The 72089-nt window shown below is 39.0% G+C and overlaps 2 protein-coding genes and 1 long non-coding RNA gene across 23 annotated transcripts; 2 read left to right on the top strand and 1 right to left on the bottom strand.

Moving 5' to 3' along the window:
* Positions 1-8123: 8123 nt before the first annotated feature.
* LOC145795441 (L10-interacting MYB domain-containing protein-like) lies at positions 8124-9017 on the top strand. The gene is made up of 2 exons (XM_082879784.1): positions 8124-8255; positions 8388-9017. Exons 1-2 carry the CDS (start codon positions 8124-8126, stop codon positions 9015-9017), a joined length of 762 nt encoding a protein of 253 aa, XP_082735910.1.
* Positions 9018-20978: 11961 nt separating this feature from the next.
* LOC114269879 (uncharacterized) lies at positions 20979-35479 on the bottom strand. Its single transcript, XR_014334572.1, has 2 exons — positions 35301-35479; positions 20979-21251 (listed from the first exon to the last, which is right to left on the bottom strand). It is a non-coding gene; the product is annotated as an uncharacterized LOC114269879 (long non-coding RNA).
* A 5694-nt stretch (positions 35480-41173) lies between these two features.
* Positions 41174-52347, top strand: LOC114311657 (SNF2 domain-containing protein CLASSY 1-like). Of its 21 annotated transcripts, XM_082877041.1 has the most exons (11): positions 41192-41991; positions 42225-42411; positions 42863-42995; positions 43117-43194; positions 44594-44654; positions 45500-45577; positions 46124-46238; positions 46663-46916; positions 47809-49221; positions 49520-49675; positions 50165-52347. In XM_082877041.1, exons 7-11 carry the CDS (start codon positions 46205-46207, stop codon positions 52106-52108), a joined length of 3801 nt encoding a protein of 1266 aa, XP_082733167.1. In that variant the 5' UTR covers positions 41192-41991; positions 42225-42411; positions 42863-42995; positions 43117-43194; positions 44594-44654; positions 45500-45577; positions 46124-46204; the 3' UTR covers positions 52109-52347. The 21 variants fall into 21 exon arrangements, with proteins under 21 accessions (XP_082733124.1, XP_082733134.1, XP_082733156.1 ...); XM_082876997.1 differs by lacking the exon at positions 46124-46238 and having other exon boundaries at positions 42868-42995; XM_082876994.1 differs by lacking the exon at positions 46124-46238.
* The last annotated feature ends 19742 nt before the right edge of the window (positions 52348-72089 follow it).

The raw sequence follows: 72089 nt of genomic DNA, 5'->3' as shown, positions 1-72089 counted from the left end.
GGGACTTTAGTACTGCGAAAGTTTAGAATCCTCCAGCACAAGGGACTTTCCAGGAATGTCATCAAAACAAAACTTACTTGATACATAAAAATATGGATAATCATTCATGCTTAACAAATACTTTCAAAACAAAGCAAAGCAAAGCCTTTATCAAAACGTATAACATAGCTTTATTAAAAATACCACTCACATAGTTTTTGGGACGTCGGGATCAAGGCAAAGGTCCAAGTCCTACGAACACATGGCAAAGTCTACTGAATGTACTTCTTAAAACAAGTCTTACATGCATGCAAATGATCTCGGCAAAACATGCTGGAAGTCAAAACACTGTTTTACATGTCAGGAAGACATGCTGGGTACCAACCAGGTCTTTGCCGAGGTCCCACACCTCCTGGCCGAGGTGTGGTTACCTAGGCTTCGGCGTGCGGCTACATGTCGAGGTGCGCACAAGACAAACTAAAGGTGTAAGTGATCATGCAAGGTAGGCCAAGGTGAGATACGATGCTTGGCCTAAGTATGAGGTCTAGGTAAGAGTGATCTCGGCGACTACACTTAGGGAAGTGAGGTCTGGAGATCTGGGTTTCCACCCGTGAAGAACATGAAGAACATAAATGCTAAAATCATAACTTCTTCATTACAAAGTCTGGGATTTCATGCTATGAGTTCGAAAACATGGACCTGGTACCCATACTTGAAGATCATATGAAAACAAACACGAAAACATGCATCTTGATACAAACTTTCGGATCAAATCATGACTTTTCTTGAAGAGCACATGAATACTATTTTCTCTTTCTAAAATCGAACTTCAAAGCAATGCATGGCTTACAAATCATATTCAATCATTAAATGCAATAACATGAACATAAAGAACAACATGAGCAGATCAAGAATTTAACCTTAGAATACGGATCTAACGGTTTGATCTCTAGGGGTCAAGCTTGGAAATCCACTCTCTCTCAAGAACTCGTCTTCCTTTCCTAGAGCTTCTCCCTCCTCTTCAAAAACAAGGATATAACAAATGATAGGTTTCTCTCTCTGCCGGCTGATTTAACACTCAGCTAGGACACGTGGTAACGGCTGGTTGGTTCTCCTAAAAAAGGTGATAGATTGACAAGACATATGTAAAACAAAGCGTATCTAACAAGCTAGCCGGCAAGGCACTCCGGCAAGCGATGACATCGGCTAAGGACAAAGCTTCGACAACTAAGGTGACAATGACCTCGGCTAGGAAGGACAACACTTGACTAAGCTGTGCCACACCTTGGCGTAGATGTGCCACACCTCGGTCTAGGTCATACTACTCCAGGGCAAGATCACTTAGATGCAAAGGTAACATCTCGGCCTAGATAATACACATCTCGGCCTTGGTGATGAACACCTCGGCCTAGATAATGACATCTCGGCCAATATGTCAGGGCGAAGGTGGAGGTCAAACAAAGTGATTCCAAGATAATTCTAGACTAGAGATGACCTCGGCTTGGAATGATCTAGGCTTAACATAACGTAGGCTTGAGACACCAAGGAAGGAACAAAGCATGCATACAACACTTAGGCAAATCACATAAGCACAAAACAAGGCAAGATTCATGAATGCAAACTTAACAAGACCACATGATGTGAATGCACATGAACATGACTAAGCCATAAATGTGGGTTGTTACAAACTCAAAGTTGGCGAAACCACGAAGCTCTTAGATCAAAAGAAAGCCTTTGATGAGATCTACAACTATTCTCAAATGACTAATGTGAAAAGATGTCTCTAACCATGTAGATCTAGAGATTTATGTGAAAAAAGTTGAGTTTCAAAGAGAGAGAGAGAGAGAGAGAGAGAGAGAGAGAGAGAGATTCACAGTTTAAAGGAAGAATGAGAGAAAGAGAAAAGAACGAATGAGAAAAGAGTGTTTGGGTTTATTTATAGTAGTAGTATAATATCCCTAAGGTCAATGAAAAGAATAAGTCAAAAACCCCCAAAAGGTATCCAAAATCTGAGAAAAACTCACAGGGGTCGACCCCCAAGGCAGTGGTGTCGACCCTTAAGAAGAAATATTGAGACACCCATGTTTGCAGCAGACAAGGGGGTCGACCCCTAAACCCGTGGTATCGACCCCAAAAACCAGTAGCCACACCCAGGACATAGTAGTAAAAACCAGTAGAGACACTAAGAGTAAGGCAACAAGGTAGTGTTGACCCTAGGAACCCATGGTGTTCACCCCAGAAACAAAACCAAAAATGAAAAGAAAGAAGAACGGCCACTACGAATATGGTTTTCCGGATTCAAAGGTAATAAATGGGTCAGGTCTAGATTAGGATCGTTATAAATTTGAGCCATTTTTTTTTTTTAGTTTGTTTAACTGACAATTGAGATTAAAAAAAAAAATTAATTAGACATACCATGTTTCGCAAGTGCTAAAAAAAGTGTAGATAAATAATAAGGAAAATGTTTAAAACCTACAAAAAATAACCACAATTGCACCCACATTAATGTGATATCATATGTGTCAACTCTTGATTTGCTATATACTTAATGACGAAAAAGATAATAACAGAATTTTATAATGATTCTATAATGAAATGGAATAGCCATTTGGAGAAAGGAATAAACATTTCCACATCTGGTTGGAAGAGACATTCCAATAGAATGACTATTCCCATTTAGATAAGACATACCAAATAAGGGAAACGAAATGCAAAGCTAGAATGGGTATTTTATTCCAGCCCATTCCATTATACCAAACGTACTCTAAGATATAAATAAGATGCATTTTATGATCAAAATAGTCATCATATGATTTCAATTATTTAAATATTTAACATATAAATTTAAATAATTTATATGACTCTTATTGTAAATACTATTTAAATATATGTACAATTTTGAAATAAATTATATACTACTTCCAATAGTGAAAAAAATTATTTTTAAATTTATGAGTAACTTTTAAAATTTTATAAAAGTACTATTTAAAGTGTAGATTCTGCATAAATTTTTTAATGAATAAAGAAAAAGCCTATATTTTTTTATATACAAATTATCATTTAGATAAATTATACATACACTTCTATTAGTAAATGCTCCAACGTGACAAACATATTTACCTTAATTAATAAAATAGTAAGTGACAATTCTCTAAGGGGTATGGTAAAAAAAAATTACTTAATTTATATTTAATTACGTTATATATTAGTTTCTTAATTTTTTTAATGTGGAACATTTAAAAAATATATATTACTTTAAAAATTAAAGGAAAAAATTAGTCTTGGTGGAGTGGAACTAAAAAAATGGCTAGAATGGCTTTTAAGGTGGGCTGAATACTAGACTAGTCAAGTCAAAACTCACGTTTTAATTTTCATTTTCAATGATTAACTTGATTGTAATTAATCTGTGGGCAAATTACATTAACGGTCCTCATAGTTTGAGACCTGTGTTATTTTGATTTCTAACTTTTTAATTATGATACATTTGATCTTGAATTTTGAATCTTGTTTCAAATAAGGACAATTGAAAATATCATTGCTCAATTTCAAGGGTAAAGTCATCAATTTGATAAAATATAAATTAATTTGATAAAAATAAATGTCAAAAAAATATTTTTGAATTTTTAAAAATTATTTCTAACCACCAAAGATAAAGTGTAAAATTTATAAATCTTTTACACATTTATTTATTTTACCAAATTAATTTTTATTATGTATTTGGATGATGATCATGTAATGAGTGGTTGTTTTTATTTTCATTAGATCAGTTTCTATTTTTTCAAAAGTCAAATATGGCGACACTTTGATATCAACATTAAACCAATCTATTAAATCAAAAAATTCGAAACTAAAAACATTTCATATATTAAATATATCGATTATACATTAAAAGCCTAACAACCACTCATTATATAATCATCATCCAAACACATAATAAAAATTAATTTGATAAAATAAATAAATGCCTAAAAGATTTATCAATTAAACATAATTTTATCTTTGGTGAGTAGAAATAATTTTTTAAAATTCAAAAATATTTTTTTGACATTTATTTTTGTCAAATTAATTTATATTTTATCAAATTGACGATTTTGCTCTCGAAATTGAGCAATGATATCTTCAATTGTCCTTATTTAAAATAAAATTTAAAATTTATGATCAAATATATTATAATTAAAAAGTCGAGAACTAAAATAATACAAACTCCAAACTATAAGGACTTGAATGTAATTCGCCGTTAATCTATTAGAGAAGAGGTTTTACAGCTATGCTAAGGTAAAAATTACTTTTAAGGGTGACCTGAGAAATGGACTACTTTCTGCCTCCGTTTGGCAACTTCAACTTGGGCTAAAATAGCCACTACAGTCCAAAATAGGCTAAATTAGCCATTAAACGACAAAATGAGTTCACGGGCATGACTTACCTACAAGCCGAGTTGAAAGTACGAAACTACCCTTGGCACTGTGTTGACAAAAGCACAGCCTGTAACCCCTCCCCCCACACACACTTCGCAGTAGTTAGGTCATCCACAGCCGCTCGTCGAAGGAGGCGACCTAAACAGCGCTGCTCGGGGAAGAACCACAGCCATACCTCTGACAGGCCAACACCACCGGAGTTCATATCAGCGGCGACCCTCATCCTCAGTCTCTCAAACACGATCGATTTTCAGGTAATGGTTGGTTTTACCTTCTTTTTTTTTTGTTTTTTTGGGGGTTTGTTCGCATAATAGCTTATCCTCGAAGCCGATTTGGTCGGTTTATCTTTGAAACATTGTTGTTGCTGCTGCAAAATTTTCCTCTAATTCTTTGGGTTACATTTTGTTCATTTCGGTTTGCACAATGGGAAACCCAGTGTTATATCTCTCGCACTCACTGCAAAACCTCACTCCGATGGACGCTCAGTCATGGAAACTGGTCATCACGGCTGATTTGTGGTGGAAAACACATATTTCTTTGACAATTTTTTGAGGTGTTCTTCACAGATGACATCTGTATTTATGAAACATGAACGGTTCTGAAATCAGATTTTCTGCTTTGTTTCTGCTAATTTTTCCTTAAATTTGGACTTTCTAATCAGATTTTTTCGAGAATCTGAAGTCTAAATTTCTATCTTCATAAATCTGATTGTTCTGCCTAATCTGAAATCTGAATGCTGATATCAGATTTTTGTGAAATATGAAATCTGAATTTCTGATTTTTGCTGAAATATGAAATCGAAATTTTTCTCTTCATTAATTTGCAAATGTGTCCATGTGTCTTCAACAATTCTGAATTTACAAAAATTCTGAATTTTTCTCTTCATTAATTTGCAAATGTCTCCATGTGTCTCCATAACAAATATCAGTTTTGTATAAGTTGTTTATTTGATTTCTTTTAATTATCATTAAAAAAGAACAAAATTCATATCAAAGTGTTCATTGATTTTTGAATGCTGAAAATGAAATCTGATTTTTCCGAAATATGAAATCTGAAATCTGAATTTCTGATTTGTTTTGATTTTTTCCTCAAATCTGGAATTTGTAATCGCATTTTTTTTGCTGAAATCTGAACTCTATGTGTTGATCATGTATTGATAATAATAATACATTATCAACAGAAAATGTATTGATAATAATGTATTGAACTCAAATCTGGAATTATTGATAATAATGTCTTCATAAAAATCTGAACTCTATGTGTTGATAATGTATTGATAATGTATTTATTTTGTCCCATTCATTTTTTTTGCTGGAATTTCTAAATATATGTATTCATAATAATCTGAAATCTGAATTTGCCCTCTATGTTTATCTTCATAAATCTCAGAATGTCTGTCTTAAAAAAATCTGAATTTACAAACAAATTTGAGTTCGTAAATTCTTAATTTGATTTCTTATAATTCTCATTACAGAAAAAAAAAAAGTTCATATCGAAGTGTTTATTGATTTGTGAATGGTGAATGCAATCTGGTTTTCCTGAATTATGAATTCTGAATTTGTGATGTTTTCTGATTTTTGTTTATGAAATTTCGAATTTGTAATCAATTTTTTTGCTGAAATCTAAAATCTAATTTTATGTATTCATAATAATCTTAAATCTGAGTAAAACCCTATGCTTTTGTCGTCATAAATATGAGAATGTCTCCACATCATCATGTCCTGATCTTGCTTTGAACTGAACAATCATATAGCATTTCAACATAGGCTGCCATGTAATCAATTTCTTTGTTACAACACAAGAATCATGTTGCTTAGGAGATGAGAAAGAGTGACATTATGTACATTTAAGGTAACATTGGGCGATGAGGGAGAACAAATTAAATTGGTTTGAGATAATAAAGAAAGGCATATTACCTTGTGGTTTAACTAAGATTATGGCCTTTCAAGGCTTTGATTGAGTAGGATGGTAAAACAAGCTTCATGTAACCGACCTAAAATTGTTGGACACATACGTAAGTATAGAATCAATTTTCCAGCCCTACAAACCTCTCATAAACCCAGATGTCCACACCACTTCCTTTGATTGAGAATGTCTCCATGTCTCTTCAAAAAATCTGTATTCATATGTGGCTTCATTCATATCTATGAGATTTTTTTTTGTGGTTATTCAACTTCACTTCTCATTACACTGGACATTTCAAACTGTTATTAGAAAATGTATGGAACTTCAACTACACTATTATTATATTGTGGATTCATGAATGTAAACTTGCCATTGGAGCACTCGATTGCATATGGCAGAAAGTAATTGATTTTTGTTTTCATTGACATATTTATCAAAAATGTAAAAAAAACATTTCAGTGCTTGACCTTTGGCATAATTTTAATTGAAGGTGATAATGTGAGGAAGTAAAATATCCAGCTTATATCATGTGGGGATTTGTCATTATTTTAGTTTAAAATTTTCATTTTACAAACATGTTGACAGTGAAACCATAACTAGTATGCTGTTTTTCTTTAACATAAAATGAATAAACTAATGAGTTTGTAAACCCATCCTATGAAACTTGTGCATCAGCGTATTCAGTTCATGTTTAACCTGAAATATGGATATCATAAACTAATTACTGCTATGATTCATTGTTACTTTCGAATGTTTGTCAAACATAGCATGGCTTCATTTACCTCTAGTGCAACTTCCAGTACATGGCCACGTCGAATGTGTGCCTGTGGACATGGCCCCTGTATTGTTAAGATTTCCAGGTCCACCAAAAATCCAGGGCGTCCCTACTTTGTCTGTCCCCGCCCTGTAGTGAGTGACCCAATCTTTACCGATCATAACTGTATGAACATGACCAACCGTTGAAACTAATAGTTCCATAATTTCCACTCATCAGCCCTGTGTCAGTTGGATTGGTTGGTGTGAAGAACCAAGGCGAGAGAACCAAGGCTATGCGTCTCCCGGAGATGAAATTGCCATGCACTTGCGGGCTGATGTCATAGACATTCAACAATCCTTGCGTGTCCTTAAGACCATTGTGTATGTGCTCTGCATTGTGGTTGTCATTTTGGTGTGCCGTATGTAAGCACCGGTACCATGTTTGGGGGTATGTACAAAGACGTTAGTATGTTGTCAGTATGTTGTTACTATGTACGAAGACGTTAGTATGTTGAAAGTATGTTGTTAGTATGTAGTTAGTACGTTCGTAGTATGTTGGTAGTATGTTCTCGCATATGGGAGCCGTAATACTAACTATCATATTTTTTGTGGCCACTACTAACTTCCATGAAACCTGTTTACGTTCGTTACTAATTTCCAATGGGTATATGCAAATTTAACTTTAGCATCATTCATGTCTGTTTGTTGTTAATAATGTGTCATTGGCTTATGCGTGTGTATGTAACAACCAAATTTGTGATGGTAATCTTTTGTAACCGTACATTAGTAATGGCTTCCACACGTACTTCGCCGCGTAACCACTCGAAAAGCAAAGGCATTGTCAGTGACAAGTCAAGCAGCCTTGAAGAGACACAAAATCAGTTAAGCCACAAGGCCTCATGGGACAGTAACTCAGTCCGAGTTTTCCTCCAGTTGATCGCAAATGAGATTAGTAAAGGAAATCGCCCATTCTTAGTCCTCAGCCAGGCAGGGTACAAGTCGTTGTCAAGGAAATTTGAGAGAAAAACTAGAAAAAAACATGGACTAAAACAGTTGAAGAATCAGTACATGAGCTTGAAAAAAGAGTGGCAGGCGTGGACAAAGTTGATGGATTCAAGTAAGGGAGTGTCCGGGATAGGCTTTGACTATGACACCGGTTTGTTTCAGGCACCTGACGAGTGGTGGGACAAGATGGAATCAGTAAGTACATGTACAAACAAGTTTCATATCTGTCATTTACAAGTACATTTTTTAGTTCTTCATTTAACTGCACTGCAATTTATTTATATGAAATATAACGTCTGCCTCTTTTGTACATCTACATTTCTGCAGATCAACAAGGTGTGTGCGAAGTTCAGGAAAAAAACTTTGCAACACCGTGACTTGATGGAGACGGTTTTCATGGGGGCATCAGCTACTGGGAAGCACCATTGGACCCTGGGAGAGATCCTCCCTGAAGCTGATGAGGCCTCATCTGATTTAGTGCGTAGTTTGGGAGCGCAGCCATTTGCTGATCCGATACCCGCAGGAGTACAGGACGTGGATTCCGATTCTTCACTCGAGCATGTTCCGATTGAAAAGCCAAAACGGAGAAAGACGCCGTCAACAAGTGTTTCAAAGTCGAAGAAGGCAACAAGTGGTGCGTCTGTTATTGCGGAAAGCATGGACAGAATGACAGATGTGGTTCGTTCGAAGAATCAACAGGTCACGGTGAGGCACCTCACAGGCAACAAATCGTTGTACACTATTTCCGAGTGCATGCATAAGCTGAGCAGTATTCCATCCATGATTGGTACGCTGTTATTCCACTTCGCCTCCACACTTATGGATAACGCTGATTACCGGGAGATCATGATGTGCCAGCCTAATGACGACCACATCATTGGATGGCTTACACAGAAACAGCTCCAGTGTACTGCGTCGGCGCCTTTTGCAAACCTGTTTGGGGGTCGCCGGATGTGATGTAGCGGTGTTACGAGTGTTTAAGAAACATCTCCTTGTCTTCCTTTTTAAAATGTAGACTTATGGTATTGTTGGCAATGTACTAAAACAGGATGGTGCTGTGTGAATGTTTTCATTATGTCGTTTTTGTTTTTTTCTTCCTAGCTACGGGCAGCAACAGGTTTTAGGTAAGTGTATGGGTTGACGGACCGGAAGCATGGTTGTGCTTCGTTTTTGGGAAATGAATGGGATGTTTGTGTTTTAATATTTTGTGTGCCTACGTTTGAGACAGGGAATTACGTTTTACTTGCACGCTTGTGAATGCCTATATGTCTGAAGTTCAAACTTTAGTGTAGTTTGCTGGCTACTTTTGTGGTTGTTACCACCATGACCCCCCTGTAAAGCATAAGTTGAACATCTTGATTTTTTGTGCAATTCATATGAGCATGCGTTCCATATGACATTTGTGACGGCATTGCTTTGATTAAAAACATTCTCGGAATTTTTTAATTGCAAACTTGAAAATAATTTAAGTCAATGATTCACGTGCCAACTGAATGAAAGGCTGCCACTTTTGTAGGTTTCGCATGAACGAAGACGCGATGAATCCCTGGGATGGAAGCAACCATGATGAGATAACGGAAATGCTTAATCAAATGGCGGTCCAGGTGCAACAAGAACAGAATTGCACATTTGTACAAGCATGTCAGTGGGCGACAGAATGGTACGAGAAACACATGAATAAAACGCCGTGTCGCACTTCTATACTAACCGGGAATGCATGGATATGCGAACTATATGCGGGGCATATGGGTTGATTTGAGGAAAATGTTTGCATGCCGAAGGAAGTTTTTGCCGCATTGTGTGAGACATTAGTAAATGATTTTGGGTTACAAGTCCCGCAACGTCCACATGGCTTAGCTGTTGAAGAAAGCGTTGCGATGTTTATTCATGTGTTGAAAGGGAAGCAAAATCGGGAAATCCAAGAACAGTTCCAACATTCCGGGGAGACTGTGTCGAGGCACGTGCATAACGTATTAACTTCCATGAAAGAGTTCACAGTTGTTCATTACCGGCCCACATACAGTCAGCATCGTATACATCCATACGTGCGGTCTAGACGGAAATACCTACCGTTCAAGGTACTTCTAGACGGAAATACCTGATTGACATATAAATCAAGAAAATATATTTTGTTTTTGTTATTAACTGCACTTGACGCTTGGCAAGAAGGAAACACTTGTTATTAACAATTTATCCATGTTTGCAGGACTGCATTGGCGCAATAGACGGAACACATGTCAGTGCATGGGTTACGGGGCCAGATGCGGCAACATATTTCGGTAGGAAATACTGTCACACGCAAAATATAATGGCCGCTGTCGATTTCGACATGTGTTTCATATTCATTTCTTGCGGATGGGAAGGAAGTATGCATGATAGTCGCATATTCAACGAGATACTAACAAATGACAATGTCCCCTTCCCACATCCTGACGAAGGTAACACATGGTCATGTTATTAGGTTTGTTAACAAATAATTTTTTCCTGACAAATCGTTATATGAAAATGACGCAGAATATTCGTTTTGGTGGCATACATTGTCGTCATATCTGCAGGCAAATATTATCTTGTCGATTCTGGCTATGCAAACCGGATTGGTTACTTAGCACCATTCAAAGGCCACCGTTACCACCAACAAGAATTCCGGCGTATTGCACGGAACGCGATGGCAAACACGCCAAGGGAATTATTTAACAAAGTGCACTCGTCCTTACGCAGTGTGGTGGAACGCACTTTCGGTACCTGGAAAAATCGATGGGGGTTTATTCGAGACATGCCTCGGTATCACTTTGTAAATGTGCAAGTTCAGTTAGTAGGTGCGTCAATGGCATTACATAATTATATACGGCGAAACACAGGTAACCCAACAACTGTTCAGCCAATCTGTGACGAGGAAGAGGCTATGACAATAGTAACTGCCATACCAGAAGTTGAACATGACGAGGATGGTTTAATGGTTGGAGATGAGGACCCCCATATGGCATTGGTCCGCCTTCACATACGTGACAAATTATGTTACATGCGTAATAACGGAATGTTAGGAAATATATAGTAGTCGAAATAATTTTCGTATGGTTGTCCCGTAATGACACACGTGGAACAGACTGTATTCAAATATATTATCATGTATAATATGTATGAGTTGCCACGGGAATGTAACCCCTTCCAGTTGCTGACGTGCCTAACTTTAAAAAACAACAATCCATACGAATTTTGCTTTCGGAAAAACAAAAAAAGGTGAAACAAATAAATTCAAATGAAAAAGAAAACTAATACACAAATTGTCATGTGCGACGTAAATTACAAATAAATGAAACACATAAATATATTAAAAAAAAGTTATTGTATACCAATTAAAAAAAAGACATATTTAAAAAGTCGGCAGATCGACACCCAATATAAAAAAATAAATAAATAAATAAACACAAGAAAAAAAGCCAAATCCAAACCCCCAAAAATAAAAAAAAAATAGCAAAATACGCGAAATCGAAAGATAACATAAAAAAATTTGAAAAAAAAAAAACCAAAATATGCCAAATCCAAAAATAAATAAATAAATAAATTTAAACAAAAATCAAAAATTGAAAAAAAAAAACCAAAAAAAAAAAAAACAAAAAAAAAATTTTTCCCAACAAAAAGCCAAAATTGAAAAAAAAAAAAAAAAAAAAAACCCGAAAATCTGCCAAATCCAAACCCAAATAAAAAAATAAAAAAAAAATAGAAAAGGGCAATTTCGTCATTTAACAAGATGACACCTCACCAAAAAGCCAAAAAGCCAAAAAGCCAAAAAGCCCTTCCTAAACCAGGCCTTTTAGCCCCAGGCTAAAATAGCCAAAAAAGCCAAAAAACCAACCCACTTTGTTCTCTTTTATGTTTCATTATACAATTTGTTTTTGATATTTACAATTTTTTACAAGTTCTACAAAAAGGAGAAATGAGTAAAAATTAATTGACACGCATGATCTGCTATATCATTGGTTGAACTCTAATATAAGACTAGCTATAATTGCAAAACAATAATAACATAATGTATTTATGTTTTACTATAAATGAAGTTTTTGTAATTTACTCTATTTTTCTGTTTTTTTATTAATTATATTACAACAAATTTTTTGTTATTTAATTTTTAGAACACACAATTAATGACAAGACAATAAAATAATAATAATAATAAATAAATTGTAGTGAATAATTAAAATTTACTTGATTCTAAGGGCTAGTTTGGCATATCCAAAAAATCCAAAAAGCTAAAAAGTTACTAAAAAAGTTAAAAAGTTATCACTATTTTTATCCAAAAAAATATAAAAAAATTAATTTTACACAAAATTATTATAAACAACTTTGACGTCCCCACAGACACAGAGCTGACTTTTTTGGAAAAATTGCACAATGGAGTGCACAAACAACACGGTGTTGTTCAGCCCGTGGGGGCCCATCATGAGTCTCTTTTGTATAATCTGAACCGATCAATGTGTAGAGCCCGTCGAATATTATATATTTGTAAAAAATCACGTTGATCAAATATCGCTAACTATATGATCAAATCAGTTTTGTATAAAAAAATGGATGATGTTATAGTTAACGGTTGAAAAAAAAAACCAATCCGATCAGATAGCTATTGATATCCGATCAATGTGATTTTTTACAAGCATATAGTGCTCGACTAGTTTTACATATTAAACGGTTCCCATTAGCAAAACGGAACTCGTGGTGGGCCTCTACGGGCTGAATAACACCATCCAATTTAATGCCCAAAAAGAAGGAAACCACCTCCTAGCCTATACTTAGCACACGTTACCCCTTAGGACATCGCACTGTACGGCCTATTCTATCCTAATATTCTCCTATACACTAATTTATACAATTTTTTAATACAATTTTTTTCGTAAAAAGTCAAAAAGTTATCCCAAACAACCATATTTTTTTCCTCAACTTTTTAGTCTAAAAAGTCAAAAAGTGTACTTATTTAGGACATCCCAAACAATCTCTTAATTAGTTTTCTTCTACATTTTAAAAATATTTTTAAATTACTATATAATATCAATATTAATATCAAGTTTAATTATTTGCATTAGACCATGCATAATATGAGTATAATGTTATTATTTTTATAAAATAAAATTTTAATAATAACTAATAGATGGCGAATAATCTATATTAAAGTCGTCGTACATTTATTTTGTTGCATTAAGACAATTATTACTACATTGAAAGTGGTTATATGTTTTATATATATATATATATATAAAAGGCAGAATTACAATTAAGTGGGAGAGAAAAAATATTACAAGAATATGTGAAGCGCAAGTTATTGTGTAATAGGGTGCAAATGAAAAATTATTGTATCACTTCATATTTGTATAATTTTTTTATATTTTTATATATCCCACTTAAATGTAATTCTCCCTATACAAAAAGTGCAGTGCTATCAAAACAAATTTCCTAAACTACGTGTTCACAATTTCTAGGTTTTTATTGTAACACCTCACTTTTATTTCCCGGATAACATTATCAAACTTGTCATTATATTACAATTTACAAGATGATGTACACATATTCTAAACATTGACCATAATAAATAAATAAGGGTTCTCTTATTCAAAATACATAATGGATACAACATGTGATATAATTAAATAAATTGCCCGCAGGCTTACATCATTACGTGAAAGAGAAATGGTTCAACCTTCTTACAACAACGACATTTCGCCAATACATAAAAGGCCCCATGGCCAACAGATAAAGAAGATCTTCGATCTTGAACCACTTCTCAACATTCACCTGAAAAAAGATTAGCAACGTAGGATGAACATAAAGTCCAGTAGGGATCCCAACATGATCCTAAACAATAACAACATACAAATAGTTATGATCATGAATGTTTTATGTCATATCATAGACAGATTATACTCAAAGAGATACTTACATAGGTACTTTTCTCAAAATCGTTCAATTTATCCAACAACATAAACCAATAGCTTTTCTTTCTTCTTGTTACCTTTTTCTTTTAAATTTCTTTTAAATTTGCCTGACGATGACGGGCTTCCGAAATAAATCCACTAATCCCAATTCAGTTTCCCCCAAATTCCCAAACTTACACCTATTGCAAATACGTTTCCAAATAAAAACATCCCAAACGAACATGAAGATAATACATATAAAATGCTCCCTACATAACCATATAAGACAATTGACCACCTCGATAAAATAATCATCACTATGCATAATACACATAAATAGAACCGAGATGATAACGAGAAACCTAACAACGCTCTACCTGCTTCAAGCACGATAAGTCAAGGATACATCTTTCCAATACTCAAGCCAATTTACCAGTCACCAACTAGAAAAGAATGGAACCTCTACCAATTTACCAAACATCCGCTGGAAGGTATGGTACATCTGCCAAGTTCTCTAGGTGCTAGTTGAAAAGTACTGGTACCTCTTATTCTAAGCGCAATCAATTTCTCCAAGCGCTAGCTAGAAGGTAATGGTACATCTCATTCTCAGTGCATATACATTTCCCATCACAATATACCACAAGCATAAATAATCCGAGTGTATTACATACACATTAACTTTTCAACATCACAATGTCATCTTCCACTGATAACTAAGGACAAAACCTCTAAACATATGTATTAAATACACGTAATATGATAATCCGATTCTCACAAGACCTTAAGTTCAACAACAAACACAATAATAACAATATTTAAAGATTTCAAAATCTAACCTCAAGTTCATTCTCAATTTACAAAAGGTTACAATTTCATTTTCTTTCCAAAACAAATTTCTACATTACATTAAAATCCACATCTATGATGTCAAAGCCACAACCCGATTTCCCTTCAACATAATCAATCCCAATTTGTCCCATTATCATGGTTAACTCTTCAATTTAACAATTAACACATTTACACAAGCCATAACAAATAAAACACAACCCTTGTTTAACTTTCCTCCTTATCAAATTGTTAAGCTAATAATATTAAAATTAGGGCTTTTTCCCTTCTTCAACATAAATACGTAAAACTACTCTCCAATTAACCAAAACAATTGCCAATTAACAATTAGAAATCCCACATTATCAAACCCTATATCTCTCTTACATGCTTTTTGAAAATTCATAATAAACATGCTTTTTATGTAATAAAATCTACCCCATGTCTATTTGTAACCGAGGTATTGAAAAGGAACAAAGAAATCCCCACCTCTTGAAGAGATGAGGAGAAAGCCAAAATTTCTACGGTGATAAAAACACGATTTGCTTAGATTAAAATGAAGCCCTTGCGACCCTTTACGTTTTGGTCGAAATAACTATGGGTCAAAGATGAGTAGAGTAGATGAAACCAAGGCATGAAGAGCTTGGAAGCTCAAAAATGGTAGAAGGAGAGAGAAGGGAGAGAGAAAAGTGATCTAGATGTGACCAAAAGTGAATTTTATAGATGTTGAATTCGGACAGATCGCTTGAACGAAGAATGCAAACTCTTAGAAGTTCAGAACGAACAAGGTAGACCGCTTGAGCGACTAACCTTGCGCTCTAGCGAACATCAACAACTCTTAGAATCACAGACCTGCAAAAGTACTGGAAAACTCGTTAGAACACTCAAGTGACCAATCCATCGCTTGAGCGATGAAGAAAATTTTAGAATACTACATTTACACTAGTCTACTAAATAGTTTACAACTTCTGGGTTTTTACATTGTGTAGTGGATAGTTTAGTTTGGCCAGTGGGATAGTTAGAAGTAAAACTTCTATGTTTAAATCTTATTTTTGTAATACTACATATAATTAGGGGTGGATAAACCTCACGCTAATTGGGTTTGGGACGGGTTTGCACTATTTAATAAAAGAATACCTGTTATTTCAAGTTTGGTTCGGTCTAACATCGGACCTAATCTAACCATTTCAATCCCAATCTGAAAAAAAAAAAAATTCAAATCCAAAACTCACCCACCTAACTCAAGATATGAGCTATAAATTTTTTTTTAATTATTTTGAATGGATATTAAATTGTTTGGACCTTTTAATTATTATTTGGATTTAGAACGGTAACAAAATTCAATGATAAATAAATATGATTTTGAGAAAATTTGTGATAAATTTATATTCTTATCATTATAAGTCTTGAAGGACAATGGTGAAACTATTGGGGCATAAGGACATTTGTTGAAAATTTATTGGTCAAAAGGACATTTGTTAAAGGACATCACCACCTATCTGTTCAAATTTTTATTTTAACTATATGTTCAAATATTTTTTTATTGTTTAATTTTTTGAACCTATTTGTTCAAATTTATATCTATCTGTTGAAATTCAGTAAATTTTTTTTTTCTATTTGTTGAAATTCACCAAGCTTATTTTCCCTATCTATTGAAATTCACCAAGCCTATTTTTTTCTATATGTTGAAATTCACCCAGTATATTTTCCCTATCTATTGAAATTCATCAAGCCTAATTTTCTTATTTGTTAAAATTCACCAAGTCTATTTTTCTTATTTGTTGAAATTCACTAAAGTTATTTTTTTAATCTGTTGAAATTCTCTAAACATTTTTTTCCTATCTATTGAAATTCAAGCAAAGAGAAAAGCAAAGCTCAAAAGCACCAAAATCGTGATTAGTTATGGCAAAATGCGAAGAAACAATCATTGATCTCCTTCTTCATATAAACAGAGACCGACTTCGGCAGCTCAAAGACCTCACTCACCAATGTAAGTGACTAGAGATGCAGTAAGAGGTACGAGAGAATGAGACAAAAATCGATTGAGGTAAAAAGAGATTGGTTGGTGTGGGTTCAGTGAAAAAGGAATGAGTGAGAGCTGAGAGTTGAGGATGGAGTGTGAGAAAGAGTTTTCGAAGCCATTGATAAGCAAGAGATAGAAAGAGGTGTTTGTGAATCTGAAGAGAGAAAGCCTCATCTTCTTCAAGTTCAAGGGACACTTTGTATATTAGGATTTCACTTATTGGGGACCCTAGGATTTCAATCGAACCAATTCTCCATCAATGGATCAGAAAATAACGAAGAACTTCAAACGATCATTAATTGAGCACATGACAAAAAACTTTATCAATTAATTGAACATGAAGAACACACATGAGTGAACAATTTTATTTGTGTAGTCTTAGAAGTTATTTCCCCTACGCTGTGTTTGGTTGAGAGATTTGCAAAAAGAAAAAAGAAAAAGGTGTGTGAAACTAGGTGAAATATAGATATATTTTATTCATATTTCACCTACCTTTTCCCTTTCTTTTTCCAAATTCCTTCCCAAATCTCCAATCAAACATAACGCTAGGGTTTGTAAAATTTTATTTATATCTTTGTTCTCCATCAGTCAAGCACAGAGAATGTAGGGTTGGTGATAACGACATAGTCATCAGGACGGTGGGTGATGGCGAATGGATTGGCGGTAGATCTGCACAAAGGAATCAACACCGATGGTGGTGAAGAGAAAAGATGAAAAAAGAGAAGATGTTGGAGCAGTTGGAGAGAAAGGAGAGAAAATGAAGTGAGAAATGATCAATTTTAACAGATAAAGATGGTTGAGACTGTCCTTATAAACTTAACGATGTCCTTATAGATTGAATAGTTTAGCGCATAAAGTTTTAGACAAAAGAAATTTAAAGTTGGACTTTGTGCCAAGCGCCCATATCTTTAACAAATATTTTAATTGAAGTTTTAGAAAGAAAAATCTAGGGTAAATTACAAACACACCACCTGAGATTTACTTAAATTACAAATTATCCCATGTGGTTCTAGAAATTACATTATGCCTCCTAAAGTTTCTAATTTCATAACAAATAGGTCATTTTATTAATAAATCATCAAGTTAATTAACAGTTTTTAATAATATTAAAATTTTATTTCAATTAATAATTCAGATAATTTTATTATTGTATAGGTGAACAGTTAGAAATTTCACTTTTTCAATTAATTATGTTAAATAAAAAATTCTGACAGAGAGGTATTTGTAATTTTCCAAACCACAAGTGACAATTCGTATTTTAAACAAATCTCATGAGGCGTATTTATAATTTACCCAAAAATCTATGTATATATACTTTTTTGTCTTTTATATTTATTTTATAACAAAAATAATATAAAATTATAATAAATATTTTATAAATGGCCAGACTCAGTAGGATTAGACCATAACTCTTTATCCCAAACCTAAGTCAAATATATTGAATGAATACAAAATCTCAACCCAACTTGATATTATAGATAAAATAATTTTTTTAAGGGTAATTTACAAAACCCCCTGAGATTTACTTAAATTACAAATTATCTCCTGTAATTTTAAAAATTACATTATGCCTCATAAGGTTTCTAATTTCATAACAAATAGGTTTTTTTATTAATAAATCATCAGGTTAATTAACAGTTTTTAATAATGTTAAAATTTTATTTCAATTAATAATTCAGATAATTTTATTATTTTGTAGGTGAACAGTTAAAATTTTCACTTTTTTCAATTAATTATGTTAAATAAAAATTCTAACAGGGAGGTATTTGTAATTTTCCAAACCACATGTAGCAATTCGTATTTTAAGCAAACCTCAGGGGGTGTATTTGTAATTTATCTTTTTTTTTTAAAGGGTGATTCTACTTACACTACTATTTAATCTCTTGACACCCTCCATCTCATTACACCGCTAAAAAAAATGTAATTCTCATTACACCTCTAATATATTACCAAAACTAACCCTAAATTAACTATTTCATCTCTTTATACCGCTAATTTTGGCAACACAGTGCTAAACAGTTTACATTATTCTGGTATTATGCTATCGAAAAAAATAGATCTCTTTAGCATTTTGTTGATATACATTTACAGAGACACCTTCTTCCAAACAATGATTTTTTAATTTGTGATGGGCCTGTTCGGTAATACAATACTAATCAATTTGAATTATTCCAGTGCCATGTTACCGGATAATATTTTTTTCCCCTACATTATGTTGTTGTCCAATTAGATGATAATAATAAATTAATTTGGGCTACTTGTGAAGTACATGTTCAGTGATACATTGTTACACAAATGAGATTACCCTAGTGTCATGTTGCCAAACTATAATAGAGTTGTCTAAGCTCCCATCGTTGTATATTGAAAGATTTACTTTTTCCTCGAAGCATCCATAAAAAAATTCATAAATCAAACACGAATCCATAAAATCATACATAAAAAGTATTCATAAAAATTGTTCATAAAAACATCAAGTGTACGAATATCCATAAAGTATCCATAAAAACTATCATTGTTTGCATCCATCAATCAAACATATTATCACAATTCGTCTTGGTAATTTGTAAGTAATTTTTTCCCCTTTAATAGAAATAAATATCTACACTTTTTAAAACTTGTCAACCTTAATCGTTCCCCTTTGATCTTCCTGTTGTCTCTATAGTAACCACTTCTTTTACAAGCAAGTATAAGTCTTGGTTTTCTACCATTATTTCTCATATCTGATGTCTTTATAACAATGACAAATCCAATCTTCTTCCCAACGCCAGAAGCCCATTTAATTAATGTTTCATGACTACGAAAAATCTAAAGATAATAAATACATTTATACGTCAAATTATTAATAAAACTCAATACAAATTAAAAATAAGAAAAATCGTATTCATAAAAAAACTTAACAAACCTCGTCTGTAATGAATTCATGACTAGAGTCCACTAATATTGTAGTACTTGCATTGTTGCAATGAATATAAGTATAATTCTTTTAGGAAAAAAATAAAAAAAATAAAAAAAATGAAAATGAAAATACATGGTAATGAGAAGCTAAACAAATTTTAAAAATTCAGTTTGAGTTTACCGGAAATGTATCTTTTATTCGGTAGTTGGTTACCAGACTTATATTTTTTGTTCGGCAATGTGATGTCGGACTATTTTGTTTTGTTCGATTTCGAACCACCGAACGAAAGTCGAACGAAAGTCCAAAAAAACGAAACAAAAACCTACCAAATAAATAAATAAAAACTCATAATTTCACTTTTTTGACAGTTCTTCGTCACCGTTTCTTCATGTATTGCTTTATTTAATTATCAAAATACTATGATTCTCACTTTTTGAAAAGAGATGTGTAGGAGAAAAGAAAAATTAAGAAAGGAAAAATAGGAGTATGGATTGAAGACTAAGGGGTGTAAGGAGATAACAAAATATATTTAATTTTAGTGTTTTGTCCTTAAAGGTAATTTCGCATATGGATAAAATTGGGAGAAAAAAAAAAACTCATATGAAAGGTATAAAGAGGTAAAGTAGTGGTGTGAGTAGAATCACCATTTTTAATATTTTGTCCTTAAAGGTAATTTCGCATATGGTTTGCAGCTGCGTTTGGGCATTTGATGAAAAAGCCAGACGTGGCTTTAGCCCTGTTTGGTAGAGTTGTGAGGAAGTGATTATAAATTATACCTTAACAGATTAAAGCTTACAACTGTGAGCATAAACTGGTAACTTGTTTGGTGTAGCTGTGAGATTATAGATTTAAGCAGCAGAGTAATGCTTGGTAAATAAGCTGTAAAATAGTTTTTTGCTGTGTAATTGTCATTTTTGCCCTTATGAATATAAAAACTGTAATTTTGTCATTTTCTTCACTTTAAATTTTGAAAAAGTTATTTTATTAATGGAAGTTGATTATTTAGTACCTAATTTGGTACATTTTCCCATTAAACTCACCAAAAAACTATTTTTCCAACACCCACAACTCAATATGCAGTGTCCATCTGTTAAGTTAGGGGTGTGCATGGGTTGGAGCAAAGCGATTTAGGGAAAAAAAAATAACAACAAAACTGTGATTCACAAAAACCTAACTCAAATAACTTAATCCAATCCCATTAAAATAAACAAGCTCATTCAACTTAATTCCACAAAAAAAAAAAAAAAAAGCTCATACAACCTTTAACCCTGTTCTTCAAATAAATTACCTTAATTCAAAAGACGAACTTTCACCCAAGAGTAACAAGAAATTAAAGTCCAACATGAATAAAAAGAAATTAGCAGTACACACTCACAAGCAAACCATCCAAATTAAGCTCAAGAGAATCCAACCAATCATCTAAATTATACAATTAAATAGTCCAAGAAATCGACAATAAATAGCAACAACTGCTACATATGCAACATCCACTCATCCGAACTCCAAAGAACCACAATAGCTTTATCCAAACTCCAAGCTTCATCAATCTACAAATGTAAGCAAGAAAAAATTATTCAATAACAAAAAAAAAAAAAAAATAGAAATAAAAATTGTGAATTGGTCTCTCTGTTGATGGCTAGAAATTTTTCTTGCACCAAATTCACTAGAAAGCTAAAGCAAGCCAAAGGTGGGATTTTCTTGGGCTATAAAAATTGTGAACTGGTTTTGATAGAAATCTTTACTCTTTAGCATCTGCAGTCATTGTGACGATAAGTAAAAGATGACATCAAGAAAGATGCGAACATTTCTAACAATTTAGCTGTTCAAACAGGAGCATGCACAGTTAGTAATGCATGTGCAGTTGTGGAATCCCAAGGCCTGTCGCAAGGAATTATAACATATGCTTAGTACTTTTATTAAGATTATAGCTCCTCAATTAATGGCCTTGGAAAAATCAACAAAATATCCGAAGATGTTTAAGCTTCTCTGCATTGTGAAGATTTTAAAAATCAAGTTTCTGAGCAGGTTCTTATGCATTGAAGAGTAGCAGGTTCTGATATATTGAAGAGCGATTCTTATTTTCAGTATAAATGACCATTCCAGTTTTGAGGATTTGGTGGAAATGGCTAAAATGGCATGAACAAAACTTTTTTTTATGGCCAATGACACTATATATATATCATACAAAAAGATCATCTCTTTAAAACAAAAAGAATTAGAAGCCACAAGTATTGTGATAGCCTACTTTTAATCAAGTAACTATTGGCTAGCATATTTGATGAGAGAGCAAGCCTCCCCAAAGAAATCATAAATATTGGGCACTTCCTAATTGTGTGCAATGTCAGAAATAAATGGTAACTGTACGGAGAGCAAATATTCCGGCGTGCCCGTATTCCTTTCTTCCGAGTTCCGTCGATATCCGATCACCTGCGAGCAAATGACGGTGAGCTACCCGGCGGTGTGTGGCCGGAAAACACCCTCCGACGGTCAAATTAGCACACACCTTAGAGGGAATAGAGAGAAGGGAGAGAGTGTTTGAGTGTAAGGATTTTCTTACAGAGATGTTCGCCTGTTTCGTATGGGGGGCGCAGTCATGCTTTTATACCTTCTGAGCCCCATATCCACTCCCTGTCATCTCCTGACACGTGGCTCTGCTATCCCATCTGTCAGCATAAACCATGCCATTCATCACCTGCTCTCAACTGCCTGTCAGCACAGCTGGAGCTCGGCAGCCGAGCTGCCCTACCTCGGTCGTACCATGCTTCATACCTTAAGCGCCTAACCGGATAAACAAATGAAGGACCGGGCTAGGCGGCATCTCGGCAAAGCCTAGCCCGGGCTCCTCCTTTGGTCGACCTTCTCGCCGGTCAATCAACTACCTCGGCTGACCGCGCCTTTCCGAGCGCCGGTCTCTCGGCCTGTCTGGTTTCGACCATCCTCGGACCGAGCATCCTGGTCTGACCGGTCACTTCCTGGCCGAGCAGCTTCTGCACGGTCCGGGGCAGCACACACTCAGTCCAAACTCTGCCCGGCCCAAGTTCTAGTAGCCCTCCTACGGGTGAACAGTCGATCATCTCGGCCCATTGCTCTGCTGGGCCCTCAACTTGCTCGGTCTATATCTCGGCCCAACACCGGATCATAAATCACCCTCTCAATTGCCCCTTAATTCCGTCCGCGGAAGCGTGACTGGGATTACTCACCTCGACCGAGATAACGTTTCTCCGGTCGTCAAGATGCCAAGCCTCGACCGAGCTAGTTGACGTAATTGTCCGCAGATTTGACCGGTTATATTCCTCGGCTGACCTATTCTCGTTGAAAGTAGCTCGGTTGGCTCTTCGTCTTTTCAACCCGTCGCTTCAGTCCTGTCAAAGCCATAAATGGGGACACGTGGCGGTCTGCCATTGGTCATCGGGCAGCCAACCTGCCGTTTTTGCCAGAATTTGAATTTGGGCGGTTTTCTTTGCTTATACATACATGCCCTGCTCGAACTCCAAATCCTCCTACCATTTCGACATTCGATCCCAGAGCTCTTGCATCCTCTTCCAGACTCGCTGCCATTCCTCGTGCTTGAAGGATTAGGTCCTACTCTTCACTGGTAAGTCATTCCATCCTCATTTTGTTGTTATGTTCCTTCATATTACACACATTAGGGTACAAAAACATAGATATTAGGGCATAGGTCGTAGAATCTGTATTAAAACCTTCCTCTGTTCTTGGTGTTCTTCATATTTCTAAAGAACACTGACGAACTGGGGTGAACCGGGCTCTGGGCCTTCTTTTGATCCAAAAAACCAACCAAACCGGGCAAACAACATGTTTGTTTCAACCCCAGCGAAAACCGAGTTAACAAAAGGACTTGGCCGTTCAACCGGGCTAACATCTGGTCCGCTTGGGCAACCGGGCTCCTTAGATAGAATAGACAACCGAGGTGGTTTGGCGCCCTTAATGACCGAGCTAAAATTCAGCACCTTTCGCGCGACCGCGCCAACACTTAACACTTGCCATCCTTTTCCTGCAGAGTCCAAGGGGACCACTGTCATTCCTGAGGCTCTCAGGACCGGTCAACATCCAATACCCAGAGCCAAACCCCTCAGCCGGGATACACTAAGCCGGCCAAAAATGGGGAAATTCCGCTTCCTAGTGGATACTCCGGCCGCGCTCGCCGCTTTCAGAGAGGAGTACGGCGTCCCGGCCGACGTCCATCTCGAGCTGGCCGAGGAAGAGACCACGCCTTGGGGTAGGGAGGAATGCCCCTTCACCGTGCTATCTATTGTCGAAGGGGGCCTTCGTTTCCCGCTCAACCCTCTTATAACCGAGTTCCTCCGCCGCACCGGGCTGGCACCCACACAGGTGTCCACCAACACTTATAGAATAATCAACGGCGTTCACGAATTGAACAAACGGCTAGGCACCAACTTAGGCCTAGCCGAGATATTGAGGCAATACACAATGGGCCACACCGGCGACGGCCTAGCTTACTATTTGAAAATAAGACCGGGCAAGGAGAAAATCGTAACCGGCACCCCAGATAAAGATATGCACGACGATGATTTTTTCTGGGTGTCCGGCAATTACGAAACAGCCGAGGTACCGGGCTGGCGCATAAGCAAGGACTTCGGTTCTTCATGTAAGCCACTCAAACTTGCTCGGTGGACTTAATTCTTCAGTTTAACTAACCGGTTTCCCTGTTTCTTTTGCAGCTATCCAAGCCTTGTAGGCCAACTACCAGTTCCCCAACGTCGAAGCAATTCGGGCCGTGCTTAGGTACCGCCACCGGGATTGCAACGATTTACTCAGCTATACCCCGACGTACAGGTACTCTGCCCCGCGTTGGAGTAGAGTAACCGACTTCCTCAGAGCTCCTTCGCCACCTCCAGATCCAACCCTACCCGACGTCCCGCTAATCCGGCTGACCGAGGAACAAGAGATGGCAAAGCGCAGCAGAATCAAAAACCTTCTGACCGCTACCTCAGCCGAGATACCGAGCGTTGTAACCCGGTCGCCAGCCGCCGGCCAATCCAGCAGCGCTGTGGTCGCCCTTGCGTCCCCGGCTCCAGCTGCCGGGCAATCTGCCAGAGAAGCGCGCCGGGCTGGAAAAAGACCAAGGGCAGATCCCTCCGCCGAGCTCGTCGCCGAGCTGACAACCGAACATCCAGCTGAAACTCCCGCTCCCGTGCCCGCTTGGCGTCCTCAGCTGAAGCACTGGGGACAGGACATCCCGGCGACGGCTTCAATCAAGGCTGACAAAGAACATTTGCTCGTCTTCGATATCTCCAAAGCATTTCTCCTACCGGGCGACGTGGTCGGCAGCGACCACGTCCCTGACACCCGGCTGGTGAAATCCTCAGTCAAGTCCATGGCCAGGGTAAGTCGGTGTTCTTTTTAATATTTCACAAGTGTTTGCTCGGTCCTTCTTGCTCGGTCCCCTTTCTGATGTACTTTGCTTCTTTGTGCAGGCCATTCAGAAACAACATTTGGTCTTGGAGCGCATCCACCGGCTTAGGCAGAAAGCCAATGACACTGCCAGCCAGGTTGAAAGCCTTCAAGCCGAGCTCGGCCGGGCTAAAGCTTCTCTCGAGATGGCCAACAATGATAATAACAGGCTGCTCGGTCAACTGAATGCAGCCGAGAAAAAACATAGCGAGCTCCAGGCCGAGGTTGACACTCTGAAGAAGGAGAAGAGGAAGGCTTGCCGGGCTGCCAACAACGCGGGTTTCAACGAGGCCGAGAAGAATTACCAGAAGCAAGTCTTTGCAACACAAGACATATACTTCAAGGCTGGCTGGAAATCCGCTTGCGAACAGCTCGGCCAAAGTTCTGACACCGACGTATTTGCCAACCCTCCTCCAGCTTCTCTACCGGTCTACCTTGTGCCATATGCAAACGATGTTTTCAGCGCTTTACAGGCTGAGGCCGAGGAGGGACTTGAGGACGGGGACGGGGAGACAGATTCTGAGGAAGAAGAGGCCGAGGTGCCTGAGCAGCCCGGCAACGATGAGCCCAGCGCCCAAGAAGCAAGCCAAGCTATTGACCTTGATGCTGATGTTGCGGAGGATGCGTTCACCAATCTTTCCCCCTTAGTTTAGGTTGCTTTTACCTTGTTTTTGTATTTTTGCTATCAACTCTTTTGATGTAACCGGGCTCTGTCCCCTCCGTTTGTAATGAATTTCTTATCAATGAAAATTCAAATTTTTGCAAGTGTATGCACGGTTGTAATCAGTTCTGTCTTCAGCAAAACATCTCAGTATAACTCATCGAGCCGGAATACATAACACGGTCTAAGCACTTCAACAGAACAAGACAAATTCATGAACCGAAGTAGCCACTTCGGCTGTAACTAAGTTGAACAAACCAACACTTCCAACCGGAGTAGATCATCTCGGTTGGGAATCCAAAGTTGGACAAGACACCAACTCTTCCAACCGGAGTACACCATCTCGGTTGGGAATCCTAAGTTGGACAAAACACCAACTCTTCCAACTGGAATACACCATCTCGGTTGGGAATCCAAAGTTGGACAAAACACCAACTCTTCCAACCGGAGTACACCATCTCGGTTGGGAGTCCTAAGTTGGACAAGACACCAACTCTTCCAACCGGAACACACCATCTCGGTTGGGAATCCCAAGTTGGACAAAACACCAACTCTTCCAACCGGAGTACATCATCTCGGATGGGAATCCTAAGTTGGACAAGACACCAACTCTTCCAACCGGAGTACATCATCTCGGTTGGGAATCCTAAGTTGGACAAAACACCAACTCTTCCAACTGGAGTACACCATCTCGGTTGGGAGTCCTAAGTTGGACAAGACACCAACTCTTCCAACCGGAACACACCATCTCGGTTGGGAATCCCAAGTTGGACAAAACACCAACTCTTCCAACCGGAGTACATCATCTCGGTTGGGAATCCTAAGTTGGACAAAACACCAACTCTTCCAACTGGAGTACACCATCTCGGTTGGGAGTCCTAAGTTGGACAAGACACCAACTCTTTCAACCGGAACACACCATCTCGGTTGGGAATCCCAAGTTGGACAAAACACCAACTCTTCCAACCGGAGTACATCATCTCGGTCCGTAACATTAAAACAATAATTCAAGTGCTAAAGCAAAATGACTTCTATAATTTGACAAAAAGAATTACATTCTGCTTTGCAAGCCAAAAAATTGCTTTACAAAAAGAGGAAAGTAAAAAGCTTAAAAATAATACAATTTCAAGTTGGCCGCATTCCATGGCCGGGGTATGGCTCTTCCCTCTAGATCTTCCAAGTGGTAAGCCCCCTTGCCAGCCAGACCAGTGATCTTATAGGGTCCTTCCCAATTTGCCCCTAGTTTGCCTTCTCCTGGCACCAGGGTGTTGCCCATAATCTTCCTCAAAACCCAATCCCCAACTTTGAACGGTCTGGGGTGCACTGTCTTGTTATACTTCTTGGAGAGCTCTTGTTGGTAGGCGGCCACATGGATGAGGGCTTTCTCCCGGCGCTCTTCCGCTAGGTCCAACTCCAAGGCAATAGCCTCGGCATTTAGTTCGGGCTCAAAACTCTCAGTTCTGAGGGTGGGCATTTCAACTTCCAAGGGTATGACCGCCTCCATGCCATAAGCCAAAGCAAATGGAGTTTCCCCGGTCGAACGTCGCGGGGTTGTTCGGTATGCCCAAAGGACGCTCGGTAATTCTTCAGCCCACTTGCCCTTAGCCTTTTCCAACCGTTTCTTCAACCCATCCAGTATAGTCTTGTTTGATGCTTCGGCTTGACCATTGGACTGCGGGTAGGCCGGGGTGGAGTTGTAGAATTCTATCTTCAGATCTTCACAAAATCCTCTGAATAGGCGACCGTCAAACTGGGTGCCGTTGTCAGAGATCAAAATCTTGGGGACACCAAACCGTGTGACAACGTTCTGCCAGACAAATCGCTTCACGTCTTTCTCTTTGATGGTTGCCAAGGGCTCAGCTTCAACCCACTTTGTGAAGTAATCTGTGGCCGCGATGAAGAATTTCCGGTTGCCCGGTGCTGTTGGCAATGGTCCCACTATATCTAGCCCCCACATGGCGAAAGGCCAAGGACTGGTGAGGGGAAGAAGTTCCCTGGCGGGCTGGTGGATCTGATGGGCGAATTTCTGGCATTTCTCGCACCTGCGGACATATTTTTGCGCGTCGGCCTGCATGCACGGCCACTAGTACCCCTGCGAAATAGCTCGGTAGGCCAAGGACCTGCCGCCGATGTGGCTGCCACAAATGCCTTCATGAACTTCAAACAAGAAGGCCTCCACACTGTTCGGGTGCACGCACTTGAGATACGGACCGGTGAAGGACTTCTTATACAACGCGCCTGACGGAGAGAGCCAAAACCGCTCTGACTTCACTCGGATTTTGTGTGCTTCTTTCTTGTCCGCTGGAAGAGTCCGGTCTCTGAGGAACAAGATTAAGGGGTCCATCCATGAAGGACCTAGCTCGGCGCAGAGTACATCCGTCTGCCCGGCGTTTTCAATGCTTGGCCGTGGAAGAAAGTCAATCAACAGGGGGTTTGGAGACGTGCTATCTACCATGGAAGCGAGGCCGGCGAGTTCATCAGCCTGGCTGTTTTCTTCCCGGCCAATCCGTTGGACTCTGATTGCCTCAAACTGCTTGATATGGTCCCTGACCAGAGCTTGGTACTTCGCCATCCTGTCGTCCTTCGCTTCATAAATCCCTGAAACTTGGTTAACCACAAGCTGGGAATCACTATATACCAGAAGCTTGGCAGCCTTCATTTGAATTGCGCTCTTGAGCCCAGCAAGAAGCGCCTCGTACTCAGCCTCGTTGTTAGACGCCGGGAAGCCGAGTGTGATAGAATGCTCGATGGTTAGGCCGTCCGGGGATATAAGAACGATACCTAGGCTTGCACCATGACGGTTGGACGCCCCATCAACAAAAAGCTTCCACATGTCCCCCACAAAAAGCTTCCAACAGTCAGATGGGTCCTGAGAGTTGCGAAGGGCAATGGGATCACAACTGCTCGGCTGTGCGGTGTCAAGTTTGGTGTTGACCGGTTCAAAGTCAGTGCCCCTTGGTGATTCGACACCGGACTCAGCAAGTTGGTCCGTAATGCTCAAGTCCGTAGGCGAATCACCAGGTTACGGTGTGAAGCCGGCCGCAGGTTCTGAGCTATCTGGAACCATTCCTCCCCCCCTTGATGATTCGGCACCGGACTCAGCAAGTTGGTTCAGAATGCCCAAGTCCGTAGGCGAATCATCAAGTTCTGAGCTGTGTGGAACCATTCCTTCCCCCCTTGATGATTCGGCACCGGACTCAGCAAGTTGGTTCAGAATGCCCAAGTCCGTAGGCGAATCATCAAGTTCTGAGCTGTGTGGAACCATTCCTTCCTCCCGTGGTGATGCGGTACCGGACAGAGTGGATGGGTTGGTGATACACAACTCCGTCATCGCAGCACCGGGAGGTAATACCGGGCAAACTGAGGGAACTTCGATGGTGCGCGCTAACTCCGCGGCGCGACCTTCTGCAGCTGGTTGTGCCTCGGTTGGCATTGTGTGCGTCTCATCATCTGCCTCCGCAATGTCGACCGGGCAAACCGGATGAGTACCAGGTGAGAACTCGGCAACAAAATCGGCCAAGGTTTGGGCTTTGATTGCGGTGCGCGGCTGGAACTTCACATCGAACTGTCCCAACTCGACCGCCCATTTTAAAATTCGGCCTGAAAAGTCTGCGCGCTCAAACAAGGCCTTGAGGGGGAACTCGGTCAGTACGACGATGGTATGGGCGTGAAAATAATGTGCCAATTTCCTCGAAGCCATCATCAGTGCCAACGCAAGCTTTTCCAGCGGCAAGTACCTCGTCTCAGCCGGCAGCAAGGTCTTACTTACGTAAAAAATTGGGAGGTGCTTGATTCCTTCAGCCCGGACTAACACCGCACTTACTGCATGCTGGGAGGCGGCAAGGTAAAGGTAGAGTTCCTCACCGGGCTCTGGTGTAACCAACAGCGGCGGAGAAGACAAATAATCTTTGAGCTCGGCCAAAGCTCGGTCACACTCGTCATCCCATGAGAACTTTGACTTCAATGCTTGAAAGAAAGGGCGGCAGCGATCTGATGACCGGCTTATAAATTGATTAAGCGCGGCGGCCATCCCGGCCAGATGCTGCACGTCCTTAGCCGATCTGGGTTGTTTCAATTCTTGCACGGCTCTGATCTGAGTAGGGTCTGCTTCGATGCCTCGGTTCGTGACTAAGAATCCCAAAAATTTCCCGGATCCCACGCCAAAGGCACACTTCGAGGCGTTCAAGCGCAGCTTGTGCTTCTTCAGAATGGCGAACATCTCGGCTAAGTCGGACAAATGGTGTGCCTCATGTCGGCTCTTTACCACCATATCATCGATGTAAGCCTCCATTGTCCGGCCGAGCAAAGGAGCGAACATTTTGGTCACCATCCTCTGAAAGGTTGCCCCGGCGTTTTTCAAACCAAAGGGCATAACTCGATAGCAGAAGAGTCCCCTTGGAGTCGTGAAAGAGGTGATCTCTTGGTCAGGCCCATGCATGGCAATCTGGTGATAGCCGCGGTACGCATCCAAGAAACTGAGCCGATTGTGTCCAGCCGTCAGATCCACTAGCTGGTCAATGCGCGGCAAAGGGAAGCTGTCTTTCGGACAAGCTCGGTTGACTGTCTTGTAGTCGACACAAACTCGCCACTTTCCATTTTTCTTGGGCACCACTACCGTGTTGGAAATCCACCGAGGGTAGTGCACTTCCTGTATTGCTCGTGCCTCAAGCAAGTTCTTTACCTCCTCCGCTACTACCTCGGCGTGATGCAGCACCGATCTCCTTGTTCGCTGGATGACTGGCTTTGCTCCAGGGAAGACATTGAGGTGATGGCAGACAAAGCTTGGGTCAAGGCCAGGCATGTCGTAGGGCGACCATGCAAAGACTTCGATATTCGCCATCAAAAACTCAATCATCTCGGTTCTCTCCATGGCCGAGAGACTTGAACCGAGCAAGAAGAATCTGTCCGGCTGCTCGGCATCAATCCGCACCTCAACCAATTCTTCAACAGCCTTGTCTTCGGCTTTGGTGCCAACATCATCCAAGACACTCCGGTCCTCCGGTCCCTCGATCATTTGAACGAATCCCTTGGCAGCCCGGCTCCCGTTGACCGCCACGAAACATTGCTTGGACATGACCTGATCACCCCAAATCTCCTCGATTGCCCCCATAGCCGAGGGGAATCTCATCACCTGGTGGTAAGTCGATGCTACGGCTTGCATGGCGTAAAGCCATCCTCTTCCTAGGATAAGGTTGTACGTTGAAGGCACTTGTAGCACCCAAAACTCCACTTGCTTGACCACGGATCCTGCTTTGACCGGCAAGATAATCTTTCCCAATGGCCACTCCGGCTGCGAGTTAAATCCAACCAGTGGCGAAGTGGCCGGGGCCAAGTCTGTCTCACGGAGTTTGAGCTGTTTGAACGCATCATAATACATGATCTCGACCGAGCTTCCCTGGTCGATCAAGATCCGTCTAACATCAAATTCTTTGACGCGTAGTGTTACTACAAGAGCATCGTTGTGCGGCGTCTGGATACGCTCTAAATCCCTTGAGGTGAAACTAATCACATCTTTCTCCTCTGTCTTCCCCCTTTTGATGGCAGGCTGTACTGACAAAACTTCCCTCATATGCTCTGCCTTCTTGATCATGCCCCGGAGTTTGCAAACGCGCTCCGGTTCCACGATGCCGTGGATGACATTAATAACTCCTTGTGGTGGTGCATCTCGGTCATCCTGTCCCCTGGGATCGACCGGAGCCTGATTTGGTTTCACGCCGCCATCAATGTAAAGGTCCAGATGCCCGGCCACAACCAATTCTTCCAAATGTTGTCTCAAAGGCAAACAATCCTCAGTCCGGTGGCCCCTCTCCCGGTGAAACGTACAACGATACCGCGGATTGTACCCCTTTTGTCCATCGCCCAACTTAGCAGGAAACCGGACGTACTCCTCGTCTCGGATTTCGCTAAGTATGCGATAGATTGGGATCTTGAAGACCGTGGTTATGCCAGTCCTTGCCTTCATTCTCCTGTTTGCGTCCTCAACGTCATCTCGGGGGTAGTCATCCCGGTCATTCCGTCGTCCTCTACCCCGGTTTTTACGATTTGAACCTCGGTCTGATTCCTCTGCTCGGTCATTTGAGCGGTTGGACTCTTGCCCAACTGCGTGCACCTTGCCTGCTGTCTTCTTGTCTGTTCCGACCGGAGTGGCCTTCACGGTGGAAGCCGACGCATCATCCTCTACCCGGATGTGCTCATTGATGCGTTGCATGAGCTGGCCCATGGAGGTCGGTTGGTGCATGGTAAGCGAGTCCCGCAGTCTGCGTCCGACCGGGAGACCACGCTTATATTGTGTGATAGCAAGGTTGACCGGGCAGTCTAAGATCTCGTTGAAGGTTTCCCAATACCTTGAATTGTACGCCTTCAGTGTGTCGCACGGTTCCATCTTGACACTTAGCAAGTGATCGACTTCCTTTGGTGTTTTTGTGTTGGTTTTGAAGCGCGTAACGAACGCTTCGGCCAACTGATGCCACCGTTGTATGCTCCCTTCCGGCAACCTCTCAAACCACTTTAAGCCCAGCTCACCTAAACTGGACGGGAAGATTAGGTACATAAGTCCGTCATTTCGCCTATGTCCGGCCATGACCTGTCGGAAATGGCTCACATGCATATAAGGATCGGTTTTGCCGTCGTAGAGCGTGAACTTAGGCTGGTGGAAACCTGCCGGAAGTGGCGTTGTTTCTATTTCCAGGGAAAAAGGGGTGGCACTCAGTCTGGCCAAGTCTGTATCTTCAAATATTGGCACTGTTTGGCGGGGTGGAGGCATTCCGACCTCCTCGCTGGCATGAATCCCGTAGGAGAGCCGCTGGAAAGCTGGTATTCTCTGAGCTTCGCGCCGGCGAGCCCGCTCCCTTAACACTGCCCGTAGATCCTCTGACTGAGCAGAATAAGAGTACCTCGACGTCGTCGCCGGACGTGAGGGTTTGTAGGTACTGTCTTGCGCGCTAGACTTTTCTGCATGCATGTCGGAATCACCAACCTGGTAACTCCTGGTGATGGAAATGGACTGAGTACGTCGTTGACTCTGATCGCCTGACCGGCGGGACGGGGTGCGCTCACTGTGGTCTCCCACTCCAGCTACACCTTTCCCTTTGACATGCCGCTTAAGATCCTCCATCTCCGCCGCCATCCGCCTGATAACAGCGTCTTGGTCCTTTAACTTGCTCTCCAGTCGCCTGGCGTGTGAGTCTCTCCGCCGGTGACCGTCCGGACTCCGTGAACGCCCATGACTCCTTCCGCGCTTATCCCGCGCGTCTCCTGACTGTCCTCCAGTGGGCGTCCCCAAGTCTGCCATTGGATGGACGGCAGGAGGTCCCTCTCTCCTTCGGGAATAGTCCGGGGTGGCCCCGTCGATGGCGGACAACGGGAACTCGTCGTTGTTCGCCATGGACGGCGATCAGATGAACCTGGAAGACAAGGTTTTGTCTGAGAACTTCCCACAGACGGCGCCAGTTGTACGGGGAGCAAATATTCCGGCGTGCCCGTATTCCTTTCTTCCGAGTTCCGTCGATATCCGATCACCTGCGAGCAAATGACGGTGAGCTACCCGGCGGTGTGTGGCCGAAAAACACCCTCCGACGGTCAAATTAGCACACACCTTAGAGGGAATAGAGAGAAGGGAGAGAGTGTTTGAGTGTAAGGATTTTCTTACAGAGATGTTCGCCTGTTTCGTATGGGGGGCGCAGTCATGCTTTTATACCTTCTGAGCCCCATATCCACTCCCTGTCATCTCCTGACACGTGGCTCTGCTATCCCATCTGTCAGCATAAACCATGCCATTCATCACCTGCTCTCAACTGCCTGTCAGCACAGCTGGAGCTCGGCAGCCGAGCTGCCCTACCTCGGTCGTACCATGCTTCATACCTTAAGCGCCTAACCGGATAAACAAATGAAGGACCGGGCTAGGCGGCATCTCGGCAAAGCCTAGCCCGGGCTCCTCCTTTGGTCGGCCTTCTCGCCGGTCAATCAACTACCTCGGCTGACCGCGCCTTTCCGAGCGCCGGTCTCTCGGTCTGTCTGGTTTCGACCATCCTCGGACCGAGCATCCTGGTCTGACCGGTCACTTCCTGGCCGAGCAGCTTCTGCACGGTCCGGGGCAGCACACACTCAGTCCAAACTCTGCCCGGCCCAAGTTCTGGTAGCCCTCCTACGGGTGAACAGTCGATCATCTCGGCCCATTGCTCTGCTGGGCCCTCAACTTGCTCGGTCTATACCTCGGCCCAACACCGGATCATAAATCACCATCTCAGTAACTGAAGTCTCTTTAAATGGAACAATGATAACATGACATTAAAAGTGTTTAAGAGCATAGAAATTCAAGAATTAGATATTCATATTCTATGAATTCATAAACATGCAATTAAATTATGGGTCTTTAACATTTCTGTAAATCTATCAAGTAAACTGATTCAATAACCAATTCATTTTGCACCCTTTTATAGTTCATTTGTTAATTTTATTTTTTATTTTTTTTAAATGGTTCTCCTAGTTTTTTCCACAGTAATCACAGGTTAAACTATAACAGTACACATGCATTCACATGTTCACACTTGCATAACATAATATATGTGTATATATGCAGCAAATATCAAACTTGTAATACCATAAATCCAAATCTGAATAGAAGATGAAAGAATCTATGCAATACCCATGAACAGAACCAAGAAATTCAGAAGTAGAAACATTTATATACACAAAAACAACCCAATAGACCTAGCCAAACCCAGTAGCTTTGGCTTCTTCAAATGAAACATCCTATCATCTTGATCCTCCAAACTCTCTTTGTACACTCTCTTCTCCACTCTCCTGCCTCTAGAACTTTCCATTCTTAGAAAAACTAACCCACCTCCCTAGATATAGTTTTCTTTCTAGATTAAGTAAGAAAACCAAAGATTTGTTTGAAATTTCAAAAACCCAGTTCAGAAAAACAACTAAATAATAACAAAGAAAGACTACTTTTCAAAATTGGGATGACTCTTATTCCAGGGAAAAAAAGTGGAGGGGTAGTGATTTGAAAATTTTGAAGGAAAAAGATAGATCTTTAGCTCATTTTGGGATATATATATATAGATCTGATAACAAGAAGGCAATAATCTAGAAATAGATAAAGGAACTAACTGAATAATAAAATATACTTAAAGAGAACCCATGCCTAACAGGGAATTAATCTTCCTCAAAGATTCAAATCTAGCTTGTAGTGGAGCTACGTACGAGTTTCAGTAAGACTTTGAATAGTTTTGTTTTGGAAAAAAGAACCCCGACCCCCTACTATTTAGAATCAGCCCCAAACTCTTGCAAGCATCAATTTTTAGACCTACGAAAAAGGTTCGATCCGTGATGAAAAAGGGTGAATACCGAAGAACATAAAGCCCCTAGATTTTTTGTCCTACAAAAAAGGATAAACCCCCAGAACTCGCACACCATTTCACAACCCAAAAAAAAAAAAAAAACCCTAAATCAATGTGTGTGTATATATATATAACATACAAAGGGCATGAAATCTTACCTTTTTTGTGGAGATCAACGGAAAATAGAGGGCTAAACTGAACGATCGACTGCGATCTTCCTGATGTGGAAGAGTCGTCGTTGGTCACCGAAATGAGAAAGAAAGCAGAAAGAAAAGTAGTGTGTGAGGAGAGGAGCTTAGGGCAACTACGAAGAGGGTTTATATCATGACAGTTTCGTAATTTCCTTAATTTTAGAGGGGCAATTAAGTCATTTTAGCCTTCCATACCAACTGCCCGCATAAGTTGAATTTTTTAAGCACCCCTAGAGCAGCTTTGGAAAATAAGCTAAAAATAGCTTAACTTAAGCTATAATCTGTTGAGTTAAGTTATACCAAACACAATATTTTAGCTTAAATTAAGCTAAGCAGCTTTTAAGTTGTGCCAAACAGGCACTTTTTTGTTCTAAAACCTATTTGGGAAGCTGGATAAACGCCATATTGCAATTTACGAATATACCCTCAATTTACTTAGGGTTTGCTGAGATAAAACACTTCTCCATTTTGCATCTCACGCCTCTTGTTCTTCTCTCCCTCTTAGATTGTCTTCGCACCGTTGCTGTGGAGGTCGCAGAAAACTCATTTCTAGTGTCGGCCATTGACATCGCTACCGACTTCCCTCTACCAGCTCGTCTTCCTTGGTTGATCTACATAATCATGTAAGCCTTTCCCCTCCGTCGGTGTTCTGCTACCAGTGATTTACAACCCATTGTTTGGAAACTGTTAAATTGCAAATAGATCTGTTAGTTTTCAGCTGCGTTTATGACATTACAAGTGTTATTTGGCTTTCCGATTGCTATCTGCTACTCCTTTTTTTTTTTTTTTTGGATTTTTAGGGTAAACAGTTGTCTGATTGCCATCTTTCCACCCAATGTGTGCTTTTTTTTTTTTTTTTTTAACTACTTTTGCTGGCCTTTTTTGCTATGAACAAAATTTGCTGGAAATTTATTAGGGGTGCTCTTAATCTTGCGACATATGGAAATCCTTTTCATATTAGCTATTTCTGCTTGTGAACAACAAAAACAATAAGTCATTAACTTGAATCACAGCATACATGGTTGCATTTATGGATTATACCAAAAAGCCGTCAATATGGCCTATTGGGTATTTATAGCCATTGAATTGAATCCTCAACCATAAGAAAAACAGAGTTAATTATTGTAGTTTTTCTTTCTTTTGTAGATGATGCAAATCAAATTTTATATTCTTCTTTATTAGTTTCACATTGTTTAAATTCACAATTTTGTATGTGTCTCGACCATTGAATGCTCTCCAAAGCTTTTGAGTTTCGAGAGAGAGAGACAGAGAGATGGATACTCACGCGAGGTTAAATTCTATAAATTGCAAATGGAAATGAGATATTTTGGTCATTTTACATTATGACAGGATGATGTAACAACATTAAAAATTATTAATTAAAAAAATAATTTTTTACTAACTTTTCAAATAACTTCTTAAAAAAGTAACAAAAACTTGATTAAAAATTAAAAAATCACTCTTAACCACCTCCTCAAAATAATCCATAATAAACGGCTAATAAGTTATATTATTGTACATTTATTGCCTTATCTTAGAGATATTTATTATTAAATTTAAAGTGGTTCGTACATTATTAAATTTAAAGTGGTTTGTACGTTTTTATAAAAATACGTGCCATCGAAACAAATTTCTTAGATTTCGCGCTAGCAATTTCACTAATCAATTCCACATTGGTATGGAGATATTATCCATTGCTGGAATTTTTTTTTAAAAATATTACATATTAATTAAAAAAATTTATAATTTTAATTATTAATATTTATATAATTTACCACTTATTTCTAATTATTTTATAGTTTACCCTTACAAGAAATTTCCCCTTGAATAATCTTGTTTGGCCCATTAAGGTCTCGTTTGGGAACCTCCATTTTAGTCAAAAAGTCAAAAAGTTATTAAATTAATCAAAAAGCCAACAACTCATATCAAAAAATCAAAGATTCTCTTTTCTCTCTACTTTTTACACATCTTTTCGTAAAAAGTCAAAAAGTCATCCCAAACATACTAATTTTTTTTAGCTCATATTTTAGTCAAATAGTCAAAAAATTACTAAATTAACCTGTTCCCAAACGGAGCCTAAGAGTTATGTATTATGTTTCAATTATTTATTCATCCATTTTTATGTCTCGGTGGATAAATTATTTATTAAAAAAAATTAAATTGATTTAATAAATATAATCACATAATTTTATTATTTTTATCTATAAAAATGAAGGACTTGAGGTGATTTATCGTGCGGGCACAGAACAATCACCCAGTTAAAAAATGAATGCCAAATATAATTTTAATTTTCTTTTGAAGTATTATATAATAAAATCATATGATAATGATTATCGTATTAATCTTTATGAATAATCAAATCGAAAAAAATAAACAAAGTAAATCATTAAAAATGTCCATTTTATATTATTCATTGTGAAAGGTTGACATTATTTATTTTAAATAAAAAAAATATCCATATCTATATCTATATCTATATATTATATAAGTAAAAGAGGTTTCTAATCTACAAGTTTTGTGAGAGTTCTAATATCCTAATCCTAATTTTTTAATTTAAAAAAAAAAACCTCAACATTTATTGACTTTTCCTAACCCACAAACCTTTTTGACTTCTCTTATAATTATTGCAGCACTCTTTTCGATTTCTCCCATACATTATGGTTACACACAAAAATAAAGAAAATAAGAATTTAGCTATGGATCTGAAAAAGATATAACATCTAAATTTAAATTATGATTTACTAACATAATTATCTATTTTTTTGATAGATATCAATCAAAATTTTAAATAACTTAATGAGACAAATTAATTAATTTTCTAAAATTATTGACTTTTTAATTTATAAAATAGATTAAAAAAACTATTGACTAATTTATTTATTTAATAACAAAAATATTTCGTAATCTCACAATCCTAATCTCTTTCATCGATTTAAAAAAAAATATATTAAAACTTGTCTTCCTTCTTTCTTCCCAAAAAAATAGATAATATTTTTCATGAAAGTTGCAGATATCTATCTATATCTTATATATTATATTATAACATAAAAAAAAGGAACCAAAATCAGATATACAAATAGATAAAATTAATAAATTTGTTTTTTATTTATTTAGTTAAAATCTTTCTTTTGCATCTCAAAATCCAATTTTAAATTTTAAAAATCTTTAAAGTTTATCTAAACAAATTTAATTTGAAAATATGTCCCATCATTATACTTTAAATCAATAAAACTTAAATGTCTATCACATATCTTACTCACATCATAACTTACTTAAATAATAATAATTAAAAACAAATAGAAGCCACAACTAAATTAAATTAAATTAAAAAAATAGAACCCCACAACTCTATCTTAAATAAATTGAAAAAAAAAACCCGAATAGAAACCACATAAAAATAAAAAAGATAAGAATTTAGATATGGATCAAAAAAAAAAAATGACAATATCTAAATTTGAATTATGATTTAGTATATAATATCTATGTTTCTTATGTATATATCAAAATTTTAAATCACCTAATAAGACAAATTAATCAATTTTCAAGTCTTATTTAAAAAATAATTTGATTTGTCATCCCAACTCTTAAACTTTGTGTGCACTGGCAAAAGAGCTAACAGATTGGGTTAGGTGAGGTTTAAATTGTTGAAAGTAATATTCTCCCACACTATAAATTTATTTATTTTTTAATTTTATTTTTTCCCTGTGTGATTCTCTTTTTCTATTGTTAGCTTGGTTTTGGTTTTGGTTTTGGTTTCAGTTTTAGTGAGATTTATATGTTTGTTTACAGGTATGCATGGTAAAGAAGAATTATTGGTGATTATGGTTGCAATCAAAGTATCTATGTCCATTCCATACTAAGGATTTTTATCAGATTTTGTTTTCTTCAATGAAGACCATAAAATTGAAATAAAAAAAATGGGCGTCAAATTTTTTATTTTATAAAAAATGTGAATTTATTGAGAATTCAAAATTTTACTATAACATTAGATTTTTTCATAACTAGGTAAATTTAAAACTTTTAAATATTATTGTATTTTTTATTTTTATCCTCTTTCTATCCCATTAGACCATTGCTGCTATTTGTTAGTTTGTTAATTATAATTCAATTAATTGAAAATGAAAGTTGTATATAATAGCATAATATATAGAGATAATCTCTAAATATAATTTCTATTTTTTATGGGATTAAAATAGTCCATCTTAATAGTATATAGAAGAGTTATATGGTTTCTTTATCTCTAAAAAACCTATTTTTTTTTTTTACTTTTTAGTTTTTTAAATTGAAACATAAATTATTTATGTCCATAAAACAAAACTGATAAACACATATCAAAAAGCTACACATTTTTTTTTTCATTTTTTCATTTTTTAATATGTAAGATATTTACAAATGAAAAATGTTTGACATCCTAAATTTTTTTTCATAATCCAACTTATAATGATATAGTCATAAGTGTCAATTTTTATATAAATATGAGAAGAGAATTAATTAAATTATACATTTCAACCAACCACATACTCAAACTTTGATTATTTCAAGATGTTATTTCACTATAATTCTAATTAAGAGAATTTTCAACCCTTAATATATTTTTTTTAATCAAATTATAATTTGATAAAAATTTAAAAAGATGAAACGTTGAAAATTATTGTTTTTTCATCAAAATTGGTGAAAAGAAAAAAAATTGGGCTAAGAATGAAAATTCTTTTAAAAATTGATAAAAATTTAATGAAAAAGTTAAAGTAATTCATATCAAATCAAAATTTTTATTCAAATTTAAAATCCAATTAGATAAAAAAGAAAAGAAAAGAAAATGATGAAAGTTTGAAAATATTTTAAAACCTTCTTATTCATAAAGACTAGAAATTCGTGTATGTATTATATTTATATTGTATTTTTAGTTATAAATTGAAATAAAAAAAAATGTAGCTTAAATTATTAGATTAATAATAAAAACATCATATTAATTATTGTTAAATATCACTTCACTTAATATTTAATAATAAAATTATATATTTGTTTTAATTATAACTTTTAAATTTGTATATTTTCATAATAAGAAGATGTATGTCATAACTCAATTAGTCTCATTTAATCAAGTTTAATTTTTTTTAATACAAATTATCAAAATTGCGCTATATATATATATATATTTAATTTTTTAAACTAATAATTTAAAAAGTTATAAACATAAAAGTTAACTTATAAATTTCATGTATACTGTAAGATAAAATATTAAATTACTTCAAGATAATTATAATGATTTTTTTTTTTAATTTATAAAGTCTCATACATAGCACGGGTTGCCACTAGTATATACTAAGAAAAAAGGGATACCTTGTGGGAGCTCTAATATTTCAATCTTAATTTTTTTAATTTTTTATTTAAAAAAAAATCAGCATTTATTGATTTGGTTAAAATCTCCTGATCAGCATTTATTAATTTTTTTCAATCCACATGTTTTTCCACATACCTACATATATTGATTTGGTCAAAAAAATTTCTGATCACCATTTAAAATCCCATCATATAAATAATTATAAATATAACACATACATAATTACTTTTCCCATACATTATAATTAATGATAAAATTATTAAATTATTTTTATAAAAAACTTTAAAAATAAAATTTATATATTAAAAAAATCTAAAATAAATATAAATATTTATAATTATCTTGTCATAATACGGGGGATAGGCTGGTGTTTGTAATTTATAAACAGGTAGGATCGGTAAATGCAGATTTTCGGTTACATGGCACCAATCCATAACACCAACTCTCCTAATCCAACGGTGAGATTTTAAGCCAATAACAACCCTACAATACACAGACTAGTGGGTGCATTAATTTCAGTCCCAAAACTACCCTTCCGATTCTCCTCAATTTATTACTTTTGTCTTTCCTTTTTATTGCGTGACCCAACAACAACCGTACTCTCTCTGCTCTGCTTTCACAGTGCTGTGTGCTCCGTGCTCTTAACCTTTTTTCCAGTGCCCTCTCGTCCTCATGCAGAAAAAGCTTTTCCTAAAAATCAATTCAATACGACTCCCAAGAATCTCCTGTCAGTCCTCCATAGATTTCTCCGCCGCACCTTTTTGCTTTTTGTTTTGTTTTGTTTTTTTTTTGAGTCCTGTCTCCGATGCATTTCTACTAGTAAACGCTCAATTTCAACTATCTCTGTGTGTGTGTGTGTTCTGATTCTCGTTTTCTTCGATTTTCTTTGATTCTTGATCTGTTTGTTTTCTATCATTTCCATTTTCCAGGTAAATTTCACCCCAACGCCTCTCTCTCTCTCTCTCTCTCTCTCTCTCTCTCTCTCAATCTCCTTCGTCTTCCTCCAACTTCTCTAACCCTACTTCATCAACAGCCTCATCCCACCAAAATCCGCTGTCGTTTGCCGCCGTCTCCTCAATCAATCACCTCATCCCACCAAAATTCGTCTCCTTGATCGCGCACCAAAGAGCGGTTGTTTTGCTCGGAAGGGTGGTTGTACTCGTCTCCATCTCTGCCTCACCCTCTCTCTCTCTCAATCTCTGCTTCACCCTCTCTAATTGAAACCCTCCAAAACCCAAACTCAAACCTTAATCAACCTTCTCTGATGACGACAATGGAAGGAGAGGGATGATGAATTCTACGTATGATCTTTCAAGGGTGAGATTCCTTGAATTTATTAGTTTTTTTTTTAAATATATTTTTATTTGTTTGTTAGTGTTATGGTAATAATTTCTCCAAAAATCTATTGTAATGGCAAATTTATTTATTTTTATATTATTGTGTTGTTGCTGGATTTTCCCCACTGTGTTTATTTGTTCCATGGAAATTTTGAAGCCAAATTCTGTTTACTTGGATGATGTAGCAAGTTTGACAATTGCCAAATTTGGCAGGGTTATAGCAGCTCACTGGAGCAAGATTTTGGGAGACCCTCGTCAAATTTTGACAATGGCAGCTCCAATAGCTTGCCATTGGAGATGCTCTAAGTTCGTCTTCATTTTTTTACTCATTTCAGCATTTCCCCTCTCCCCGCCCTTTTCATTTCCTTTTTATGAGGATTTTGGTTGTTTGATGCCTCAAGTAAATTATTAATTATTTATTCATTTTGATTATCATGGATTTTTGTTGAATATTATGTTCAGAAAAATATGGATACATTTTTGCAGAGCCAGCTATGGTTATGTTCTTCTCTTTCTCTCTCTCTCTCTCTCTTGATTTTTAGAAAAAAGGATTGATTTGGAGACATGGGGTTCTGGGAAATTCTTGTTAGCTGGTAAAGTCTTGGTTTTTTAATACCAAAATGATAAAATGTGACTGGGTGTACACATGATTATTGGTAAGGTAAGCTTTTGGTCTGTTTGTTAGCTGGGAAACAGAGTCAGGAGAGTGAGTGAATGAGATGAGTCTTCTCTGTTGGATTAGGCTGTATGTTGTGCATCATGTTGGTTTTAAATTTTTTTACAGATTCACGCCATAAATATAGTTTGAATTTTTTAAGATTTGTGTCATAGAAATAAATTTGCATGTTCAGTGCAGAATCGCCTAAAAATTTTGGTTAGATATATGATCGATGTGGATGCTTAAGTACCCGGGAATGGCGGTAGTGCTCCAAGTGAAAAGAAGATAATTATACACCATTCGGCCGACACCCTTTTGGCCTTTTGGTTTGTTGATTGTTTTTTCCATCACCATTGTTATAATTATTACATGTAGCCTGAATTACCAACTTCTATGAAAGTATTGAAGGTACAGAACTTTATACCGAATGTTTTGCTGGGAGTGTAGGGACTATTGAGGCCACTTGCTAAGCAGACATGAAGAGAAGGAATATACATCGAAGCACGCATCCATTTGATGCAAGCCGTAAGCATGAACTCCCTGCCTCCTCTTTTTACTCGTTTTCCCTTTTTCTTATCGACATTACCATTTAAACAGGTCGATCCAAGCTCTATTGATTACTTTGTTGATTTTTGAAGTAATTAGGAATTAGCCCTATATAAAGTATAAACCCTTGATAAATTTTACTTTTCATGACTCAGTAGTCAGCACTGCCTGAATTTGATTTTGCAACAAACGTGCCAAACTACTTGAATTGACCTGTTTAAACCAATTGTATACAAATCGAATCAGTCAACAAATCTTAAAATTTCTTTATCAGTCAGGCCAGAAAACTGAACTTATGGCTTTAGAGTATTGTTTAACAAAGAGCCATATATTTATACCCAATAACTTGCTCACAATTTTATGGTCTATGCATTTTTTGTATACAGTATTTGATTTGTTAGAATATTTTACTGACCCTGTAATTAGTGGAGTTCTTTTGTATGTCCAAGAAAATGCACGTGTCACCTTGAAGCATGCTGTTTAAGCAATCACAACATTTAGGTTAATTTCAACATCTTTAATTGTTTTGTGTTTTATTTGTAAGATTCAGTGATGGGTTATCTTGAAATTGAATGATAAAGTGATGTTAGAACATCGAAATTACTCGATATCATTTGGTGCCAAGAAACACATATATATTCAATTTTTTTTTTTTTTTTTTGACATGAAAATAGATTTTTAACCTCTAGGCATTACTAAATGGATTATTCTTGTGACTTCCAAGTGCCAGTAAATATTTTTCCCCATAATTTAATACTGGAATGATTCAGCTCTGTTGTTCTAATGTCATTATTGATAGGGGAAATTAGCCATCAGTGGTACGATGGAAAATATATTACAAAATCATGGAAAAGCTTTTGTTTAATTATTAATGTGTAAAGTTTACCACTTATTTGTAAATTTTTTTGAGTCTTTTTTCCGATGCATTTCTACTAGTAAACACTCAATTTCAACTGTGTGTATGTGTTCCGATTCTTGTTTTTTTTTTTTTTTTAAATTTTCTCTGATTTTTAGTCTAGGCATTACTAAATGGATTATTCTTGTGACTTCCAAGTGCCAGTAAATATTTTTCCCCATAATTTAATACTGGAATGATTCAGCTCTGTTGTTCTAATGTCATTATTGATAGGGGAAATTAGCCATCAGTGGTACGATGGAAAATATATTACAAAATCATGGAAAAGCTTGTGTTTAATTATTAATGTGTAAAGTTTACCACTTATTTGTAAATTTTTTTGAGTCTTTTTTCCGATGCATTTCTACTAGTAAACACTCAATTTCAACTGTGCGTATGTGTTCCGATTCTTGTTTTTTTTTTTTTTTTATAAATTTTCTCTGATTTTTAGTCTATTTGTTTTCTATCATTTCCTTTTTCCAGGTAAATTTCACTCCAACTTTGCGTGATCGTGCTAGCTTTTGACTTTCGCTACCTCAATTTGGTAAATTCATCTTCATTTTTTTACTCATTTCACTTTTGCTACCTCAATTTGGTAAGTTCGTCTTCATTTTTTTTTACTCATTTCAACTTTCCCTTTCCTTTTTTGGGGATTTTGGTGTTTGCTATTTGAAGTAAATTATTATTATTATTTTTATTATCATGGATTTTTGTTGATTATTATGTTCAGAAAAATATGCATACATTTTTGCAGAGCCCGCTATGGTTAACTCTCTCTCTCTCTCTCTCTCTCTCTCTCTCTCTCTCTCTCTCTCTCGATTTTTAGGAAGAAGGATTGATTTGGCAACATGGGGTTTCTGGGAAATTCTTGTTAGCTAGTAAAGTCTTGTTGTTTATACCAAAATGATAAAATGTGATTGCGGTGTACACATGATTATTATTGGTAATTTAAGCTTTTGGTCTGTTTGTTAGCAGGGAAATAGAGTCAGGAGAGTGAGTGAGATGAGTCTTCTCTGTTGGATTAGGCTGTATGCTGTGCATCATGTTGGTTTTAAATTTTTTTACAGATTTTTGCCATAAATATAGTTCGAATTTTTTCAGATTTGTGTCATAGAAATAAATTTGCGTGTTCAGTGCAGAATTGCCTAAAAATTTAGGTTATGATCCATGTGGATGATTAAGGGCCCGTGAATGGCAGCAGTGGGCTCCAAGTGAAAAGAAGATAATTATACACCGTTCAGCCTATACCTTTTTGGCCTTTTGTTTATTGATTATTGTTGTTACCATCACCATTGTTATAATTATCACATTTATAGCATGAATTGCCAACTGCTATGAAAATAATTGCATGTGCAGAACTTTATTCTGGATGTTTTGCTGGGATTGTAGGGACGATTGAGGTCATTTGTTAAGCGGTCATGAAGAGAAGGAATATACATCAAAGCACGCATCCATTCGATGCAAGCCGTAAGCATGAACTCGCTGCCTCCTCTTTTTACTCGTTTTCCCTTTTTTTTATCAACATTACCATTTAAACAGGTCAATCCAAGCTCTATTGATTACTTTGTTGATTTTTGAAGTAATTAGGAATTAGCCCTAGTATAACGTATAAACCCTTGATAAATTTACTTTTCATGACTCAGCAGTCAGCGCTACCTAAATTTGACATTGTGATGACGTGCCAAACTTACTTGAATTGACCTGTTTAAACCAATTGTATATCGAATTACTCAATAAATCTTGAAATTTCTTGATCAGTCAAGCCAGAAAACTAAAATTATGGCGTTGAGGTTGTAGAGTATTGTGTAACAAAGAGCCATAGACTTATACCCAATAACTTGCACAAAATTTTAAGGTATATGCATTTTTTGTATACAGTATTTGATTTGTTAGAATATTTTACTGACCCTGTAATTAGTGGAGTTCTTTTATATGTCCAAGAAAATGCACGTCACCTTGAAGCATGCTGTTTAAGCGATCGTGATGTTGAATTACTGAAAATCTTTTTCCTAGGTACTATCTGTAACTGTAACTAGTTCTTAAAAAGATCATCAAAACTGGCTGGTCATCAGATGAAGTGATTCTCAATAAAATATGGTTTATAAATTGAGCCAAACAGAATTACTTGGTAAGTTCCTGTTGGGACATGGTCAGACCACTGGATTGACCAATTTGATTTTTTAATTTTTTATTTATTTATAGCTTTTCACTTATGTCTTAGGTTAATTTAAACGTGTTTTGTGTTTTATTTGTAAGATTCAGTGGTGGGGTATTTTGAAATTGAATGATGAAGTGATGTTAGAGCATAGAATGTAGGTTATGTCTCAATTTTTTGAGAAATTACTCAATATCATTTGGTGCCAAGAAACACATATGGATCCATTCAAAATTTTTTTTTTTGACACGGAAAAATAGATTTTTAACCACTAGGCATAACTAAATGGATTATTCTTGTGACTTCCAACTGCCAGTAAATATTTTGCCCCATAATTTAATACTGGAATGCTTCTGCCCTGTTGTTCTAATGGCATTATTGATATGCCATCTGACAGCTTTTGAGGCATATTACTTTGGCTCATGGAAAACTGTGGAGCGCTTACAAATTAGGAATGGGGTCATAACCATGCTTTTGTTTGATTATGGAGATTTGATTGAAGAAAATGTTCCCATCTCCAACTTGCGAATAAGATCAAGAAAAGCCACTTTGTCAGATTGCACCTGCTTTCTAAGGCCTGGACTTGATATTTGTGTGCTATCGACCCCTCAAGGTACTGAAGATTCAAGTGATGATGAAAATCAGGATCCAGTAAGTCCCCATTTATTTTTGCCTGGAGCTGCTAAATTCTGTGCTTTGTAACATTGTAAAGTTTGACCACAACATAGTTCACATCACACTGTTACTGTTAGTGAGTTGATATTTGATGTCTGTGCATTATGTTGTGGTAGTTTAAGTAATATGTTGCAGCAAATATACAATCCCACTTATTTTACTCTTTTAACGTCTTCAGATTTGATAAATCTTTCTTGTGTCTGGAAATGCCTAGGTTAATAGTTTGCATAATAGGGGTCTGTTTGCTTGCATGAATCGGCACTTCTAGTGAGTGCCATTCCTTCTGGTTGGGCATGCAATAGTTTACAATTTATACTATTGCCTTGATTATGCATGAGTGCTCGCAATTTCTGTCCCTTTACATCATATCTTTGATGAATTTGAAGTTTCTATGTTCTAGTTTACTAATTTGATACTCTTTTGTAGATTTTGTTTTGCTGTAATCGTACCATATGGACCATTCCATGCCTTGTTTTTTTGGACAATATACAGATTCTGGTGCTGCGGTGTTACCTAATACACTACTTGCACCCATTTTTGTACTTCTTTGCCCCATAAAATAACTCATGCTAGCACAGGGAGATAGTGACACAAGTATTGCAATTGACCAAATATGTCTAAATTTTTTAAGATTCCCTCATTATTGCAATACACAAGACAAGTGATTTTGTTTTTTAGCCTACTTTCGCTGGTCATCTCTTTGATTCTCCTTCCATGCTCAACCTGTTCTTAGTCAAGTTATTTCTTCATGAAATACTTGGTTTGTTTAGTTTAGACATACATGTTTGCCTCTGTATAAATTGGCTTGCTTTGACAAGTGTATATGTCATATTGCAAGATTATTATCTTCTACGTTTTTCTGATGTAGATCTGGGTGGATGCTAAAATAAATTCTATCGAGAGGAAGCCTCATGAACCTAAATGTACTTGCCAATTTTATGTTAGCTTTTATGTTACACAAGGTCCTCTTGATATGGCAAAGAAAACCCTCAGTAAAGAGACCGTCTTGGTGCAACTTGATCAAATTTCCATCCTTCAAAAACCTGAATGGAAGCCTTGTGAAAATGAGCATTACCGTTGGGAATTCTCTGAGGATTGCTCTTCACTGCAAAAATATAAATTGTTTACTGGAAAATTCTCGGCTGATATTTCTTGGCTACTTGTTGCATCCGTTTTGAAGCAAATTGATTTTGATGTAAGGGCGATTCAAAACAGGATTGTCTATCAGATTTTGGATGATGATTGTGATGATGGTTCGCCAAATCCAGAAAGCCATTCAAAAGCTTTGAATTTTAAATTAGAGAACGAAGTTTCAGTCCCCATTCTTGTGCCCTTTACTCCAGAGAAGGAAACTGATCTTGGCATGAATGAAGGTGAACCATCTTCATTTTATGATCCAATGGGTTTGCGGCGATCCAAGCGTCGCTATGTACAACCTGAACGTTACTTAGGTTGTGATGATTTGCCCGAGTCGGATATTGATGCGACTCGAATAGGGACACATAAAACATACAGATGGGAATATGAAGAAATGCCATTGGCACTCTCAATCCAGGCTGATCATGCATATTATTCGGACAAGAATTCTAAGTTCGATGAAAGGGACCACTCGAAGTATTCCTGTGATAATCTTTTGGAGTGCCGGAGTATGATCAAATCAAGAGAGATCGATTCAGTTGCATCAAATAGAAGAGAACATCAAGCACAACTTACTTATCATAGAAAAGATCAAATGCAACTTGCTATCGTTCCTGTGCCTGATGAAACTAATCAAATGGTCCATGTGGAGGATCCTCTTGATGCTGAGATTCCTCGGAATTATTCAGGAGATACTGGTGAAACAGGTTCCAAGTATATTTACTTAAATGGTAGCCTTAGGGTACATAGAAAGAGCACTTCTGAGTTAGATTTTACAGAGGCTGATGGTAGATTTCACTGGAAAGGTTCACGTAAGAAATTTCGAATTAGAAGGAATTTTTCTATATTTTTAAAAAGGGAGAGTTTCCGTGACGCAGGAACTAATAGAAGAAGATCCTTTAGTGCGAGTATGTACAGGGAAACGATAAAGAGATGTATGGAGAACATAAAATCCACAATTAATAAAGAGCAACCACTAATTATTGACAAGTGGAAAGAATTCCAGGCAGCAAAATCCTCGAACCAAAGGGACAGCAGTGATGTGCCCTCCTCAATAAACGAGGAAGAAAACTCAGAAATTGAAATGTTGTGGAAGGAAATGGAACTTTGCATGGCGTCGGCTTATCTTCTTGAGGATGATGAGGTATGGTTTTTGATTTTTTTTTTCCAGGATCTTATACTGGTTTTGATGTTATGTACTTGGTTGTAACTGAAAGTTGTAAGGGTGTTTTGGATAGTCGTTTCTGCCATTTGTTGTATCAGAAGTTTCTATTCAGTATAATTTCTAGAGCTGAAGCCTGAAATATATAATCAAAAGCATACTATTCAACTTTCAAACAGAGCTTTTAGAGTACTGATGACACGGGGGGCTTTAAATTTGGCACAATTTCCCTATTGAATTGTTTATTGATTGATGATTAATCTAGTGGAACACTTTTCAGGGTTCCAATGTTGAAATTCCTGCCGATCTTGCACAAAATTCAAGCAAGCACAGAGGAGTTTGCCGACATGAATACAAAATCAATGAAGAAATTGGAATTCTATGCCATTTATGTGGCTTTGTGCTCACTGAAATAAAAGATGTCACGCCAACCTTTGTAAGTCTAGTTTGGATTCAAGTATTTCCTACATACCTACTACTTACAAGTCTTCTAGGTGGATTACTGATGTTCCAAACATCCTAGTGGTGCTTCATAGGCCGAATATGCTGGCAAAAAATGGAATGTCCCAACTAGACCAACTAAGGCCCTATTTGGTGCACCTTATGAGGCCTCTCTCTCTCTCTCTCTCTCTCTCTCTCTCTCTCTCTCTTTAAATCTTTTTTTTTTTTTTGGAAATCTATGTCAGAATGTTTGTTGCAGTGCTTATGAAATAGCTTAAATAAGCTAAAAAAAGTTTATTGAAAAGCATGGAATGAGCGTTTTTAGCTTATGCTTCTAATTATTAGCTTTTAGCTTGCAAGAAACTGGACTAAACAAAGCCTAATAACAACCTGAATAAGTGATTCTACTGTTAGATATTTCTTTTTGGAACATTCTTTGTATGAATGTCTACTTGATAAGAGTCCTTTCCTCTTTAATGTGTAGTTGCAATCCAAGATTTCGATGCCAAACACAGGGCAACGCAATGAAGAAGATTCAGAGAATAAGCGAGATGAAGACAACGTGGGGCTTGATCTTGTATGCATTCCTGCTGACTCCAATGTACCCTTATCAGAGGGGGAAGACAACGTGTGGGCCTTGATACCTGAGCTTAAAAGAAAATTACGTTTCCACCAAAAGAGAGCATTTGAATTTCTGTGGCGTAACATTGCTGGTTCTTTGGTACCGGCACTTATGGAACCAGCAGCCGACAAAAGAGGTGGTTGTGTTATCTCTCACTCTCCTGGGGCTGGTAAAACTTTGCTTATCATTGCATTCCTCGTAAGCTACTTGAAGTTATTCCCTGGATCACGCCCATTGGTCCTTGCTCCGAAAACAACGCTCTATACCTGGTACAAAGAAATAATTAAGTGGGAAATTCCTATTCCGGTTTACCAAATCCATGGTGGTCGAACCTACAGAGGCGAAGTCTTAAGGCAGAAGCTGAGATTAGCTCCTGGAGAACCAAAACCCAACCAAGATGTTATGCATATTTTAGACTGCCTTGAGAAAATTCAGAAGTGGCTTGCTCAACCAAGTGTACTTCTGATGGGTTATACCTCTTTTCTCACACTGACACGAGAAGACTCGAAATTTGCTCACAGACAATACATGGGCCAAGTGTTGCGGCAAAATCCCGGGATTCTTATACTTGATGAGGGGCACAACCCGAGAAGCACTAAATCGAGGTTGAGGAAGGCTTTGATGAAGGTTGACACAGGGCTGAGAATTTTGCTATCAGGTACATTGTTTCAGAACAATTTTGGAGAGTATTTCAACACACTCACTTTGGCTAGACCGAGTTTCGTTAGTGAGGTGTTAAGGGAATTAGACCCAAAGTTCAAGAGGAGAAAGAAAGGTGCAAAAACACGCTTTTCGCTTGAAAACAGAGCGAGAAAGTTCTTCATTGATAAAATTGCAAAGAAGATCGATTCAAGCGTTGTGGATGAAAGAATGCAAGGTCTGAATGTGTTGAGGAATTTGACGAGCGGTTTTATAGACGTACATGAAGGTGGAAGCTCTGACAACCTTCCTGGTTTACAATGTTACACCCTAATGATGAAATCAACACCGTACCAGCAAGAGCTTCTGACAAGACTTCAGAATCAAAGACCTGCATACAAAGGATTTCCACTTGAATTGGAGCTTCTGATTACTCTTGGTTCGATACATCCTTGGTTGATCCGAACTACAGTGTGTGCTAGTCAATACTTCAGCATGGAAGTGTTGGATGATCTTGAGAAATATAAGTTCGATTTGAAGTTGGGTTCTAAAGTGAGATTCGTCATGAGCCTTATACCTCGGTGCATCATCAGGAAAGAGAAGGTTCTGATCTTCTGCCACAACATTGCTCCGATTAATCTATTTCTAGAGATATTCGATGCATTCTATGGGTGGCGGAAGGGCAATGAAGTTTTGGTCCTTCAAGGGGACCTCGAACTTTTCGAACGTGGCAGAGTAATGGATAAGTTTGAGGAACCGGGTGGGTCCTCAAAAGTGATGCTCGCTTCAATCACTGCTTGTGCTGAAGGGATTAGTTTGACTGCAGCATCGCGTGTGATCTTACTAGATTCGGAGTGGAACCCTTCGAAGAGCAAGCAAGCGATTGCACGGGCTTTTAGGCCCGGTCAAGCAAAAGAGGTGTATGTGTACCAGCTCTTGGCTACAGGGACTCTTGAAGAAGAGAAGTACAGTAGAACCACATGGAAAGAGTGGGTGTCGAGCATGATTTTCAGCGAGGAGCACGTGGAGGACCCATCCCAATGGCAGGCAGAGAAAATTGAAGACGATATCTTGAGAGAGATCGTGGAAGAGGATCGGGCTACATTGTTCAATATGATCATGAAGAATGAAAGGGCTTCAAATGCAGTAGTGAGAGGTAAAGAATAGATTGACATGAATAATAACAATGGTTGATCTAGGTAGTACCAGCTTCTTGTTGTATGCGTGATTAAGTAAAACTAAATAATTTTTAATTTTTTTTTCATGGCTGTTGATAAGAATTGATGTTTATGGGTTATCTTCTTGCTGTTCATCTGAGATGGTATTATCTATATCCTGTTGTTGACATTCATTGATCTTCATGAAGTAATGAAAAAAGTGTAGAAAGAGTCGCACATTTGAAATAAGACCGAGTACTTAACTCTGGTACTGATAAGATGATTACTCTGGTTGTTTTGGCAACTCAGTTTCGGCTTTTTTTTTTGTTTTTGTTTTTTTCTTTGGTTACATTACTTCTTTATTTTTTTTACATATTTTTTTTAAAAAAATCAAAAAATTAACTTTTAACGTACTTCTTAATAGGACTGTGTAAAATATTGCCCAAATCCATTAAAACTGTACCGCTTCGCATCAATCCGCATCGCTTTATAGCTAATCGCAATTTAAACTTTAAAATTTATAAATTACTTTCTAATTACGGTTTAAATTTTAAAATTTACAAACCGTTTTGAAATCGAATCCGTTCCGTTATAGTTAATATATTTATATTTTTTAACATACAATGAATATCAAAGTAAAAATGAGTGACATAAATTTAATATGTGAAATTTATTACAAATTAATAGTTATATATATGAAAAATATTATGTAAAAGTAGTTTGTGTTATATATATAAAAAAATATTATGCAAGTTAGTATTATATATTATATAAAGGGTTGATAATTGATTAGAATATTTTTCAATACATTAATCCGTCCAAAATCGTTTAATTTGTCAATCTATCAATCTATTAATTTGTTATTTAATTTATATTTTTACTCTCAAACCGTCTAAATCACATCACGTACACCCTACTTTTCAAAACAAGCCTCTGTCTCATTGGAGATACATTTGGCCAATGTTAAAAAAGAAAAAAGGACATTTTTTAGCTTAATTTCAATGTTCTTTTAACTCTAAAATGGTATGGGTTAGAAAAAGATAGCAAAAGATTGTGATATATATTCTTAAAATAATGGAGCAAAAGGTGGTTATAAATTTGTAGTTCCCTATTATTGGTCGACATTCTTTATACCTCATCTATTCGTACATTTCTCTTTTCATGAGTTTCAATTTAATTTTGTATTGATAATTTGAATTGTCTATTTCCTAAGTTGCGTAATAAAAGTCATTTATGTAAAAGCTTAACTTCATTAAATAATTATAAATATAAGAACAATTACATTTTATTTTATAAAATGAACAGTAAATATAGTTAAATTTAAATTATCAATTTTATAAAATAAAATGTAATTGTCCATAATAACCAAATAATTAAGAATAATCGTATTTTACTTTCCCTATGGAAAATTTTCTTCTCCAAACCTTCATTCGTTACTTTTTTTTTTTTTTTTGGTACTGCCGAATGAAGGCCAAGAGAAGAAAAAAATGATATCTTAAGCAATTATTTGTTTAAATTCAATTTTTCATACTACTCCTTTCCCTTCCTATTGTCCATAATAATTAAATAATTAAGAATAATGTTTATTAGGAAAGAAATATCATGAAATATTTTATGAAAAATTATCATCATTTATTCAGTGTGTGGTATTTTATTGTGCATGTAATCTAAAGCTAAAGAATTTTTATGAAATTTTTTACGGTATTTCTTTTATAATATCTAACATTAATGAATAATTAATAGTAATTATTTTATTATAGGGTGAATTACACTAACAGTTTCTATAGTTTGGTGCTTGTGTCATTTTGGTCTCTAATTTTTCAATTGAAACACGTTTGATCCTGAATTTTAAATCTTATTTCAAATAAAGATAATTAAAGATACCATTGAATTTTTTAAGGGCAAAATTATCAATTTGATAAATTATAAACTAATTTGACAAAAATAAATGTCAAAAAAATATTTTAAAATTTTTAAAAATTATTTCTACCCACTAAAGATAAAATTATATAAAATTGATACATCTTTTAGACATTTATTTATTTATTTATTTTATCAAATTAATTTTTATTATGTGTTTGGATAAAAATCATGTAATGGGCGGTTGTTTTTGTTTTCACTAAATTAGTTTCTATTTTTTCAAAAGTCAAATATAGCGACAATTTTGATATCATTATTAAACTAATCTATTAAATCAAAAAATTCAAAACTAAAAACATTTCATATATTAAATATATTGATTACACATTAAAAGCTTAACAAATACACATTACATGATTATCATTCAAATATATAATAAAAATTAATTTGGTAAAATAAATAAATAAATAAATATTTAAAAGATTTGTCAATTTTACATAATTTTATCTTTGGTGAGTGGAAATATTTTTTAAAAATTTAAAAATATATATTTTTTAAATTTATTTTTGTCAAATTAGTTTATATTTTATCAAATTAATGATTTTACTCTTAAAATTAAGTAATGATATCTTCAAATGTCCTTATTTGAAACAAAATTTAAAATTTATAATAAAATGTATCATAATTAAAAAATTAAATATCAAAATACTAACACAAATTACAAACTATACAGACTGTCGGTGTAATTCGTCCTTTATTGTATTAATATTTTCCTTCACTGAATCATGAAAGACGGTCGCCTCGCAGCTTGTCATTTATATGTAGGTGGCGGTAATATTTAGGTCTCCTTTGGTAATTCAAAAATTAATAATTTATAATAAAAAGTTAAATTTTATTTTTTTGTTTTTTCACATATTTTTTTTTATAAAAAATTAAAAAGTTATTTCAAATATATTAATTTGTTATCTTATATTTTAGCTAAAAAACTAAAAGTTACTAAAATAGTATGTTCCCAAGCGAAACCTTAGACTAAATTTAGATTATGAATTTGAGTAAAATTTTAAACTTAAAATTAAAAAAATTAATTTATATTTATCTCACTTTTTCTTTTTCTCCTTTCTAAATCTCCATTTAAATTCTCGATTCAAATTCATTAGGAAAAATTACAAAATATATATATATATATATATATATTTGACCATTGTAACAAAATAAATTCTAAATTTCTAATTTTGTCAATTTAAATTAAATTTTTTTGATTTATTTTTAATATAAATCATTTGTCTATTTTTATTAATTAAAATGAACGAAATAAATATATTTTAGTCACTAAATTCAATAGAAAACGTTTTTGTAGAAAATTTTTATGCACTTACATTGAGTTTAATAAATAAAAATTATTTTTTTGGTTAGTTTTACTTAAAGAAAATAGACAAATAATTTAAATTAAAAATAAATTAAAATAAAATTCAAAATTTATTTTGTTACAAAGTGAAATTCTATTGAAATTTTTTATTTTATTTTTTTCCTCAATACATCATTAGCAAAGATACAGATACTGGATTTTGGGCTACTTTCGAATCTTGGACTCAGAGAGCTTTAGGAATGGATCGGTCTTGCAGAGAAGTCCGGGTCTTTCTAGTCGGGCCCTTGGACCTTTATCATCAGTCTCACTTTTATCATTCTGATCATTTTATTTTGAAGTCTTTTAGACCGTTTGGGAAGATGGTTTGGGAGTTTTTTTTTTTTACTATTTTAGTTATAAAAGACAAAATAAATTATTTTAGTTACAATAAACAAAACATGACATTTAACCCATATCATTACACTTTTCAAAAAAATAAACAAAATCAAAAAGCCAACAAGCCTTTCCCAAACTAAACTTTTTAATCTAGACTAAAATAGCCAAAAAAGTTAAAAAGCTAACCTACTTCTCAAACGAACCTTTGTGTTTATATTATTTACCCAAAAATTAGATTAATGTGATAATTATAATCACATTTTTATCTAACTAAAAAGTGTACAAGATGAATAATTTGATTCAAAATGAAGTTTATGGGGAGACCGACAAACTCAACTGGATAGAACTGGTCTTCTCTCCAATTAGAGAGAGCTACAACAGTTGAAAATAATGAAAAAAGTCTACTTTAAAAAAATAAAAATAAAAAGCCCTAATATACGAGACTTTTGTTGTCTTGTTAACCCTAGGTTGGAAGAGAATAAAATATAAAAAAATGATATACAAATTTATTTTTTAGATTCATTTTATAAACTTAGTAATATATCAAAAAAAATGATTGGTTGATGATGATACAGCGGGTTCTAGATGGAACGGGTGAGACTGATCTACACTTTCCAAACCGGTGTCCGAGTGATCAAGCCCACGGAGGAACCTGTACAAGAGTTCAACAGGGAACGGGGAGTCCCCCAGCGAACCCTTCAATGAGCAAGTTAGAAAGAGAAGTGGAATGTAGAGATAGATTAGAGATAAAAAGCTTAACTTTTTTCTTGTCTTCGACTTCTGCTTATATCCTCTGGTAATCATTTCGTTGTCCCTTCCGACCTGTCACCTTAGCCGAAAGTCTATGCTCTAGCTTACCTTGTTCATGGTGAAGGCGTTTTGTCCCGACGAAGAGGGGTTATCGCAATAAATGTTGTAAGGGGTTTCATTAATGGCGATATGCAGTGACAATAACTTTGCAGATCTTTGTCTGCTTATGTGGCCTACCCTTCTCTTGTCATGTGTCTTGTTGTCATTGGTTCTTATTGCTACGTGGGGCTTCAACAATGCTGGGCTTTAGTATTTGAGTTATGTACTGGGCCCTAAATGGTGGGCTATAATCTTTATGGGCTTGCCCATGTCAGTAGTCCCACATTCCCAAGTATAGCTTTAGTCCAACGAAGGGAATAATGAATAAAATGAGGGTTATGGGAGACCGGCAGGATGAAGGCCGATCGAGAGGGGTAGCCGACTATAAGGAGGGTCGACTGCGAAGGGTGGTCGAGTGGAGGGACCGACCATGAGAAGGGCCGACCGCGAAGGGTGGCCGAGTGGAGGGGCCGACCATGAGGAGGGCCGACTACGAAAGGTGGCTGAGCGGAGGGACCGACCATGAGGAGGGCCGACCGCAAAGGGTAGCCGAGTGGAGGGACCGACTATGAAGAGGGCCGACCACAAAGGGTGGCCGAGTGGAGGGGTCGACCATGAGGAGAGCCGACCGCAAAGGGTGGTCGAGTGGAGGGGCCGACCATGAGGAGGGCTGACCGCAAAGGGTGGCCTAGTGAAGGGGCTGACCATGAGGAGGGCCGACCGCGAAGGGTGGCCGAGTCGAGAGACCAACCATGAGGAGGGCCGACCGCAAAGGGTGACCGAGTGGAGGGACCGACCATGAGGAGGGAAGACCGCGAAGGGTGACCGAGTGGAGGGGCTGACCATGAGGAAGGCCGACCGCGAAGGGTGACCAAGTGGCAGTGCGCGGGGCTCGAGGGGTGGCAGGGCACGTGGTGATTTGAAGTGGAAAAGATAGGGTAGGGGAAAATGTCAGTGGATCGTGGGCGTACACATGGCGGAATCCCTTGATGGGAAAGGCTAGGCGTTGAGCAAGAAATGAAATGATAGGTCAATATAGGGTGTTGAAGAGACAGTTTTGGCGGATTTTTGAAAATTTTCAAACTGGCGAAATTTAATTGTGACCCTTGGAATATAGGCAAACCTTGGGCGTTTGGTATTATTCGTTTTACGTATCTCTTTGCAAACAACCAAAATATTCCAAGTGTAAACTCCTTTGTGTTAAGTGATACCCCTTTGCAACATTTTGTGGACTATCTAGCACCAGCATCTGAAGCTATTCGCAGACACACAAGAGGGATGGCCCAAGAAGAAGCAACAACCACGAGGATTGATCCACTGGGCGACGACGATGCGGTGGATTTGGCAGAACAATACCAGACGGAGAGGCGAGTGGGAAGCTAGGTGGGGCCGGTGGGGCGACCTCGTTCATCCACAATGATAGCGGCTGCGCAACCAATCAGCCAGGTTGAGCCAGATCACTGCCATACGAAGGCTGACAAGTCGACCGTTACCGCGGAGGAGTTGGTGGGTATATGTAAGAAATACCAGATTCCCGCAGAAATAGAGTTAAACCTAACGACAACGAAGGAGAGGCCATCCGATGCCCGACCGGGGGAGTTTGCCCTCTACGAGGAGGCGTTGAAGGAAGGGTTGAGGTTGCCACTTCCGCAGGTGGTAGTGGATGTCCTAAACCGGTTGGAAGTGGCACTGGGTCAACTAATGCCCAATGTGTGGAAGATTGTACTGGCCTGTACAAGCGCGTGGCCGAGGGCGAACGAGAGGGCGACTATGACGGCCGACGAGTTTTTTGCATGCTACAAGGCCTCGGGGTAGCAAGAAACTTGGGTCACTTTGCAGACGGCGGCAGGGAATGGCCTGGTGGCGGGGTTGCCGTCATCAGTAAAGGGATAGAGGCCGCGGTGGTTCTACATGTCCACAAACAGAGGAGTTGGAGTGCACTCGGTGTGGAGAGTGCCCACCAAGTCTGTGGAGCCAAAGCTGGGGGCAGTAGCTGAGGAGAGGGTGAAGAAGGTGAAGGCATGGAGGGAGAAGGAGGGAGAAGGAGGGCGCCAAATGGGACGAGCTCGTTCAGCCGTCAGCCTTGTTTGCCGCAAGGTTGGGCCCTCAGCCGACCGGTGGAGACCTGGAACCGGTGGAATTAGAGGCGAGAAGGAAGGTGCAAGAGGCGGAGAATAGGACCATTCTTGCCAAGGCCAGTAAATTCAAAGAGTCACAAGCAGGTCGACCACCGAAGCCGATCGCGAGAGAGAGGATCCGACCGCGCCCCAAACCGCTGGGGGAAAAGGACTTGGGTGAATTTAAGCCGCGACTGCCCCCAATTGATCCTTTGAAGGAAAGGGCCAATAAGAAGGTGGAGGCTGTGGTGAAGAAGAAGAGAAGGGTAAGGGAGAGGGAGGAGGGAACGAAGGAGGGGGAGGGTTGTGGGACTGTCCCTGAAAGACAAGTGGAGGGTGGGGAGACTGGCCCCTTGGAGAGGGTGGAGCAGCAGACTAAGGGGGGTCCTGCGCCCCAAGGAGAAGAAAAGAGGGCCAGGCTGAAGACCATTTTTTACCATGTCCCTGCAATGTCTGGCAAGGCTGAGCTGCTAAAGGGGTTGTGTTCTGCCCAAATGGAGGAGACCGCCCTAGTAGGGGCCCTTCTGAACAAGGCGGTGACTGCAAAAGGCGAAGTGAGGCCATTGAAGGCGAAATTGGAGGGGGTGGAGGCTCAACTTGAAAGCATAAGGGGGGAGACTGCAAGGTGGCGTAGGGCCGCGCGAAGTATGTGTGCTAGGGGGTTGGAAGAGGCTCAGAAGGCCAAGAAGATGGAGGTGTTGGCGGTGATGCAAGGCAATGTTGCCGATCACACCTATGTTGAGCTGCTCGCGGGCAAATTGAAGCTGGAGGACGAACGCCGCAAGGTGGTGTCGCTTGAGTTCCAGTTGGTTGGCGAGCAGAAGAAGTTGGAAGAGGAGCAGAAAGCCTACACCATCGCCAACAAACGGTGGGAGGAGGTGATGACTTGTAACGAGGATCTGCGTGCTCAATCGATCAAAGAAAAGGAAGAAGCAGATCTGAAGATTGCGGGGTTGGAGAAGGATCTGGCAGGCGAGCGCGCCAGGGCAGCGGCAGAGAAAGCGGGGTTGGAGAAAGAGTTGGAGGAAGAAAGGACCAAGGCAGCCTCTGAAAGGGTAGCATATCCCAACTTATGCGTCGCAGCAGCAGAGCAGTTCAAGGGGTCTGCTGACTTTTAGATGGCTGTCGATGCCGCGATCGCCAACAACTTGGTGAGAGAGGGGTCTGGGGGGGCTAGCCCGTCGGGGGCGACCGCTGGGAGTAGGAGTGAAAAAGGAGTGATCCAACGCTTCCAGCGGTCGGAATTTTACAAACACGAGATGGCTGAGTTCTGGGACAGCGGCTGGAAGATGTTTAAACGCAAAGTAGAAGAGCTGTTCCCAGACTTAGACTTCAGCAGTGTAAAGGTTGACGAAGACGACATGGCCCAGACCCCCTCAGATGAGGGTGTTGAAGAAGAAGACCTCGTCTTAAGTGAAGAGGAATGATTGGTGTGAACAAAATTTGTACTCAGAGTTTTGGTTGTTTTGTTTTTGTTTTGTTTTGTTTTGTTTTTTTTTTTTTTTTTTTGGAATTTCTGTAATAAACTTATGTATAAGTTTGTGAATGAATAAAATTATGAGTTGTGTTTGTGTTTTTATGCTATTTTCTGTATTGTTTAAGGATCTGCAAAGAATGAAAGTGGTGACTTACACAGGGCTTGTGTATAAATTATTGTGAAGTTTAAAATGTAAGAAAACCTCAACGCAGAGTGAAGTTTAAAATGTAGGAAAACCTCAATGCCGAGTGAAGTTTAAAATGTAAGAATGTTAAAAACGTTAAGTTATGAATCACGACCCAGCGAGGAGCCAGTTTGACTTGGAAAACGTTAAACTGGAATATAAGAATGTTAAAAACGTGAAGTTATGAATCACAACCCAGCGAGGAGCCAGTCTGACTTGGAAAACGTTAAACTGGAATTTGACTAAGTATGGAAACTATGCTACAATCATGAAGTTGCAAGAATGGCCTTGGCCGAGCGCTTCATTCATGTTCAGTCTGGGTTGAGCCATGATTAACTCGGTCGGGCTGTCTCTTCAAGTAACTCAGTCTGGCTGAGCTCTTCATGCTCAGTCTGGCTGAGGCTTTAAGTGACTCAGGCTGGTCAGGCTGTCTCTTCAAATAACTCAGTCTGGTTGAGCTCTTTATGCTCAGTCTGGCTGAGGCTTATCGTGCTCAGTCTGGTTGAGGCTTTAAGTGACTCAATTTGACTGAGCTCTTCATGCTCAGTCTGGCTGAGGCTTGTCGTGCTCAGTCTGGCTGAGGCGTTAAGTGACTCAGTCTGGCTGAGCTCTTCATGCTCAGTCTGGCTGAGGCTTGTAGCGGAGTGCTGCAATCAAAACGTTATGAGTCACCACATAAATAATTGAGATATAAGATTGTTATCGTGTAAAGTGTAGCCCATTTGATCAGAAATTTACAGCATGTGAGAGAAGAAGAAGAACATTCAAGGGTGTAGATTGCCAAAAAGGAAAATACAATAACTGATCAATACAAAAATAGGGATTTATTAAAAATAACGTTTCAAGTGTTCGGCATTCCACGGATAGGGAAGGTCTCAGCCTTCCATGTTCTGAAGTCGGTAAGTGCCCGGACGAAGTCTGGCTTTGACAACGTAAGGTCCTTCCCACTTGGCTGCCAATTTGCCCTCAGCCGAATTTTTGGTGGCAAGGGTTACTTCGCGCAAAACAAGGTCCCCACGGCGAATTCCCTTGGTCGAACTTTGCGGTTGTAATGGGTTCTCATTTTTTGTTGGTATAAGGCCTGTCTGACAGCAGTGGTTTCTCGAAGCTCTTCAATTAGGTCTAGGTCTGCCCGATGCAGCTCCTCAGTCAGTTCTGGATTCGAATGTAGAATTCTTGGGGTAGGCAGACCGATTTCCACTGGGATGACCGCCTCAGCGCCGTATGTTAAGCGAAAGGGGGTCTCTCTAGTGGGGGTTTGAGCGGTAGTGCGGTAGGGCCAGAGTATATTCGGTAATTCCTCAGCCCAGAGTCCCTTAGCGGCTTCCAGCTTAGTTTTGATGATCTTGAGAAGAGAACGGTTGGTAACTTCAACTTGGCCATTGGCTTGGGGATGACTTGGGGAAGAAAAACATGGCTAGATTTGAAGTTCTGCACAAAATTTCTTGAACTTGGCATTGTCGAATTGTTTGCCGTTGTCGGAGACGATGGCTTGTGGGATGCCAAATCTACATACGATCGACTGCTAGATGAACCTGGTTGTGTTCCGCTCGGTAATCGTGGCAAGGGGTTCTGCCTCCACCAATTTAATGAAGTAATTAATGGCGACAATAGCGAATTTGGTTTGGCCTTGGCTAGTGGGCAATGGACCAACTAGGTCGATCCCCCATTTGGCGAATGGGTAGGGACTGCAAAGTGTGATCAATTATGGAGGAGGAGCATGGGGGATGTTCGCAAAATGCTGGCACTTATCACATTTGAGCACGAAGTCTGTCGCATCTTGATTGAGAGTAGACCAGAAATAACCAGTGTGAAGTATTTTGTGGGCTAGGGCCCGGGCGCCCGAATGATTACCACAGATACCCTCACGGACTTCCCTCATCACGTAGGTTGCTTGAGCAGGGTTGAGGTATCGCAAGTATGGGCGTGAAAAACCACGTTTGTGCAAGAGGCCGCTGACAAGAATGTAGTTGGACGATCGGGCCTTGACTTTGGCGGCCTGCTGTTTGTCGGCTGGCAGTTCCCTTGTTGTTAGAAATAGGAAGATGTCGGCTGCCCATGGAATAGGTTCATTTTGGAGGAAGTAGACTTGCTGCTGAGTTGGGGAAATGGTAGGGTGGGCCAGGTACTCGAGGCGGACACCGTGGCTGAGGTCTGACTGGTCTGCAGAAGCTAACTGAGCCATTTCATCTGCCTTGGAGTTGTCCGTCCGAGGGATGTGCTTGATGTGGAAATTATTGAAGAAGCGAGCGAGAGGGAGTGCAATATCCCTATAAGCCCGCATTGTGTCTTCCGTGGCATCGAATTCCACTGTGATTTGTCCGACAATGAGTTGAGAATCGCTGAACACTTGGATGCGGCTGACACCGATGTCTCGAGCGAGGCGAAGACCGGCGAACAATGCTTCATATTCAACCTCATTATAGCTTGCGTCGAACAAGAAGTGGAGAGCACATTTGAATTAACCACCCTCAAGGGCAGTGAGGATGAGACCAGCCCCACTGCCTTCTTTGCGAGATGATCCGTCAACAGTGAGGGTCCAAGAGTGGGGGTCTTCTTGCTCGGTAGAGGGTGGCGGGGGCGGAGGAGCTGTGGTTGGAGTGGGATTAGTAAATTCCAGGATGAAATCGGCTATAGCCTGCCCTTTAATTGCCGTTCAAGGCCGGTTGGAGATGTCAAATTGGCTGAGCTCGATCGACCATTGCTTAAGTCTGCCGGAAAGCTCTTGTTGTTGCATTATCTTCTTCAATAGTTGGTCAGTGAGGACCACTATGGAATGGACTTGGAAGTAAGGACAAAGTCGTCTGGAGGCGGTGACCAAAGCCAAGGACATTTTTTCTAATAATGGGTAATTTTGTTCCGCGCCTTTGAGAGCCTGACTGATGTAGTAGACCGGTCGTTGGACAAAGATATCCTCCCTGATGAGTGCTGCACTGACTACGGTGTTTGACACGGCTAAATAGAGGAAGAGGGGTTCACCCATGATTGCCTGAGAAAGTAAGGGGGGTTGCCCATGCACTGTTTCAGCTGCTGAAAGGCCTCTTTGGACTTTGCCGTCCACTTAAAAGTTTGCCGAAGAACTTTGAAGAAGAGGAGGCACTTGTCCGTTGCATGGGAAATGAAACGGTTGAGGGCGGCAACTCGGCCAGTAAGCCTCTGAACCTCCTTAACCGTTCTGGGTGACTACATTTCAATTAAGGCCTTGATCTTTTTGGGGTTAGCTTCGATGCCCCACTGACTGACTATGAAACCCAAGAACTTTCCAAATCCTACGCCGAAGGCGCATTCCTCCAGATTGAGCTTCGTTTGATGCTTTCGTAGAGTGGTGAAGGTCTCTCGCAGGTCGACCAGATGATCAGTGGAGAGCTTGCTCTTGACTAGCATGTCGTCGATATATACTTCCATGTTCCGGCCTATCTGGTGATGAAAGACGGCATTGACCAGCCGTTGGTAAGTGGCTCCAGCATTTTTTAACCCAAATGACATCACACGGTAATGGTAGGTTCCCTGGTCGGTGATGAAGGAGGTGTGTTCCTGGTCAGACAGGTGCATCAGAATTTGGTTGTATCCAGAGAAGGCATCCATGAAACTGAGCATTTGATGACCGCTCGTGGCGTCAACCAGCAGATCTATACTAGGAAGAGGATAGCTGTCTTTGAGGCAAGCTCGGTTGAGGTCGGAGTAGTCGACACAGAGTCGCCATTTACCATTATTTTTACGAACCAGAACCACATTTGACAGCCATCTGGGGTAGTCCACATTTGCGATAAATTGTGCCTCAAGGAGCTTATCTACTTCAGAAGCAATAAGGTTATTGTGCTCCGGATGAAAGATGCGCTGCTTTTGGCGGATGGGTCGAAAATGGGGCTCAATGCTGAGACGCTGGGTGATGAAGGAGGGGTCAATGCCTGGCATGTCGGAGTGGGTCCAGGCAAATACGTTGTTGTACATAATTAGGAGGGCAGTAAGGTCGGCCTTGGCCTGGGAGGATAGTTGGCTGTCGATCTTGGTAGTTTTTGCCGGGTTGGTGGGATCGATGAGGACCTCGACAAGCTCTTCCATTGGTTCCCCCTTAACCAGCTCGTCCTCGTCTCTAACGTCGAGTCCTTCAATAATCATAGCCTCCTTGAGCTTGACCTCTTTAAACGAGGCAACATAACATTCCCTGGCCACAGTCTGCTCTCCCCTGACCGTGCCGACCCCAAGATTGGTGGGGAACTTGACGGCAAGATGGAAAGTGAACGTAATGGCTTGGAAGACATTTAGGGCGGTGCGGCCGAGGATGATGTTGTAAGTAGAGGGACAGTCGACGACTAAGAAAGTAAGCAACTTGGTGGTTTGCTGTGGGTATTCTCCGATGGTGATGGGAAGATCGATAGAGCCGATGGAGGTCACCAGGTCTCCAGTGAAACCGACCAACGGGGTTTGGAGAGGAGACAGACTTTCGTCCTCGATCTTGAGCTGGCGGAAGGCATTTAGGAAGATGATGTCTGAAGAACTGCCATTGTCGACGAGGACCAGTCTAACTTTGTAATTAGAGAGGAGGGATGGCAGAAATGACGAGAGGGTCGTCATGGGGGTAACGGATGCCTGTGCAGTCGGCTTCCGTAAAGGTGATGGGCTTCATCCACTGCTTGGGCTGTTTGGGAGGGCGGTCTAATGTGGCAACTTCTTTGTCTGAGCCCTATCTTATCTTTTTGAGTTCTGCCCACTAAGCTGAGCGGGATGGACTTCCACAAGCAAGCCCTCCGACTATGACTCTGATTTCTCCAACAGGAGGGGCGGGGTTACCGTGCGCTCGGGGTTGCTGTAGAGGGCAATCATGGCTAGGGTTAGGTTGTGCTGGTTGCTGGAGAAGAGTGCGCCGGCGGTTGTTTTTGATGGGCTCGTTCCTTTGCCTTTGCTGAGGGCGGGTGTCCGTGAACCGACTGAGACGTCCTTGACGTATCAAGCCCTCGACCTAATCTTTGAGGTTAACACACTCCTCAGTATTATGACCGTGGTCCTGGTGAAAACAACAATATTTAGACTGGTCTCGCCGACTGGAAGGAGACCGTGATGGTTGGGGCCATTTCAGGGGGTGTTCTCGTTGGATCTGATTGAGGACTTGTTCCATGGGGGAATTAAGGGGTATGTATCGTTCGAACCGGCTGGGCGGTCGGGCTGGTGCCGACCGGTCGACTCTGGAGGATCGGTCGGTATACTGAGGTGTTTGGTTATTGTACTGGGTGTTTCTGGTTTTTGAGTCCTTTCTCTTCTCTCTGGGGGTCGGGTTTTTGGCTGTAAGGTTCTGGCGAGTGGCTAGGGAATCTTCTGCATTCATATATTTTTGGGCTTTGGAAAGAAGGGTTGCCATGGAGGTCGGGGGATTTTTTGAGAGAGAGAAAAGGAAATCAGATGATCGTAGGCCAACCATGAATGCCCTGAGGATGACGTTGTCATCGTTTTCTGCCACCTGCAGGGGTTCGGTGTTAAAGCGGGTGACAAAGCTACGTAGCGACTCCCCCTCAGTCTGACGGATGTTGAGGAGCTGGGTTGCCGGACGCCGCTGGCGCTAGGCTCCAATGAAATGGCTGAGAAATGAGTCACTGAGGTGTTGGAAAGTGGAGATAGAGTCTGCTGGCAGTTGACTAAACCAGAGTTGAGCCGACACCTTGAGTGTCACGGGGAAAGCCCGACACATGATTTCATCGGGGAATGCATGGAGGATCATGAGGGTTCTGTAGGTCTCCAAGTGATTGACTGGGCCCGTTGTATTGTCAAAAGAGTCGATCGTGGGCATTTTGAACTTAGGAGGTAGAGGTTTGTCCCTGATGGAGGCAACAAATGGGGAGTTGGCTGTGGTAGATGGTTTATGCTGTATGTTCTGCATGACCCCTTGAAGTTGGAGCTTCATGGTTTGGAGTTTCGCGTTCCAGAGAGGAATGTTGTCACCATCGGAAGGCAACAGGGGCTGGACGCTGCTGGCCTCTCCTTTAGGGGTTGGTGCCGGGATCGATGGATGCGGGCCCCGGGGTGGCAGGTTTATACTTGGGGAAGGGGGTTGCAAGCCTTCCACGTTGGGTGGATTAGGCTGCAGGATATTATGGCTCGGGGCTCGTTCTTGGTTGGGTGGGATATCTGGAGGCGGTGGAGGAGGCATAGGAAGGTTTCTTTGGAGTAGAGCATTAATCAGGGCTTGGTTTTGCTTGGCTAGGCAGTTAATGTTGTTGGTAAGCTCGGTGAAATACTGTGGTGGGTTATTTGGATTGGGAGGGTCGGCTTGATGATCGGTAACATTGGGGTGAGAAACCATGGATCTAGTTATGACCATCCACCTTCACAGGTGGTAAGAGGGGGTTATTGGGAGAGGGTCTCCAGTGACAAAGAGCACAACTGGCACGTGGAACAAAAACGTTTCCCACAGACGGCGCCAACTGATGATACAGCGGGTTCCAGATGGAACGGGTCGGACTGATCCATACTTCCCAAACCGGTGTCCAAGTGACCAAGCCCACAGAGGAACCTGCACAAGAGTTCAACGGGGAACGGGGAATCCCCCAGCGAACCCTCCGACGAGCAAGTTAGAAAGAGAAGTGAAATGTAAAGATAGATTAGAGATAGAAAGCTGTAGACACCCTATTTTTAACTGCCTTAAGAATTGGGCACTACTGATGTTTTATTTGGTGGAGAAAGGTGTGCAGGGCAAAAGTTCAGTTTCTTTGGCAAGGAGAGAGTCAAACCTCAACTTCATACCCCTTTTTGGACCAAGACAATCTTGATCAAAAGATTTTAGACTTGAAACCCTCTCTTTCAAAATGTTTTGAAAATAAAGTTCTACAATGTTCCGACGCTCGCATTTTGTTAAATGTCGCGCTTTTCGATAAACTGAGCAAGGACAAAGTGGAAATGAATGAAAGAGAGATGTAATCTTTGAAAAATCTTTCAAAACACCTTGTTTAGGGGTTTGGAGTTGAAGAAAAGAGGAGAAGAGAGAAGAAAACTAGTTTGGGAGAAGTTCGGCATGAATCCGGGTACGATCGAAACTGCGCGGCTTCACCGAAACGGGCATAACTCTTTGCATAGGATGAATTTTGATACAAGGTTGGCACCGTTGGAAATCTTACTTCCAGGGATTCATTTTTCACTCAAGAATCTCCTAAAGCCAAGTCCATATGGGGGAGATATGGTTGGTTGAAGTAGGGCATTAATCCAGTTGGACCGAATCTGCACGGCTTCACCAAAACAGGCATCACTTTTTGCACAGATGGAATTTTAATCCAAGGTTTGCGCCATTGGAAAGCTAACTTCTGGGGCTTCATCCTAAGTGTTGGCCGACCACCTTGACCCTTTTGACCTGGTTGGCCGACCACTTGAACTGGTCAGTCAGCTCCTATCCTGTTTGTCTCAGTGAATGTGTTCCAGCTGTGCCAGCTGGGAGGCTGTAATAACCCTCACCATTGCTTACCGATAAACATTGATGACCGTCAAACTGAACTGATTACGACTAATAATTGAACTGATTACGACGGATAATTGAGCTGATTAAAATACTGAACTAACTGACTGGAATCTGGAATTAATTGACTGACTGTATCTGTTTAAATGCATAATCCATCTATTTGACTGTTTGACTATCTGTTCATGTTTTAGTGTTTAAACTGCTAATTGAAGGTCTTATCGGCGGCCGAATCCGAAATTGATTAGTGTGTCTTGATCATTGTAATTTATGTGATTTTATGGTGTATTTATCTAAAATGTGATCTTGTATGACTAAATTAGATTAAATATTGATCAATTGCTTAAGTTGGCCTTATTTACCAAACTAGCCTTAGTGACCACTACTTGATTCATTGTGAGCTTCATTACACTTGATCACATAATTGCTCAGCCATTCTCCTTGCCTTAGTCGATAGAGAGAGAGAGACTTGAGGAGTTGATTTCATCTCAATATTGCTTAGAATTTGAAGGAAATTGAAGTGTGGTTGCTAATCTAGTTCCCTTGCCTTCAATTGAAGACATAGGTAAGAGAAATCAACCTTTATTGATGTGTTTGAGCTTGATTCTTGCATGGTTTATGTCAAAGTTGAGAATTGAGCCATGGATTAGTTCTAGCATGTTGAAATAGAGCATAATTCATGCATGCATGTTTGTATTGTAGATGTTGAGTTGTTTTCATGGCAAAATGTTACATGCATGTTCATAATTATGTTTAAGTCCATGATTTCATCATGTTTTGGAAACGATTGGCTCCTTAGAGCATCAAATTGAAGCTTTGAATTAGTTTGAATTCATGCATGTTTGTATGTTCTCCTTGTTCTTGAAAAATGGTTTGAAATTGGGTTTGAATTAAACACGCTTGGGCTTTGATTTCTCAAATTGAGCTTTGAATCATGTTATTCCATGTGTTTACAAGTGTTTTTCCAGAAATTAGCCCAAGAGGATTGAAAATTATGCTTTTGAGCTTGAGTTTGAGCTTGGAGGTGCAATCTGGAATTTCCAGATTTTGCACTCCCGCTCGAGCGGGTAAAGTGACGCTCAAGCGTGGAATCCGAGCATCCAGTATCTCTGCACTGTTTTACAATCCGCTCGAGGGGAGTCATGTGTCTCAAGCTCGAGCGGGCGTCGAGCGTCTGTCGAGCGGAGATTTCACTTATCCAGCATTTTTGACTGTTTTGCATAACGCTCGAGCGGGTAAGTCTGCGCTCGAGCGGAAACCTTTGTTTGCATGTCCGCTCGAGCGTGACCCCTGTTTTCTGGAAAATCTGAAAATGCTTTTAAAAGTACATCTTTGCATCCTCATCCCATTCTAGGCATTCTTAGGCCTAGTTTAAGACATTTTAATGAGGAAATAGATGTAGAACACACCGAGGCAAATTAGGGATTATGTTATTATCTTTCCCAGCTGTGTAGCTTAGTGTGTTCAATTTGTTAACTGTGTAGGTTTGGCTTTCTGAGGAGACGCTCTAGCTTACTGTAGCCTAGAACTCTGTGAGTAACGATTGTGTAAAGATATGTTCACAAATGATTATCTTCTGAACAACTGAACTGCACTGTTTTCTGAACTGATTACTGTCAACTGAATGAATGTATGTCCTATATTCTGAACTGTATTGTGGCATCCTTAGCACCCACTGATTACTGTTACTGTGACAGAATTCTCTGTCGGTTCCCTTGTTGGAACCATTACTGTTTACTGACTGATGGCCATCATTACTGTTCGGTCTTTTTAGACCTACTGTTTACTGTACTGTTATGCTAACGGGTGTACCACATATGACTGTACTGACTGAACAACTGAAATACTGTTTGAATGAACTGTTTTCATACTGTAAGGACATTCATTCTTAACCCCTTTACGCATTATGTTATTCACTGGACTTTAGCTCATTGCTCATATATATATATGTAGGTGAACAGGCACCAGACCGCGGCTAGGAGCGTCAGGGTTACTCCAGTTTTGTCAAGCCAACTACCGTGCCTCACTGCGAGGTTCCAAGCCTATCATGCTAAGTCTTAGGGGTGTTTTAGGACTCCCCCTTCTGTACTGTCTTGCCGTTTTGTAATAACCGAATGGATTGTATAGACTGAATGTTTACTGTACTGTTACATAGGGCTTGAGTCCCTATTCTGCATGATTGCATATATTGTGTTTACCTTTCCACTGAATGTAAATACGTTTGGAAAGTCTTTTTGCATGCAGACTGTCACAGCTCATTGGGCATTGTTTCTTTACTGTATTGGCTTCCACCAGGCCCTGTACTCTGTTTTACTGTACTTCTGTTAAGCAGGCCTTCGATAATCTCGGATTACTGACCAATTACGGTGCTAAACCCATAGGGCCGGGTTTGGGTCGTGACAGAGTGGTATCAGAGCGATGCTTACCACGAGTTATACCGCACACACGTGTCCAAATGAGCTATAGGGTGTCCTAGAAAAGTAATTAGGGCATCTCATGAGCATCATAAGTGTGTAGTTATGTTACGACTGAATATATGCTAACGTGTTAAACTGTTAAACAAATGACTGCTTATGTTTAAAACTGTTATAACTGCTTATAGTGAAATGGATAACGCAAACACTACAAATGAAACTGAATCCTCATCCTCTTAGGCCCGAATGGCCAGACTGGAGCAAATGATGGAACTGATAACTGCGAGACTGGATCAACAACTGAACCAACAGCCCCTACCTCCTCCTCTTCCGGTAGTACCGGAACAGAATGTGAATATGAATGTACAAAATATGAATGCTAATGATGGGGACATAATTGTACTGACCCATAAGTTCAGCAAAATGAAACCGCCATCCTTTCAGGGAGGCCTTGAACCGCTAAAAGCTGAAGCATGGGTTCTGGAGACTGAAAAATTGTTTGAAGTTTTCCCGTGCTCTGAAGCACACAAGGTACTGTTAGCCACCTTTACATTGCAAGAAGAAGCTAGAAGGTGGTGGATGCTCATCCGTGATGAAAATACCGTTCTGACTTGGGCTCAATTCAAGGGAGCCTTCTTTGAAAAGTACTTCCCTCAGTGTGTTAGGGACAGAAAAGTAACTGAGTTTGAACAGCTGAGACAAGGGGCAATGTCTGTGGCTGAATATGAGACAAAATTCACCGAGCTTGCTAGATATGCACCGCATATGGTGGATACTGAGTATAAGAAGGCCAGAAAATTTGAAGGTGGCCTTAATGTTGCAATTCTTGACCGAATAAATGTTCTGAAACTACTGAATTATGTAAATGTTCTGGACAGAGCCTTGATGGCTGAATCAAACATTGAAGCACTGAAAACTGAAACGCCATTGCCTGAATGGCGGGGTAAAAGACAGGGTTCCAAGTTTAAGAAAGGCAAGCATAACCCATTGAACAAGAAACATAATACGGGGTCAACGACTACGTCTAGTCAAGGAAATCGTACAATACCGCCCTGTTCTGAGTGTGGTAAAAATCACAAGGGAGTTTGTTACAAGATATCAGGAGCCTATTATAGGTGTGGCAAAGTAGGCCACATGGTTAAAGACTGTCCCTCTGCTCCACAAGCTAGTAGTAAAGCTACACCAAGCGTAGCGGCATCAACTGTTACACCGAAACTGAACCCCAAAGCTACCGGGAAAGAGCCTATAAGGCAGGGCCGAGTGTTCGCCCTAGTACCGGGAGACGTCCAGAATACCGAGACCATTGTGTCAGGTATTCTCTCTATTTGTACTCAGAATGCTTATGCACTGATTGATTCGGGGTCTACGCATTCTTATGTGTCGCATGCTTTTTCGCGTAAACTGAATAGACCCTTAGAACCCATGAATTATCTGTTAGCTGTATCATCACCCATTGGGGAATCTATGACCTGTGAATATATGTACCCTGCTTGTGAAATTATTGTTGAAGATGCACATCTGTTTATCGATTTACTGCCATTGAACATTGACCATTTTGATGTTATATTGGGGATGGACTGGTTAACGAAATATCATGCCACCATAGACTGTGTAACGAAACAAGTAGTTTTCCGTCCACCTGGTCTGCCTGAATTTGTGTTTAACGGAGTTGGAGTAGTACCTCCTTCGTATTTGATTTCATCTGTCAAAGCCGTTAAATTGATTAGAAAAGGATGTAAAGGGTATCTGTGTTCTGTATTGACTGTATTTACTGATGATAGTGCTAATGTGAACAGTATTCCTATAGTCAGAGAATTCCCAGATGTTTTTCTAGATAATTTGCCAGGGGATTTAATTGATAGAGAGATTGAATTTACCGTTGATGTGATTCCTAGAACACAGCCAGTTTCT

This window comes from Camellia sinensis, chromosome 1 (genome assembly GCF_055761805.1).
Source record: "Camellia sinensis isolate YWXY chromosome 1, ASM5576180v1, whole genome shotgun sequence".
In the NCBI taxonomy this organism is placed as follows: domain Eukaryota; kingdom Viridiplantae; phylum Streptophyta; class Magnoliopsida; order Ericales; family Theaceae; genus Camellia; species Camellia sinensis.
This window is presented reverse-complemented; position numbering and strand designations above follow the sequence as displayed.

What these genes read in the sequence shown, in the direction of transcription:
- LOC145795441 (XM_082879784.1), top strand. Translation starts at nt 8,124, where the DNA reads ATGAGCTTGAAAAAAGAGTGGCAGGCGTGGACAAAGTTGATGGATTCA. An exon ending in GGTGGGACAAGATGGAATCA is followed by an intron (nt 8,256 to 8,387) that starts GTAAGTACATGT and finishes ACATTTCTGCAG; the next exon opens with ATCAACAAGGTGTGTGCGAA.
- LOC114311657 (XM_082876998.1), top strand. Translation starts at nt 45,529, where the DNA reads ATGAAGAGAAGGAATATACATCAAAGCACGCATCCATTCGATGCAAGC. An exon ending in GCATCCATTCGATGCAAGCC is followed by an intron (nt 45,578 to 46,662) that starts GTAAGCATGAAC and finishes GCCATCTGACAG; the next exon opens with CTTTTGAGGCATATTACTTT. An exon ending in AAGATGTCACGCCAACCTTT is followed by an intron (nt 49,676 to 50,164) that starts GTAAGTCTAGTT and finishes TTTAATGTGTAG; the next exon opens with TTGCAATCCAAGATTTCGAT.